Here is a 72,089-nt window from a genome sequence, read left to right on the forward strand (position 1 = left end):
AGCCATAAAAAGGAACACGTTTGAGTCAGCAGAACTGAGGTGGATGAACATAGAGCCTGTTATACAGAACGAAGTATTCTTTCATTCATGAGTCATGAGTCATGTTGCTGTTTGAGGGGCTTCCTGGTGGCTGAGAGAGTAAAAAATCTGCCAGCAGTGTGGGAGACCTGGGTCTGATCCCTTGGTCGGGAAGATCCCCTGGAGAAGGGAATGGCAACCCGCTCCAGCATTCTTGCCTGGAGCATCCATGGACAGAGGCGCCTGGGGGCCGCATTACAGTCCAGGGGGTCGCAGACAGTCAGATGATGACGGAGCAGTTTACACGCTCACGTCCACGCTGTGGTATGCAGAAACCAACACGACGTTGGAAAACAATTCTCCAACTAAAAATACACAAAATAACTTTCTTAAGTACAGAATTCAAATTAGAAGCTAAATTCTGAAGATGTCATCACAGCATGGTACCTATAGCTAACAAGTGTTCTATATATTTGAAGTTACTAAGAGAGTAGATTTTAAAAGTTCTTATCACTACAGAAGACATCTGTAACTATGTGAGGTGATGAATATGAACTAAAATTTTTGTGGTAATCATTTTGCAATATAGTATATACAAATATGTTGCACACAAATTATGTATAATCCTATCTCAATAAAACTAGAAAAATTAAAATTTAAAATCCCATCCTTTCTGGAAGAAAGTGTTAGTTGCTCAGTCCTGTCTGGCTCTTTGTGACCCCAGGGACTGTAGCCTGCCAGGCTCCTCTGTCCAAGGAATTCTCCAGCCAAGAATACTGGAGTGGGCAGCCATACCCCCTTCTCCATGAGATCGTCCCGACTCAGGAATTGAACCCGGGTCTCCTGCACTGCACACAGATTCTTCACTATCTGAGCCACTGGGGAAGCCTTTATGGAGTTTCCATAAATTATATTTATAGACAAGGATGTCTATGAAATACTAAGTGGGAAAAAAAAGATTAAGAATAATGTAGGCTCTGATCTGAGTTTTCTTAAGAAATAAATATATTTCTCTTCTGGAAAATTGTTGGAATGGATATCTATTAAATGATAATGTATATATTAAGTGGTTATATTTAGATGGCTTAGTTTGGGGTGATTTTTACTGTCCTCTTGACATCTCTGCAGAATGAGTTTTTTCCCAACAAGCAGCTGTTACTTCTACAATCAAGAGACCAAAACTAAGCTCTGTCATTAAAAATAAAGTTCAGAGTTAGCTGTTCATCTGACAAGAGCTGTCAGTGCAGGAATACAGCAGTGAACAGATGACACAAAAAACCGCTCCCTTTTCAGTGGTCAGGTTCCAAGCAGGAGGGCACCAGGGTCTGATTATCAGGCATCTGCAGGTCATCTCATCTTTATTTACGTCACAAGATCCATTTAAGTCAATCCTACTATGCCCTAGGCAATATCCTCAGTATATCAGTAAACAAAGCAGACAAAAGATCCCTGCCTTTAGGGAGCTTACTACCCAGAGGATAAGAACATTGAAAGATGTGGGTTCCAGGGTGTAGTAAGGAATGAATCCGTTGCCTTTACAACATTTACACTGTAATGAAATCACGTGATTAGAAATTCAATATAGCAGCAAATATTTCACTAACTTCAAAAGCACAGTCTTTATGCAAACCTTCCTCAAGCCTGTAAGGTAGGGATGAACTGATTCAGTTCTCATTGTTTTTGAAATTATATAAGTGAAATAAAAGAATAATGTGCTATAGATGAAAAAGGCTAAAATAATATAGTTTTGCCACACTTAATACTTTTCCAGGATTACACTAGGCAAAATAACATGTTTCGGGAATTCCTAAATATTGACCACATGAAGCATCACTGTACTCACATACCTGCTCTGTGAAAGAATGTCATGTCAGTTATAAATCTATAACTCATTTTCATGATTACTTTGGGGAATCCTTCACTCGCTGTACCTTTCTAACCCACCATCCAATTGGCTGCACACAGCAGGTGCATAATACATGTTTGTTAAAGGAAGAAAGGATCTTAGTCTTCTTTTACCTGGACAAATGAAAGAGCCTCCTAAAATTTTCTTCTTAGCAATTTTTATACAAATTACCTCCATGCTCCTTTCGTTACAATTTAAGCAAATAAAATGCAGTATTTTTTATAACTACAAACATTTTAAAGGTGCCATTTACACAGGCCAGTTTAGGAAAACAATTTCGAGGACAACTTCTAAATGTATCACTTAGTACACATTTTACATAGTCAAATGAAAGCCTTACATTTTAGCATCATAATATTCAACAGTGTAAAACGCAAACCACTGGATTGCTTTCTTGTTCAGTCGCAAAGTCAAGTCTGACTCTGCGATCCTACTGGATAGGTACGTGGTGTGTGGTTTTTTTTTTTTTTTTTTTTTGGTGTGCATTTCCTTAGTTTTGAATAATGGTCATTATTTTGTAAATCATGAGCTCTAGAACACCTCTTTTAATCAAGCAAAAGCCTTTGACAATCTGACAGTGACAATGCCTGTCAGCTGCCTATCCAATAACAATTCTTCCTTTTTTCTTTTAATAATAAAACACTACGGGCCAGCTAGAAAACTCCAGCTTTCCTTGCAGAAGCGAGCCAATGCAAAATAACCATTAGCCTTTGTGTGGTACTTGCAAGAAAACCCTTTGGTCTCACACGCGTCTTCATTTTTCTTCTGACCTGGAACTCCTACACAATGGCTGTTACTCCAGCACCCACATTGTGACTTAAAGGAAGTTATACACTTAGATGATGAGGCAGAAAGGTGTAAGGAGCCCACGTCCCTTATGACTTTATTTGGTGGGCACAGGTGACCTGGACTGTCTTCATGCTAGTTTTACAGCACCCAGAAAAATTCTGTTTTGTGTAGACCACTGTTATTTCAGTCCCTGTTTCTAGGATTTTTAGTGCTGTATTTAGAGGCTTATTTGATTTAGTTGGAGTAAAAGTGAAGGGACATATGATTCTTAGTCTTCTGCATCATTTAGCCTTGCTTTCTGGCAAACTTATCTACCAGGGTTTCAACTATTATCTCTGAACCAGAGATTCCGATTTGCTTTTCCCCACATCTAACCTCTCAGTTTCAAAGTATCTCAAAACATTTGGATGTCCCTCAATTACTTCAGAATTTGAATTTATGTCTTCTCTCACTATACTGAAATGCCTCCTTAATTTCCTTATCTTTTAATATCTTTTCCCAATCAATCAGGTTCAAGACTGTAAAGCAGAGATCCTTAAAAGGTGCTTCACCTACACCTGAATATCCCAGCAGGTCATGAAGAATGCAGTCCCATGGCAGATCTACTGAACAGATCTTCATGGGGTAGCTCAAGAAACAGTAGTCTTAATGAGATACCTGGGATCTTGTAAACATTAAAGTCTGAAGTTACTGCTTGATAATCTCCTTTTATTTTAATGTGTTTTTTCGTGGTATATTCACTATATCACAATGTCCTATGACATGACCTTAGTCACCTCATTTCCTACTATGCTCCCCCTCTCCCCCCACACGCCCATGATCCCGTTCCTCCAGCACTCCTTACTCTCTTCTGCCTTGGGGCCTCTGCCTGGAACCTTCTTCCCCTGATTCCCAGCAGGCTTAATCCACCTCCTTCACATCGACTTTTCCATGAGGCTAGCTTAACCAACCCATTTAAAGTTGCAATTCATCCACCAACCTTATGCATCTTGCCTTCTCTTTATTTGTCCTATAGCACTGATCACATAACAAAGTCTACAACTCACTAACTTTCTGTGTTTGCTCTGTCCCTTGCCTCACTAAAATGTTAGCCCCCCCCCAGGGCAGGGCTTTTTCTGTTCTGTTTGCTCACTGATTTATTTCAGATATGGTACTTGAAATTTCTTGAAATTTCAAGAATGGTACTTATGGGAGTTCAATAGATTATCTGTTAAACAAGATAATGATTTGTTGAGAAATAGTTCTAATTCCTCCCTTTCCAGTCTCACTGCTCCACTCCAATACTAATCCTGGTCTTTGTCATTTTTAGACCTTAAAACACACACACACACACACACACACACACACACACACACACACACATACACACACACACTAGTCTATTTACATTTCCTACAAACCATCCAACATACTTTGGGGATGTCACTTCCCTACAGTGATTTGGCACCTAACTGGCCGTTTTGGAGGTATTTTACTTTGACCTCATGCTTGAATGAGAACGGGATTAGAAGAACTCTAAGATCCTTTTAAAATATTTGATTCAAACTCCAAACGACTCATCCTGGTATTTAAAATACTCTATAATCTAGAAGCATTTATTTATCCAAATTTATGCGCCATTCCTTCTCAATGTCCCTCCATCCCCGGCCAGTTTAAGAACTCTCAAGTAAGCCACAGTCATGTTCAGCACTTCTGCAGTTGGTCGCTCTAACCTCAGTGCCTGACTACTGAAAGAGACGGCATTGTCTTACAACCCTGGTCCTCACACTGTGACCTGCAGATCATCACCCAGCATCACCCGCGAGCTCGTCAGAAATGCATTTCCAGCCCTACTCATCTCGAAGCTGCATCTAACAATATCCCCAGGTGATGGGTGCGCGCCTTAAAGTTTGAGAAGCATTGCATGAGGACTCATTTCAAATTATTCCTCAAGGAACGTTTCCTCGCAGGCTTCATGTTCTTTCTTATGTCTGATCTTTCATGGCTCTTTGCTATCCATAGCAAGCACTGTTCAATTAATAACATCCCCCATAGCAAGCACACTGTTCAATTAATAACATCCTCTCCTAGACTACTTCTTATTTCGTGGCCGTTCTTTCTCCTCGATTTGGTTGTAAATAACCTGCACACAGAGCAGCCATGCATCTGGCCAATCTGGATGCAGGGAATAGAAACCCATTCAAATGGCTTAAAGTAAAAATAAGAGCCTGTTCTAAGGCTACTTGTTGAACTGGGACAAAAAGAGATGGGGGGTGGGGGGGTGGGGGAGGAGGTGCTCTAGAGTCGGGGGAGGTGTGCTAGGGATGGGCCACCCTCTCTCAGCATCTGGGTCTCTGCGTCATTCCTTCCTTCCAGGCCATTCTCTCCTATCCTGTGTTCACATGCACACTTTCTGCTTCCTCATACCAGCAGCATCTGCACAACCCAAGACAGCCAGCCATTCACTCCTCCACCAGCCGATTCTCCTCTGCCCCCTTCTGCTTCAGCCTTCACTCTAAGTCTCCAAGCCCAACTCTTCCCATGGGAGAGATGATCACCACAAAGCCTTGGCTTTTTTGAGCCAAAGCCCAAGGTTACGAGTGCTGAGCCACCTGTGGATTGTCCGCTGTTTGTCAGAAGCCCACCCCAGTCCAACCCGCTGAAGCCAAGGAGGCTGCAGTTCAGAACAACGCCATCAGGCAGCAGGAGCTGTCGGAAGGGACTATTCTTTAGGAGAGAAGAGTGCGGGTGGAGCAGGCAACAGGCCGCATCGCCAGCCCACCTCATCATCACTGATGCCCTCACCTCGGTCCCAAGCGAAATGCTGAGCACATAATAAACTGAACCAACCAATATGGGGAAGGGTCATTCACCGACGGCCACTGCACCTCTGACAGGGTGCCAAGCACCTCCATCACTTGGGACACGGTTTCATCAGCTATCAGTCAGGTGGGAGCATCTTCACCAACCTTCACAACCTTAGAGCGCTGTAAGGTCCTACAGGGTAATCTCTGTAAAAATGCCTTGAAAAATATACATGTCAATCAAAAACAATACTGTTGCCTCTCAGATCAAATCCTCTCACATGGTAGACGTTTCACACAGTTTTCTGGTCCTTTCTCTCTTCCCACTTCACACGATATGGCATCCAGCAACTGCTATTATTTGAAAGCACAATCCCAACTATTATCACTGTATTTTCATACCTTCATGGCTCACTCAGATGATGATTAGGAAAATTCATTCATTATGATAAAAAAAGACAGCAAATAACTACTGTTGGTGAGGGTGATTGTCGGGCGGAAATGTAAACTTATGCAGCCACTACTGAATGTAGTACAGAGGTTCTTCAAAAAACTAAAAATAGAGCTACCATATGATCCAGCAATTTCACTCCTAGGTATTTATCCAAAGAAAACAAAAACACTAATTAGAAAAGATAAATGTATCACTGTGTTCATTTGAGCAATTTTTATAATAGCTAAGATATGGAAGCAACCTCAGTACAATCAATAGATGAATGAATAAAGATGATGCAGGGTGTGTGCATGTGTATGTGTGTGCATGTATATATATGAATATTACTCAGTCACTAAAAAAAAGAATGAAATCTTGCCATTTACGACAACAGCAGTGGATCTAGAGGGTATTATGCTAAGTGAAATAAGTCAGGGAAAGACAAGTGCTGCATGATTTCACCTATATGTGGAATCTATAAAACAAGTGAACAAACATAACAAAAGAGAAACAGTGTCATATATACACAGAACGAACAGGTGGTTGCCAGTGGGAATTGGTGTGGGGAGGGTAGAGAAATAGGCAAGGAGGATTAAAAGGGACAAACTTTCAGTTGCAAAATAGGTGAGTCTTGTATATGAAATGTACAGTGAGGCAAATATAGTCAATAATTATGCAATAACTTTGTATGTGGACAGAGGGTAACTAAACATTATGCGGATCATTTTGAAATGTTTAGAAATATCGAATCATTATGTTCTGTAACAGAAGCTAACATACTCTTATAGGTTAATTATACTTCAAACAAACTCAGAAAGAAGATCAGATTGGTGGTTACCAGAGGTGCGGTGTGAGGGAGAGGGTGAAGGCAATCAAAAAATACAAACGTCCAGTTATAAGACAAATAAATAGTAGGGATGTAATGTACAACATGATAAATATAATTATGTTCATATATGAAATGTTAGAAGAGTAAGTCTCAACAAATCTCATTATAAGGAAAAATTTTTTTCTGTTTCTTTAATTTTGTATCTATATGATTTGATGAATGTTGACCAAACTTAATGTGGTAATTTTACATGATGTATGGAAGTCAAATCATTATGTTATATGTCATAATGCCATGTCAATTATAGCTCAATAAAACTGGAAGGAAAAAGAAAATTCATTTCACTCAGAAGTATAGGAAAAAAATGCACATTTTTTTCCACTGTGTACATTTAAAGACAGTGTACATCTAAAAGGTGCCCTGTATATTTTTATTATATTACAAATGACAATAAGTATGTATGAAATTCCTAAGCAGGACACAGGTTTTCTGACTCTTGTGTGGCCTTCTCCCCAGAGACGTGCCACTGAGAATTTCCAAAGTGCTGTAATCAGAAAATCAGAGCTATGAGAGCCCCACTCTTTGCGACCCCATGTACTGTGGTCCCCCAGGCTCCTCTGTCCATGAAGTTCTCTGGGCAAGAATACTGCAGAGGGTAGCCATTCCCTTCTCCATGGGATCTTCCTGACCTAGGGACTAAACCCAGGTCTCCTGCATTGCAGGCAGATTCTTTACTGTCAGAGCCACCTTGGAAGCCCATTAGAGCCCAGAGGCCCCATTTTTAAAATCAAGACTCAGAGGAGGAAGAATAATAAAATGGCCCTCAAACCCCTGCAATCCAATTCTCCTAACTTCTATAGCTTTTCTCCTAAAATCATTTTAGCAGTTGCCCGACATTAAAGGGTGGAAGGGGTGGGGGTGAACGATGGACACCAGTGACCACAGCCAAGTTCTCATAAACAAGTTATGAGAACGTGGGCCACCCTTGGCAGGATTCAAGTATGGGTTTATGGGAGAGAAAACCAAAAGAAACCAAAGCTCACGATCTGTACAGTCTTGGCTTCACCATGAACAAAATAAAAAAGTATTTACCAATTGACGGCCATATGCTGGGCAGGATGCTATAGGGCTCCTCAGCGGATGAAGAGTCTCAGCCCTCCAAAAGTGTATGTGCCTTTACCCTCGGGCATCTGTTGCTCATTGCTGACATTCAACAGCTGGCCCTGGGTGGAGCAAAGAAAATAGCTTCCACCTTGCTAAAAAGTCAACTCAGCTGGCCAAAGTGCAGGTATCAGGTAATCGGAGACACAAAAACAAAACCGCGGAATGGAGCTGGGTGAGACACCGCTGCAAGAGGCAGAACTGCAGAGACTGTAATGCACAGCGCCCGCTGAGCGCCCAGCCCCAATCAAGGCTCCTCCCGCTCCGAGGGGCGAGGGGCTGCGGATCTACCGATCCTGCGTCCTGGGAAAGGCAATTTCAGCTCTCGGGGTGTCGCGATGTGGGGGATGCACAGAGGTGGGCGGCGGGTTGGGGATCTGCAGCCCTAGAATGGAGAAGCCGAGTGGAGACCTAGAGGTCTGTGCGCTAGTGGGGAGGGAGGCGGGCAGGGCGAGAGCGCAGAGACCGAACAGTCACGCTGCGGCGTGAAAAGAGCCGTGGGCATCCCACCCAGGACACCAATCTCGGGGCTCTGCAGCCGCGAGGGGTCCGCGAGGGCGCCGAAGACAGAGCAGGGAGAAGGGTTCGCCAGGGGCCAGGCACAGCAGCCAGACATTCCTGGGGGAAGGGGTGGGACGGGCATCTCCTTCCCGACAGACACAGACACGCACTCACAGCGCCCCACTCCCGCTGGCTCCGAGTCGCCTCCGCGCGCGCTCCGCACCCAGCCCGGCGCTGCGGCGGCCACTTACCCTCGGCGCGGGACCGGATCTCCGACACGGTCCTCCGCATGGTGGGCATCGCCGCCGCCGCCGCAGGTGGGTCCCTAAGCCAGACCCTGCACCTGTCGCGGCGCCGCGCGGGCGGGGGATCCGGCTTCCCCGCGCCGAGCGCTCAGCAGCCGCGCGGGCCCTGCCGGCCACCCAGGGCAGCGCCTCCGCCCCGAGAGGCCCTCGCACACCTGCGGAAGGAGGAAGAGACCTCGAAGGTGGCAGCGTCCGCAGAGCCGAGCGAGATCTGCCCGCAGCCGCGCCGGGGGCGGTCGGCGAGGGGCGGAGCTCGGGCCGGGCGGGCGCCGGGGGAGGGGTCGTCGGGCGCGCTCGCTCGCTCCCGCGGCGGCGCGGCGGGGAAGGCGGGAGAGGGGCCGGGTGAGAGCGGGCGGAGCCTCCCGTCGCCCCGCCCCGCTTTGGACTGTACCACGTGCGGGGGGGAGGGCCCGGGGAGCTGCTGGCTTACTCCACCCCGGGCGCCCTCTTTCCACCCCGTGACTTCGGCTCTTCCTGTCCTTCCTCAATAGCTTTCAGATTTTTCCAAGCATGGGCCGAGGAGAAAGGCTGCGCTGGCTCCTTCATTCTTGCAAATCCCCTCCGCCACCCTCTGGTTTTAATAACAGTGGGGTCGCCCGTGGTCCGGAGAGTGGGGTTGGGTCTGAGTCGGCCGGAGAGAGGCTAGACGGGAGAAAGGGCTTGGGCGCGCATGGCTGGGTTCCAGCCTGAGCGTGGGAAGGGGTCTGCGTGCTCGCCGCCCGGGGAAGTCTAGCCTCCCGCACCGCCAGCAGCCCCCGCGGCCCGAGTCGCACCTGCTCTGTCGTCTGGTTGCAAGCAACAGGCTCTGAGGCCGGGGTCCCTGGGCGCTGATGGCCCCTCCGCCCACGGTGCTCCGGGCCGGCCTGCCGGTGGCCCGGTGCCTCTTGCTAATGCGAGTTCTGCAGCCTGACAAAGCTCTGGACTTGGCATAAAATCCAACTATTGGGCCAGGTGCTTCACAAAAGGACTTTTTTGGTTTGAGTTTTTTTTTTTTTCCTCCTAGTCAAACCTTCAGGAAGTTGGGAGCAGTCGTTTTACCCAAAAAGGAGAAGAGGCATCCAAGTATACAATCCATGAGTACATTAAATTTTAATTTGCTCCATATTCTAGAAATCACCGACTCAGTGGACATGAGTTTGAGTAACCTGCAGGAGATAGTGAAGGACAGGGAAGCCTGGCATGTTGCAGTCTATGGGGTTGCAAATAGTCAAACACGACTTAGCAATTGAACAAATCCTAGAAATAATCGTAACCTCATGACCTTTTATTTTGTATGCAGAGATCTATATTAACAAGTTATCAAAGCAAGTACGATATTTATTGCTGATTACATCTTTTGGCTGTAAGGGTTTGTGTGGATCCTGGTGAGCAGCTGAAATGGCAAGAAAGGAAATCAGTTGTTAGAAGCACCTTGCCCCCTTCCTCCAGCACTGGGTGGAAGAGGGCTTCATATGGAGTACTCTATTGTAAATTACCTTCAGATCCAGAAAGGTCTCAACAGAGATATAAGTGATTATTCCCAAGCCTGAAGAAAAAATAAAAGTGCTAATAGCATCATATCTCCATTTGTGGTATTTTTTCTGCCTCCTGCAGGTAGCATTTGCTAATCAGAGCCCTGCCTTTCATTAATTCTGAATCAGGCAGTCAATGCATATTTATGAAGAACTCACTCTAGTTGGCTCTGATTCAGAGGCTGGGGTTAGAACAAAGAAAATATAATTTCAGTGTTCATGAAACATTGCAGGGTAGAGTAGGACTCAAACGTTCTTTTTCAGTGATGGTGTTATCTGCAAGTATGGTCTTCTAAAAGTAAAAAATGAGCAGACGGCCTTTTTAGGACAGTCATCACTGGCCCTTCTTGCTCTTTCCAGGTCCAAGATCTTGTATAAAGACAACTCTCCCTGACTCAGTGAACACAAGTCTGAAAAAGATTGAAAAGGTAAGTACAACAAGGGAATAGTTAAAAAAAAAAAGAAAGAAAAATCAGTTCTAGACGTTAGTGAATAGAAACCAGAGAAAAGGCAGTGCTTTTATGATTACTGATTTAGGTATAATTTTATATAAAGCCAGAACCAGTTTTTAGTCAAAAATAGTACACGGCAACATAACAGTATTTGATTTATGAGCAATAACCTTTGTGATTCCTATGGACCACCAAATGAATTTCAGTTCTTATTTGTAAATAAGTTCCAGAGATTACCTCTGTTTTCTGTAGAATAATCTGTTTTATATATGTCTGTGTGTATGTGTGCTTCCTATTAACAACCCAGAAGCAAAGTCAATACAGGAAATAAGTCTTTCATACAGAGAGGAACATTGCATGACCTGGTCAATAGCTTACCGTGTGTCTTTTCCCAAGTTATAATATCACTTTACCCATAATAGCAAGATTATCCTCCCTAATTCGTTTCTGAACAACTGTTCATTTCTGATTACTAGACATTACACATGTTTTTATTGGTTCAGAACCCTGACTGAAGTTCAATATTGTGCTAATCGGCATATTTGTGTGTGTGCGTTCAGCCACCCAGTCACGTCCAACTCTTTGTGACCCCGTGGACTGCAGCATGCCAGGCCTCCCTGTCCCTCACCATCTCCTGGAGTTGCCTAAATTCACGGCCATTGCACTGGTGATGCCCTCCTCTGATGTCTTTTTCTCCTTCTGCCCTCAATCTTTCCCAGCAGTGGGGTCTTTTCCAATGAATCAGCTCTTTGCTCGGCTCATTTGCTCAGTTCAGTTCATTTGCTCAGTTGTGTCCGACTCTTTGTGACCCCATGGACTGCAGCACACCAGGCCTCCCTGTCCATCACCAACTCCCAGAGCATGCTAGATCTCTTGTCCTCTGAGTCTGTGATGCCATCCAACCATCTCACACTATGTCGTCCCCTTCTCCTGCCTTCATTCTTTAACAGCACCAGGGTCTTTTCCAATGAGTCAGTTCTTCACATCAGGTGGCCAAAATATTGGAGCTTCAGCTTCAGCATCAGTCCTTCCAATGAATATTCAGGATTGACTTTCTTTAGGATTGACTAGTTTGATCTCCTTGCTGTCCAAGGGACTCTCAAGAGTCTTTTCCAACACCACAGTTCAAAAGCATCAATTATTCAGCACTCAGCTTTCTTTATGGTCCAGCTCTCACATCCATACATGACTACTGGAAAAGTCATAGCTTTGACTACACAGACCTTTGTGGTAAAATAATGTCTCTGCTTTTTGGTATGCTGTCTAGGTTGGTTATAACTTTTCTTCCAAGGAGCAAGCGTCTTTTAATTTCATGGCTGCAGTCAACATCTGCACTGATTTTAGAACCCAAGAAAAGAAAGTCTGTCACTGTTTCCATTGTTTCCCCATCTATTTGCCATGAAGTGATGGGACCAGATGCCATGATCTTAGTTTTTGAATGTTGAGTTTTAAGTCAACTTTTTCACTCTCCTCTTTCACTTTCATCAAGAGGCTCCTTAGTTCTTCTTCACTTTCTGCCATAAGGGTGGTGTCATCTGCATATCTGAGGTTATTGATATTTCTTCCAGCGATCTTGATTCCAGATTGTGCTTCATCCAGTCTGGCATTTCATATGATATACTCTGCATAAAACTTAACTAAGCAAAGTGACAGTATACAGTCTTGACATGCTCCTGTCCCAATTTGGAGCCAGTCTGTTGTTCCATGTCCTGTTCTAACTGTTGTTTCTTGACCTGAATGCAGATTGTTCAGGAGGCAGGTCAGGTGGTGTATTCCCATCTCTTTAAGAATTTTCCACTGTGTTGTGATCCACACAGTCAAAGACGTTGGCAGACTCAATAAAGCAGAAGTAGATGTTTTTCTGAAACTCTCTTGCTTTTTCTTTGATCCAATGGATGTTGGTAATTTGATCTCTGGTTCCTCTGCCTTTTCTAAATCCAGTTGAACATCTGGAAGTTCTCCATTCATGTACTGTTGAAGCCTCGCTTGGAGAATTTTGAGCATTACTTGGCTAGTGTGTGAGATGAATGCAGTTGTGCAGTAGTTTGAACATTCTTCGGCATTGCCTTTCTTTGGATTTGGAATGAAACTGGATTTTCAGCTTCAGCATAAGTCCTTGCATTCAGGGTTGAGTTCCTTTAAGATTGACTGATTTGATCTTGCTGTGAAAGGCACTCTCAGGAGTCTTTTCCAGCACCGCAGTTCGAAGGCATGAATTTTTTGATGCTCTACCTTCTTTTTGGTCCGCCTCTCACAACGGTAAATCTCCACTGGGAAGACCATAGCCTTGACTTTATGGATCTTTGTCAGCAGAGTGATGTCTCTGCTTTTCAACACACTGTCTAGGTTTGTCATAGCTTTCCCGCCAAGAAGATGTTCTTAGGAGCACCAAGAATTACGGATTTGCCCTACTTGGGAGGAATTCATAACTAACTAGGTGACAGAGGCATGCTCGCTAATTTACTACTTTATAATATACCTAAAAGTGCTTTGGGAACTCATGGCCTGAAGGTAGTTGGAGATGTTCCTGTGAACCCTGCTTCAGATTGAGAAGGAGGAATGCAAAGTTGAATACTATACTACCGTGGAATACAGATGCTGGACAGGGCTGGCTGTTATACTCTAAACCCTTTTGCAAAAATACAAAATAATTGGGTAACTTAGACTCAACATTTAGATAATCATTTCTTTTTTGGGGTGGTTAGTTCTAGAAGGTCTTGTAGGTCTTCACAGAACCGTTCAACTTCAGCTTATTCAGTGTTACTGGTTGGGGCATAGACTTGGATTACCATGATATTGAATGGTTTGCCTTGGAAACAGAGATCATTCTGTTGTTTTTTGAGACTGCATCCAAGTACTGCATTTTGGACTCTTTTGTTGACCAGGATGGCTACTCCATTTCTTCTAAGGAATTCTTGCCCACAGTAGTAGATATAGTGGTCACCTGAGTTAAAGTCACCGATTCCAGTCCATTTTAGTTCGTTGATTCCTAAAACGTTGATGATCACTCTTGCCATCTCCTGTTCAACCACTTCCAATTTGCCTTGCTTCATGGACCTAACATTCCAGGTTCTATGCAATATTGCTCTTTACAGCTTCGGACTTTGCTTCTATCTCCAGTCACATCCACAACTGGGTGTTGTTTTTGCTTTGGCTTCGTCTCTTCATTCTTGGAGAAGACTCTTGAGAGTCCCTTGGACAGCAAGGAGATCCGACCAGTCCATCTAAAGGAAATCAGTCCTGAATATTCATTGGAAGGACTGATGTTGAAACTGAAACTCCAATATTTTGGCCACCTGATGCAAAGAACTGACTCATTGGAAAATACCCTGATGCTGGGAAAGATTGAAGGTGGGACAAGAAGGGGATGACAGAGGATGAGATGGTTGGATGGTATCACCGACTCAATGGACATTAGTTTGAGTAAACTCTGGGAGTTGGTGTGGACAGGGAGGCCTGGTCTGCTACAGTCCATGTGGTTGCAAAGAGTCAGACATGACTGAGCGACTGAACTGAACTGAATTATTTCTTTTAGTTTAAAATGGAGGTTAAGATTTATCACAAAATTCTGTCTAGTCACAAGCCATCTGATTATTGTAAGAAAAGATCTTGTTACCTTTGGTACATAGTTGATATATTGATTCACTGGATGGTGAAGATATTATTATGGTTAAGATATTATTATATTATTACGGCATGGTTAAGATATTGTGTTAATTGAAATTTATGTTATTGGACTTGTAAGCCCTTTTCCTCAAATCTTCCCATCTTGATTGCTGTTTTTCTGTCACCATCCCATACATGCACCAATATCCCTCCAATGCACCAATATGTTCTTTAAACACAGTTTTAAAAATATGTCTTACTCAAGCCACATTCATCCCCATCTCTACTGCTCTTGTGCAGGCCACCATCATCACACACCTATAGTAGTCTCCTACTGATTTTCTTGCTTTTACTTGCCACCCATTCATAGTTATTATTTTAAAACAAATAAGTTAAAAATTTTAATTCCTTTGAAACACAAATGAGTTTATGTCATTTCTTCAGACTTCAGTGGCTTCCAAGAGCACTTGGAATGAGACTCAGGCCCTTTCTGATCTTGCCCTTGCCTGCCTCTCAGCCTCATCTCCTTCTACCTCTTATTTGGTCATTTGGTCTCAGATTATTCAGTTCCCGCCCCCTAGCCTCCCCCGCCCCCAGCTGGTATTGAACATGTCCCCCAGTGCCAGCCACCACCACATTGCTTTAGTCTGTTTTCCTCATAGCACTTATCTCTGAAGTTTTCTTGTTTGTTGGTTTCCCTGCTTATGATAAATAGGTATTGCTCTATTGTCTTATTTGTCACAGTTTGTCTCACTTTAAGAACACTGCCTGTCTGTCATGTGGCTCAGGATCAATAAATATTTGTGGAATGAATGAATGTGCTGAAAAATGTATGTCCTCTGAATGATCTGGTTCCCTAATAGTGGAGACTGGAAATAAGTCAAAGAATAGTATTTTATTTGAATAGGCAATAAATTATACCCTTCATAAGCATGTATATACTGGAATATATTACTTTGTCATGAAATGACTTAGAACATATTTGCTATGACGTACTTGATACCAGAAAACGCTTCTGAGTACTATATTGACTGATTGGAGTAGCTTGTTCTTGCTGGCCTGAGTAACAAAACGCATATAACACTAACATGTACATTACTCCTGTTTAAATGAAATAGATTTTAAAATGTAAATTTGTTTTATATAATAAGACTCAATAGAAAAAATTTTTGAATATTCTCTGGTACATTTAAATTAGTGTTTGATTCACACATAATTTTTTAGAAAAAAAATTTATTGAATTTTTTCTCAAAAAGTAAATGAGCATTCAAGACAAAACAGGCCTTGTATTGAGATCTTGAATTCAAGCTTATATCAAACTGATAAGAGGTGGATTAAATGGCCTGATTTTTACTTTAAAAATTTCCATCTTGCAAGAGCCAGGAAGTGAAAATTAATGTTTAATTTAGGAGTAGTGTTTCTTTTCCAAAAGTTAACAAACAAATTTCCAATAATGCTGAGCCTTTATAAAATATTATAAAATATGCTTCATTGATAATACATTTAGTATGGCATTTTCATGAATTCTGACATTTTTAAAAAGCAGCTTTATTAAAGTGTTATTGACACAAAATAAGCTTAATATATTTCAAGGGTAGAATTTGGCAAGTTTGAGCATACACATGGAGACCTACGAAGCCATCACCACATTCAAGTTAATAAACATATCCGTTACTTCCAGAAATTTCGTACTGCCCTTTGGTATGGTTGTTATATATAACTAGACATATATGCATGCTTTTTCTTCATGCATTCAATGCAGTTAATTGAGTGCCCACCATGTTCTAGATACTGAGCTGGGTATTTAAGGTTGAATGGTCAGCTCAACCAATAGGTTCTGGATCCAAAAAAAATTATGATCAAATAATATGTTCAGTTCAGCTCAATCATATCCGACTTTTTGCGACCCCATGGACTGCAGCACGCCAGGCCTCCCTGTTCATCACCAACTCCCGAGTTTACTCAAACTCATGTCCATCTAGTCGATGATGCCATCCAGCCATCTCATCCTCTGTTGCCCCCTTCTCCTCCTGCCCCAATCCCTCTCAGCATCAGGGTCTTTTTCAATGAGTCAGCTCTTTGCATGAGGTGGCGAAAGTACTGGAGTTTCAGCTTCAGCATCAGTCCTTCCAATGAACACCCAGGACTGTTCTCCTTGAGGATGGACTTGTTGGATCTCCTTGCAGTCCAAGGGACTCTCAAGAGTCTTCTCCAAAATCACAGTTCAAAAGCATCAATTCTTCAGCACTCAGCTTTCTTTATAGTCCAACTCTCACATCCATACATGACCACTGGAAAAACCATATCCTTGACTAGACGGACCTTTGTTGACAAAGTAATATCTCTGCTTTTTAATATGCTATCTAGGTGTGTCATAACTTTCCTTCCAAGGAGTAAGTGTCTTTTAATTTCATGGCTGCAATCACCATCTGCAGTGATTTTGGAGCCCCCCAAAAATAAAGTCAGCCACTGTTTCCAGTGTTTCCCCATCTATGTACCTTTGTAATATATCTGAAAATATACATACAATTTTTGTTTTTACTGGATGTTATGGTTTTTGTCTTGAAAATGGTGTCATATTTCTTATATGAAAAGGATAGCTGGTGAAGATAAGAAGTTTTATTATAATTTATTTTTTTGATGTTTACCAGAAAGTCAGTATCAGAAATGAAAAAACTCCTAGGAAAATCTCCATTTCTTTTTCTTGCCATGTCATATTAGGTGTTATTTCAAGGGAGGAAAGGTGATAATAATGAGGTAGAAGTACTGGAAGATAGGAATGTTTATTAAAAATTGATATAGCTATAAGTGAGATAAATAATTATGATTATGTAATATAATTTTGTAGTTCCATTACTTTTAATTTGGAAAGAATGCCAGCCTTAAATAAGATGGTTTCCTGATGAATTGAAATAAGCCATAGCTTTCAAATATGAACTATTATATTTGCCAGTTGTATTTGGGATTCTTGGATGATATATCCTCTGCTCAGGTTCATAACTCACTGCAGTGTTCAGCAGATATATTGGAAAATCACAATGTTGTTGTTGTTTTCCCTCTGACCCTAAAAATTCTCAGAAACAACATTTGCTGGAAAGAGGAATCATTTATCACTGTAGATTCTTGCCAACTCTGAACTGTGAGGAAATCTACCAAATGGAGACAGAATCAATAGTTAACCTAGGATTGCATTTTAGTATTCATCCCACAGGAAGAAGCCAGGGGGAAAAACACTGTAAAGAAAAGGCATAAAGAAGGTAACCCAACTGTAGATTCAGGGCTTGTGGCAGCTGAACACATCAGAGGCAAGAGCATGGTGAACTGGTGCCAAGGCTGAGAGCAGATGCCTGGACCTCTCGGGGAGATCTGCCTGCTTCTTCCAGCCCTGAAATGTCGGCCCCTCTCCTCTGCCTGTGTTCTCTTAGCTACTTTCCATTTAGTCAGACCTCTTGAAAGTTGACCTTTGCCTGTTAAATTGGAACCTCTTTCTTCCTGTTCTTAATCCATTCTGTTCTAACTCCAGCTTGCCTCCTAGGCTTTTAGCAGCTTTATATCATCTAATTGAAGCAACTGCGATCTGTTGCCTGCATAGCCCCTCAAAGTTTGCAGCGCTTGTTGCTTTGATCCTGTGACTATATCTGACATCTTTTGGCTTCTCCTTAGTTACTCTTGTGTGTGTGTGTGTTTATGTGTGTTAATTTCTGTTGTACAGAAAGGTGATTCTGTTATATACATATATCTATGTTTATATACATATATATCTTTTAAAAAATATTTTTTCATTATGGCTTATCCCAGGATACTGACTGTGGTTCCCTGTACTATATGGTACAGATAGGACCTTGTTGTTTACCTGGGCTATACATAATAGCTTATGTCAGCTAATCCTAGCCTCTCACTCCATCCCTGCCCAACCTCCTCCTGTTGGCAACCACAAATTTCTTCTCTTTCTCCATGAGTCTCCTGACGCACTCCTGATCTGATCTAACATAACAGTGAAAGAGGAAAAGGGAAACCTGTAGGTTGAGAAATACTGAGAAATAAATTTGAATCTGCGGGAGAAATATCAATAACCTCAGATATGCAGATGACACCACCCTTTTTATGGCAGAAAGTGAAGAGGAACTAAGGAGCCTGTTGATGAAGTTGAAAGAGGAGAGGGAAAAAGCTGGCTTAAAACTTAACATTCAAAAAACAAAGATTATGGCATCCAGTCCCATCACTTCTTGGCAAATAGATGGGGAAACAGTGGAACCAGTGACTTCTTCTTTTCTTGGACTCCAAAATCAGTGCAGATGGCGACTGCAGCCATGAAATTAAAAGATGCTTGCTCCTTGGAAGAAAAGCTTTGAACAACCTAGACAGCATATTAACAAGCAGAGCCATTACTTTGCCAACAAAGGTCTACCTAGTCAAAGCTATGGTTTTTCCAATAGTCACGTATGGATGTGAGTGTTGGACTATAAAGAAAGATGAGTGCCAAAGAATTGATGCTTTTGAATTGTGGTGTTGGAGAAGACTCTTGAGAGTCCCTTGGACTGCAAAGAGATCAAACCAGTCAACTATAAAGGAAATCAACCCTGAATATTCATTGGAGGGACTTGATGCTGAGGCTGAAACTCCAATACTTTGGCCACCTGATGTGAAGAGCCAACTCATTGGAAAAGACCCTGATGCTGGGAAAGGTTGAGTGCAGGAGGAGAAGGAGATGACAGAGGATGAGATGGTTGGGTGGCATCACCGACTCCATGGAGATGAGTTTGAGCAGGCTCTGGGAATTGGTGATGGACAGGGAAGCCTGGTGTGCTGCAGTCCTTGGTGCTGCAAAGAGTCAGACACGACTGAGCTACTGAGCAACAGCAAATGGAAACCATAATTATGGAGGCCCATGCAAATAAGCAGGGGTGTTGGAATAAATCATGTGTTCATGCTTAGTTACTAGTCATACCCAACTCTTTGCAACCTCCTGGGACTGTAGCTCTTCAGACTTCTCTGTCCATGGGATTTTCAAGGCAAGAATACTGGAGTGGGTAGCCATTTCCTCCTCCAGGGGATCGTCCCAACCTAGAATTGAACATACATCTCCTGCATTGGCAGGTAGCTTCTTTACCACTGAGCCACCTGGAAAAAGCCCCATCAAACTGAAGGGGAGGCAGGTAAATTTAGTTTTTATTTAGGCAGCAGTGTACCTATGTCTTTTTTCAAATTGTGTTTTGAAATATTTATAAGGAAAAGGAAAAGGAGTTTGCTTCATTTTAGAAACAGGCTTGATGAAGTAGGTTTTAAATTCTGGGGCTTAGCAAAGAATTTATTAAATACAAATTGAGCATAATATTGAATTGAGTACAGTAGAAAATAGATTAATTTGATAATGTAGTAACTTAGGTATTAAGCTGATTTTTGGTTTGAAAGAAATAACATGTAAACATTTATATACAAACGTATTGGACAACCTAGAAGAAGTGGATAAATTCATAACATAAATACCATTTACCAAGACTGAATCGTAATAAAATAGAAATCTGAACAAACTGATTGTTAGCAAGAAAGATTGAATCAGTAATCAAAAACCTGCAAACAATCAAAAGTTTAGTACCAAACAGCAAGGCTGGTGAATTTTACCAAACATTTGAAAAAGAATTGATACCAATTCTTCTCAAACTCTTCCAAAATATAAAAGAGGGAGAACTCTTCTACACATATTTTATGAAGCCAAAGTTCAGTTCAGTTCAGTCACTCAGCTGTGTCCAACTTTTTGTGACCCCATGGACTGCAGCACGCCAGGCTTCCCTGTCCATCACCAACTCCTGGAGTTTACCCAAACTCATGTCTATTGAGTGGGCAATGCCATTCAACCATCTCATCCTCTGTCATCCCCTTCTCCTCCTGCCCCCAATCCCTCCCAGCATCAGGGTCTTTTCCAGTGAGTCATCTCTTCGCATCAGGTGGCCAAAGTACTGGAGTTTCAGCTTCAGCATTAGTTCTTCCAATGAACACTCAGGACTGACTTCCTTTAGGATGGATTGGTTGGATCTCCTTGCAGTCCAAGGGACTCTCAAGAGTCTTCTCCAACACCACAGTTCAAAAGCATCAATTCTTTGGCATTCATCTTTCTTTATAGTCCAACACTCACATCCATACATGACCACTGGAACAACCATAGCCTTGACTAGACGAACCTTTGTTGGCAAAGTAATGTCTCTGCTTTTTAATATGCTGTATAGGTTGGTCATAACTTTCCTTCCAAGGAGTAAGCATCTTTTAATTTCATGGCTGCAGTCACCATCTGCACTGATTTTAGAGCCCAGAAAAATAAAGTCAGTCACTGTTTCCACTGCGTCCCCATATATTTGTCATGAAGTAATGGGACCAGATGCCATGATCTTAGTTTTCTGAACGTTGAGCTTTAAGCCAACTTTTTCACTCTCATCTTTCACTTTCATCAAGAGACTCTAGTTCTTCTTCATTTTCTGCCATAAGGGTGGTGTCATCTGCATATCTGAGGTTATTGATATTTCTCCAAGCAATCTCGACTCTAGCTTGTGCTTCATCCAGCCCAGCGTTTCTCAAGATGTACTCTGCGTATAAGTTATATAAGCAGGGTGACAATATACAGCCTTGACATACTCCTGTCCTGATTTGGTACCAGTCTCTTGTTCCATGACCAGTCCTAACCTTTGCTTCCTGACCTGCATAGAGATTTCTCAAGAGGCAGATCAGGTGGTCTGGTATTCCCATCTCTTTCAGAATTTTCCACAGTTTATTGTGATCCACACAGTCAAAGGCTTTGGCGTGATCAATAAAGCAGAAATAGATGTTTTTCTGGAATTCTCTTGCTTTTTCGATGATCTAACAGTTGTTGGCAATTTGATCTCTGGTTCCTCTGTCTTTTCTAAAACCAGCTTGAACATCTGGAAGTTTATGGTTCACGTATTGCTGAACCCTGGCTTGGAGAATTTTGAGCATTACTTTACTAGCGTGTGAGATGAGTGCAATTGTGCGGTAGTTTGAGCATTCTTTGGGATTGCCTTTCTTTGGGATTGGAATGAAAATTGACCTTTTAGAGTCCTGTGACCACTGCTGAGTTTTCCAAACTCGCTGGCATATTGAGTGCAGCACTTTCACAGCATCATCTTCAGGATTTGAAATAGCTCAACTTGAATTCTATCACCTCCACTAGCTTTGTTCATAGTGATGCTTCCTAAGTCCCACTTGACTTCACATTCCAGGATGTCTGGCTCTAGGTGAGTGATCAAACCATTGTGATTATTTGGGTCATGAAGATCTTTTTTGTATATTTCTTGTATATTCTTGCCACCTCTTCTCAATATCTTTTGCTTCTGTTAAGTCCATGCCATTTCTGTCCTTTATTGTGCCCATCTTTGCATGAAATGTTCCCTTGGTATCTCCAATTTTCTTGAAGAGATCTCTAGTCTTTCCCATTCTATTGATTTCCTCTATTTCTTTTCACTGATCACTGAGGAAGGCTTTCTTATCTCTCCTTGCTATTCTTTGGAACTCTGCATCCAGATGGGAGTATCTTTCCTTTTCTCCTTTGCCTTTTGTGTCTTTTCTTTTCTCAGCTATTTGTAAGGCCTCCTCAGACAGCCATTTGCTTTTTTCCGTTTTTTTCTTGGGAATGGTCTTGATCCCTGTTTCCTGTAAAATGTCATGTACCTCTGTTCATATTTCATCAGGCACTCTGTCTAGATCTAGTTCTTTAAATCTATTTCTCACTTCCACTGTACAATCGTAAGGGATTTAACTTAGGTCATACCTGAATGATCTAATGGTTTTCTGTACTTTCTTCAATTTAAGTCTGAATTTGGCAATAAGAAGTTCATTATCTGAGTGATAGTCAGCTCCCTGTCTTGTTTTTATTGACTGTATAGAGCTTCTCCATCTTTGGCTGCAAAGAATATAATCAGTCTGATTTTGGTGTTGACCATCTGGTAATGTCCATGTGTAGAGTCTTCTCTTGTGTTGTTGGAAGAGGGTGTTTGCTCTGACCAGTGCGTTCTCTTGGCAACAATCTATTAGCCTTTTCCCTGCTTCATTCCATATTCCAAGGCCAAATTTGCCTGTTACTCCTGGTGTTTCTTGACTTCCTGCTTTTGCATTCTGGTCCCCTTTAATGAAAAGGACATCTTTTTGGGGTGTTAGTTCTAAAAGGTCTTGTAGGTCTTCATAGAACTGTTCAACTTCAGCTTCTTCAGCAATACTGATCAGGGCATAGACTTGGATTACCGTGATATTAAATGGTTTGCCTTGGAAACGAACAGAGATCATTCTGTTGTTTTTTGAGATTGCATCTAAGTACTGCCTTTTGGACTCTTTTGTTGACTATGATGCCTAGTCCATTCTTCTAAGGAATTCTTGCCCACAGTAGTAGATATAATGGTCATCTGAGTTAAATTCACCCATTGCAGTCCATTTTAGTTTGCTGATTCCTAAAATGTCGACGTTCACTCTTGCCATCTCTTGTTCAACCACTTCCAATTTGCCTTGATTCATGGACCTAACATTCCAGGTTCCTATGCAATATTGCTCTTTACAGCATTGGACCTTGCTTCTGTCACCAGACACATCCACAACTGGGTGTTGTTTTTGCTATGGCTCCATCGCTTCATTCTTTCTGGAGTTATTTCTCCACTGATCTCCAGTAGCATATTGGGCACCTACCAACCTGGGGAGTTCATCTTTCTGTGTCCTCTCTTTTTGCCTTTTCATACTGTTCACGGGGTTCTCAAGGCAAGAATACTGAAGTGGTTTGCCATTCCCTTCTCCAGTGGACCAGATTTTGTCAGAACTCTCCACCATGACCTGTCTATCTTGGGTGGCCTCACACAGCATGGCTCACAGTTTCATTGAGTTAGACAAGGCTGTGGTCCATGTGATCAGATTGGTTAAAGTTTTCTGTAATTGTGGTTTCAGTCTGTCTTCCTTCTGATGCCCTCTCTCAGCGTCTACCATCTTCCTGGAGTTTCTCTTACCTTGGACATGGAGTATCTCATGACGGCTGCTGCTACTGACCTTGGAGGTGGGGTATCTCCTCTCGGCTGCTTGCCGCTCCAGCGTTGCACAGCCAAGTTACCCTGATACGAAATCTGGACAAGGATGCCACAGGAGAGAAAATCATAGGTCAATATATTTGCTGAACACATATGCAGAAATCCTCAGCATAAAATATTAGCATAAAAATGTTCACATTCTATATTCAGTAATACATCACAAGGATGATACATCATGATCCAGTGGGATTTATTCCATAGATGTAAGATGCTTTAACAACTGAAAATCAATCAATGTGGTATACCGTATCAACAAAATGAAGGCTAAAAATCATATGATCATCTCAATAGATTTAGAATAAGCATTTGACAAAATTTAACCTCCATTTATGATAAAAACTTTCGACAGACTGGGTTTAGAGAGAACATACCTCAGCATGATAAAGACCACATGGGACAGTGAACAGCTGGCAACGTACTCAACAGTGAAAAGCTGAGAGTTTCCCAGCTAAGATCTGGAACAAAACAATGCTGTCTACTCTTCACACTTTTATTCAAGATAGTGTTTGAAGCCAGAGCAGTTAAGCAAGAAAAAGAACTAAAAGGCATCCAAATAGGAAAGGAAGAAGTAAAACTTGTCAATATTTTCAGACAACGTATCATATATGGGAAACCCTGAAGACTCCATCAAAAAGTGTTAGAGCTAGTAAATGAATTCAGTAAAGTTGCAGGATACAAAATAAACACACACAGATACTGCTTCATTTCTGCTGATGCTTAGTCGCTCAGTCGTGTCTGACTCTGTGCCGCTGCGTGGACTGCAGCCTGCCAGGCTCCTCTGACTATGGGCTTCTCTAGGCCAGAGTACTGGAGTGGGTATTGAAAACTACAAGTTATTAATGAAAGATAATGAAGCAGACATATATAAATGGAAAAAACATTTCATGCTCTTGGATTGGAAGGACTAATTGTCTGTAACATTCAAAACAAAATACAGATTCAGCACAGTCTCTATCAAAATCCAATTGTACATTTCAAAGGAATAGAACAAATGATCCTAACATTTGTATGGAACCTCAAAAGACCCTGAATAGCCAAAACAATCTTGAAAAAGAACAAAACTGGATTGACTTCAAACTGAACTGCAGTTATTAAAACAGTACGGTATTGGCATAAAAATAGACACATAGGTCAGTAGAACAAAATAGAGAACCCAGAAATAAGCCCATGCATATATGGTCAATTTATGACAAGGAACCAAGAATATACCATAAGGAAAGAACAATCTCTTTAATAAATTATGTTTAAAAATTGGAGAGCCACTTATGAAAGAGTGAAACTGGATCAGTGTCTTATACCATACACAAAATTTAACTCAAAATGAATTGAACATGAGACCTGGACTGATAAAACTCGTAGAAGAAATTACAGACAGTAAACTGTGGAGTTGCAGAAGACTCTTGAGAGTCCCTTGGACTGAAAGGAGATCCAACCAGTCCATCCTAAAGGAGATAAGTCCTGGGTGTTCATTGGAAGGACTGATGCTGAAGCTGAAACTCCAGTACTTTGGCCACCTCATGCCAAGAGCTGACTCATTGGAAAAGATCCTGATGCTGGGAGAGATTGGGGGCAGGAGGAGAAGGGGACGACAGAGGATGAGATGGTTGGATGGCATCACCGACTCGATGGACATGGGTTTGGGTGGACTCCAGGTGTTGGTGATGGACAGGGAGGCCTGGCGTGCTGCTGTTCATGGGGTCGCAAAGAGTCAGACACGACTGAGTGACTGAACTGAACTGAACTGAAGCTCCTTGATGTAGGTCTTGGCAATATTTTTTTTTAATCTGACTCCAAAAGCGAAAGCAACAAAAGCGAAAATAAACAACTGGGACTACATCAGACTTAAAAGCTTCTGCCCAGCAAAACCACCAGCAAAATGAAAAGGCACCCTATTGAATGGGAGAAAATAGTTGCAAATCATGCATCCAATAAGGATATCCAAAATATCCGAAATACAAATGAACACTCAGTACCAAGAAAATGAACAGCCCAATTAAAAAGTGGGCAGAGGATCTAAATGGGTTTTTAAAAAAAGAAAAAGACAACGCGCACATGAAACGATGCTCGTTATTAATCATCGGGGAAATGCAAGTCAAAACCACAGTGAGATATGACCTCCGAGCTGTCAGAATGGGTTTTATAGAAGAACAAACAAAACACAAGAAATAAGTTTGGCAAGGATGTGGAGAAAGGAAGCCCTCATACGTTGCTGGTGAGAATGTAAATGGGTGCAATGACTGTGAGAAGATTCTCATTATGAGAAAATTCTGCAAAGCAGAGTTTCTGAATCATGACAGTTCTATTTTTAAGTTTTTGAGGAACTTCTGTATTGCTTCTCATAGCTGTCGCACCGATTTACATTCTCACCAAGAGTTTGCGAGGGTCCCCTTTCTTCACATCTTTGCCAACCTTATTTGTTGTCTTTTTAATAAAAGCCATTCTGACAGCTGTGAGGTCACATCTCCTTGTGGTTGATTTGAATTTCCCTGATGATTAGTGATATACTGAGCATCTTTCCGTGTGCATGCTGTCATGTAGGGCTTCTCAGGAGGTACACGGGTAAAGAACTCACCCGCCAATGAGGGAGACATCAGAGATGCAGTTTCAATCCCTGGGTCAGGAACATCCCACGGAGCAGGAACTGGCCACCTGCTTTAGTGTTTTTACCTGGAAAATTCCATGGACAGAGGAGTCTGGCAGGCTGTAGTTGAGGGAGTTGCAAAATCAGGAACACCTGAGCAATTGAATGTGCATACATGCTCCCCTATTGTTGTTGCAGCACTATTAACAATAGTGCTTCCCTAAGATAGGGAAGCGATCTAAGTGTCCTTCAGTGGATGAATGGATAAAGAAATTGCAGATTTTAAATAATAATGGAATATTATTTAGCCATGAAACTAATGAAATCTTGCCATGTGTGACCACACAAAAGGACTTTCAGGGCATGATGATAAGTGAAATAAGTCGGACAGAAAAAGACAAATATCATATGATTGCTCTTATATGTAGAACCTAAAAACATAGAAATGAACAAAAAATAAAAATACAAGAGTCTATTTGCTATCCAGCTGACACTATCATGGGCTTCCTGTGTGGCTCAGTTGGTAAAGTATCTGCCTGCAATGTGGGAGACCTGGGTTCAATTCTTGGGTTGGGAAGTTCCACTGGAGAAGGAAATGGCAACCCACTCCAGTATTCTTGCCTGGAGAGTCCCATGGACAGAGGAGCCTGGGATCCCATAGGAACTGGGATACAGTTCATAGGATCATAACAGTTGGACATGACTTAGTGCTATCTTTTTTTGAAACTATGAAAACATTGTTAATGGGTTATATTCCAATATAAAATAAAAAGTTAAAAAAAAAAAAGAAGCTCATAGATACTGAGATCAGACTGGTGTTTGCAAGAGATAGGGGGTGTTGTAGGGGTGGGAGAAATGGATGAACATTTTTTGTTTGTTTGATTAAGTAAATTTAGTTAAAAACTTAGTTTTTCCTATTTCAATTTTTTTTGTTTAAATCAGGAAAGGGAAAAGTCAAAGAACAGGTTTCTGAAGAGAAATGCTGCTTAATAGCATTTTAGAAGCATCCATCTCTGAGTTGTGTCCAGACTGCACTATGACATAGGGAAGAGGTCCAGGTTACATTAAGGGCTACTGTGGGCATCTTGTTGATGGTAATTTTAAGACTAACCAACAAAACCCTTTATTTTTAATATTTAATATTCAGTGTATTAAATTTATATATTAAAAAAGAGGTATTTTTAGCTTTGAAATTCAACTTAATCATTTTATTCTACTTAAAAATGTAGCAAATTTTAAGAATTACTTTTAAGGAGGTGGTAATGTTTAGTTCTACTTATAAACTTAAGACTCCCTTCAACATTTTAAACTACTTATATGAAATCAATGCATTTGTTTCCAAGTCCTTTACTTGCCTGAAAGAACCTTCCAAGTACTTAAGTAACCATTGTAATAGGACAAATTTAACTTATAAAAATGAGTCTTAGGCTTTCTTAAATTTTCTAATACTGATGGATTCAACAAGATATCTTTAACTAAATCAAGTATTCAGTCCTGGAATCACAAGGTTGAAATATTTTTATCATAGGCAAATTTATTTTAAATACCTCATTTCTAAACTTTACTAAAGAATATTAGTACTAAAGAGGTTTGATTTACTTTATCGTATGTGTACTTAATTCCCCAGGTTTAAAACTAATAATTTTCTTGGAAACAAGTATGTCATCCAAACAATCTTAGGGTTAGATTACAAGCACTGATGGAGGTTACCCTTTCAGTTGGCTGAAATTGAATATTAACTAGAGATGTCATTTAGGACATCCGAGCTCCAGAACTGCAGATACCCTTGAAATTTTTCTCACATCTATGGCTATCAATGGAACTCACCCTCCAGATTCAAGCCATCCATTACCTAATACTTCTTTTCATATACAGTATTCCACATTTCATTCCATTACTTTCAACTGATCTACTGCAATGTTACTCTATTTTACATTGTTTTCACACTTTTTCATACCTGTTAGCATTAATGTGTACTTAATTGGACTGGATTGTATTTCGTTTATTTTCCAGTGCATTTTCTGATCGGTTCCTTTCAGTTTTAAGGTCTGAGCTTACAGTCAAGTTCCCGTAAATGAGGATGGTGAATTGGAATGGAAACAAACAGATGGAGAAATGGAAAGTTATCCTAAAGAGAGAGTAGAGAGTAGATGTTAAGGTTGGTGATGGATTCTTAGAAAAGGAAACCCTGAATAAAGACCTCAGAGATGACGTGGAACCCCCACGTCTGATAATTCCTCATCTCTCCAATTCCCAGGACTCAGCTGTCAAAACTACATGACAAATACTTTGTTAAGAGTTTTGGGGGTTACTGAAAGGGATTATATAAAATGAAAAATAAGAGGATGTTTCTTTTTAGGTTTATGTCATTTCAGTTCAGTTCAGTTCAATCGCTCAGTCATGTCCAACTCTTTGTGACCCCATGAACCGCAGCACGCCAGGCCTCCCTGTCCATCACCAACTCCTGGAGTTTACTCAAACTCATGTCCACAGAGTCAGTGACGCCATCCAGCCATCTCATCCTCTGTCATTTAAGAAAGCCTTTTCTGCTAAGTGATTGACCTAAGGACTTTCTTACAAAAGACATTGAGGCAGTTTGTTTCTAGACCTTACAGATTCTTTCCCTTCTGTTATGTGGGAAGCTTACTTCCTGTGGGAGGTCAAAGTCCCTAATCTTAAAAACTTCTATTATCACACCTAAAAACTAATATTAATTTCTTAATATTATTACACATCTAGCAAAACTCAAAGTTCTTTAACTTTTAGCAATTATTTGCAGATAAGTTGAATGGAAAATTAGGAGAAGTAGTCTCATTAAGAAAAGCTCTCTGTTGTTAGAACAAATGAACAGTCATAGTGAAAGGGCTTCCCAGGTGGTGCAGTTGTAAAGAATCTACCTGCCAATGCAGGAGGTGTAGGAGGCGTGGGTTTGATCCCTGGGTTGGGAAAATCCCCTGGAGTTGGCAATGGCACTCCACTCCAGTATTCTTGCCTGGAAAATTCCATGGACAGAGGAGGTTGTTGGGCTATATAGTCCATGGGGCTGCAAAGAGTCAGACCAGACTGAGTGACTGCACACCCAGGCAGTGAAAGGAAACGTTTTACTCATCCTATGAGAAATCTTGTTTCTTCTAGTATTTCCTTGTAGATTAGACAATGAAAAATTTTATAGAGTAAAGCACAGGTATTTCTTTTTCAACCTCTGTTTCCATAACATATTAGACACCCAGGGAAAGTGTTGGTAACTAGTTACCACTTTCAGTGAGAGGGTATGGTTGGTATAGTACACTTACTGAAATTTCCATTCTGCCAAAAACCTGGTCCAATGCATGTTCCACCCTAAATAATAAGGGGAAAAGCTCATCTCACATTCTCTCAACTTCATTGCAGCTTGTTTTCTGGCATTGGGAAGTAAGTAGGGAGTTTTGCTTTTGTTTCTGTTTTTTCTTATCATAGCACAGTATGTCTTAGAACAGTGGGCAACTGAGAATGTTGAGACAGTGAGTGAATTTTTTTGGATTGGTCATCTTGAAGAAGCCTAAAGGATTTGGCAGGCATTCAAAAACCAGAGTCTAAAGGAGTTAAGGGTAAATAAAATTGATCTGTCTTTCAGCTTTCTGTCCAAAGAACTACTTCCTTTTGTTGCAGCTTTGGAGTCTGAATTCTCTTGTTTAGAATACCAAGAAAATTTGGAAGCCCTGACAAAATCTATCAAGCAAGGTTGAGGAAACTGCTTCATCCCTTCCACACGCAGGCATCCAGGCAGCTTGCTAAGGCATGCAGAGAGCAACTCAGAGCAATCAGCCTGTTTCCCTTGAGCTCTGTTCTCTTATTTCCTCTTAGCACATTCAACCGTCTGAGCATCTGACTCAGACATAGCAGAGATCCTGTTGCTGCTGGAGGGTAATAGTTTGTTCTGTTATCCTGAAATGCCCTTGCTCTGAGAACATTAGAAGCTGGGGAACTGGATAAATTTTCCCACCATGTGCATTTCTCACTAGCTCTTCCTGCCTCTTATTTCTTCCTACCGTCTTAGAGGGAACAGCCATCCAGTTTTTCAGGCCACCTGCGTGTCTATGGAATCAGTAGGGTGCATTTAATGAATACGGAAGAGATGATTACAGAGCAGGTCACAGAAATAAGAAGAGAAAGTTTCATTTTTCCAGTCCCTTGGAGAATGAGATATTTCATATAAGTGTGTATTTTTCTAGATAGCTGAAACTTCTGCCTTAAACATCAAAGCTTGTTTTTAGCTTAGGGAAATGGTATAGCATAGTGTTGAGTACACACTCTAAGACTCTGAGACAGATCATCTGTATTTAAATGCTGACTCTCCCCCTTTCTAACTTGGTAACTTTGGACATTGTACTTAACCTCTCTGGGTCAGTTTCCTCATCTGTAAAGTGGGAGCAATAATAGGCTCTATCTTATAGAGATTTGTGAGGACTAAATAGTATTAAATGGGTTAGTGAATGTGAAGCACTTAAAACCATGCCAAATATGATGTCATAGAAGAGTTGTTACTAATTCAACCATTCCTATGCAAGCATTGCCACAGAATGGCACTCACCTTGTTTTATTTCACAGACCACGTTGCACGTTGAGTACTCAGGACCTTTGCACACAGAGAAATAGCATAGTCATGCCCTCAGACGCCTTGTGAGGATGACGATGAAATAATAGTTAATATCCTTTATTGAGGAGGTTCCATGAGTGTTACTGGTGATCCTTACAGTGAACCTCTAAGATAGGTATACTTATAAACAGGTTTGGAGGGTTTAAGTGCTTGCTGGATTTCGTGCATCTAGAAGCAGACGATTTGAGATACAGACTCAGAGCTGGTCTTCTTAGTCACCTAGCCACCCTGTCTGGTGGCTCGGACTCCTTGCCCCTGTACTGGTGTTTCTTAAACTTGAAGGTGCCTTAGAGTCACGTGGAGGCCGTGTTACAACCCTGGCTGGACGGCCGGTTTCGGCCTCAGAGGCTGAGCGTTGGCCTGTTAAGTTGCTGCGTGATGTTGACGCTGCTGGTCAGAGCTCAGTCACACTCCGAGAACTACCCTGACTCCAGACGCTTTTTAATGTCATTTTTTAAAACTGTCTTTTTACCATCAGCTGCCCCTTGAGGCTAGTAGTGTGTTCTTTGGCTTTCAAACACTGCAACACACATTCAGCTGTTTTAAAACCCTCTGTGACCCATAGCTTACGGTATTGAACTTGAAAATTTTACGCAGGAGCTGCCCTTTGAAAGTTTCTTTCACTTGCGGCTCAGCTCCCTGCGGCATTTGGTTCTTCAGCTTTGCTAGGAGCTTGATTTATTTCCTTGCATGTTACTTCTTTATATTTTAGTGTAGGAAAAGTGCTGAATGCTTAATGGATTTAAAATCTCCCATCACATGTCACTGTCTCTCCTTGTTGATGCTGAGGGCTTTACACCATCGGAGATTATTCTATAATAGGACACAGTAAAATCTAACACACCTGACGTGGGGTTTTTAGCCTCCTTAACAGGAATCCCAAGGACCAAGTGCTTTGCATTTATTTCTCCGTATCTAGTCCTGTCTTTTATTGATACAGTTCTAAAGTCTTGTGTAGGCTACCGCACAATTGCACTCATCTCACGCGCTAGTAAGTGATGCTTAAAATTCTCCAAACCAAGCTTCATTAATACGTGAACCGTGAACTTCCAGATGTTCAAGCTGGTTTTAGAAAAGGCAGAGGAACCAGAGATCAAATTGCCAACATCTGTTGAATCGTCGAAAAAGCAAGAGAGTTCCAGAAAAACATCTATTTCTCCTTTATTGACTATGCCAAAGCCTTTGACTGTGTGGATCACAATAACCTGTGGAAAATTCTGAAAGAGATGGGAATACCAGACCACCTGACCTCCCTCTTGAGAAATCTGTATGCAGGCCAGGAAGCAACAGTTAGAACTGGACGTGGAACAACAGGCTGGTTCCAAATAGGAAAAGGAGTACATCAAGGCTGTATATTGTCACCCTGCTCATTTAACTTATATGCAGAGTACATCATGAGAAATGCTGGGCTGGATGAAGCACAAGCTGGAATCAAGATTGCTTGGAGAAATATCAATAACCTCAGATATGCAGATGACACCACCCTAAGGCAGAAAGTGAAGAAGAACTAAAGAGCCTCTTGATGAAAGTGAAAGATGAGAGTGAAGAAGTTGGCTTAAAGTTCAACATTCAGAAAACTAAGATCATGGCATCCGGTCCCATCACTTAATGGCAGATAGATGGGGAAACAGTGGAAACAGTGGCTGACTTTATTTCTCTGGGCTCCAAAATCACTGCAGATGGTGATTGCAGCCATGAAATTAAAAGACACTTACTCCTTGGAGGGCAAGTTATGACCAACCTAGACAGCATATTAAAAAGCAGAGACATTACTTTGTCAACAAAGGTCTATCTAGTCAAGGCTATGGTTTTTCCAATAGTCATGTATGGATGTGAGAGTTGGACTATAAAGAAAGATGAGTGCCAAAGAATTGATGCTTTTGAACTGTGGTGTTGGAGAAGACTCTTGATAGTCCCTTGGACAGCAAGGAGATCCAACCAGTCCATCCTAAAGGAAATTAGTTCTGGGTGTTCACTGGAAGGACTGATGTTGAAGCTGAAACTCCAATACTTTGGCCACCTGATGTGAACAGCTGACTTATTGGAAAAGACCATGATGCTGAGAAAGATTGAGGGCAGGAGGAGAAGGGAACGACAGAGGATGAGATGGCTGGGTGGCATCACCGACTCAATGGACATGGGTTTGGGTAAACTCCGGAGTTGGTGATGGACAGGGAGGCCTGTCCCTCCCTGTCCCACGCCGGGAGACCTGGCATGCTGTGGTTCATGGGGTCGCAAAGAGTTGGACATGACTGAGCGACTAAACTAAAAAGAAATTCATGGAATCATCACAGAATTTGGTCTAGCAAGGTTTTTTTTTTTCCCCTTTGATAAACTGTTTTTCCTCTTATGATAAAAGAGATCCTTGATTCCTGAGCTGTCCCTCTTATCACTTAACAGTATAAGAGACAGAAAGCTTACAATTCTGATTTCCTCCAGTGGGATTCCTCACTTTACTGAAGCATACATAACTTGTACATCTATGACAAACTGCATCACAGGCCGGAGCTATAGTGACTCACTTGTTCCCTTGATCTCTTATTTATCTTTTGCGTTGCTGTTTTGGCTGTTCAGTGGTAAATTGAAGTAAACACAACCTTAAACATAGCTCATGTCATCATTCTAGATCAAGCTTTGTGGCCTGGCTAATTCATATTATCTCCCGGTTTCCTATTACCCATATTTTTATTTCTGTGTTGCTCTATACTTTAAACAGAGGTTTTTCTGTCTTACCATGTGTTGGTCATCTTCCAACCTCACCATGTACCTACCTCTGGACTTCATGTTGAAAGAGAAAAATAAAAATGTATTAGTTTAAATCCGTGTGTTGAGGTGTCTTTTACTTTTAACTGCATACATTCCTTAGCTGATTCTCTTGGCAGAATTCTGTCAGGGAGGACTGTTCTACGTGCTAAGTTGCTTCAGACATGTCCGGCTCTTTATGACCCTACAGACCGCATACTGCCAGGCTCCTCTGTGCAGGGTTAGCTAACTCAGTGGCTCAACAAAACCATTAGAAACTGTGATGCTTGCCATCTTTCTGCTCTTCCGTTTCCTGTGCTAAGCAGATTCCTCATCGTTGCTTGATGACTGCAGCCGTGCCAGACATTGCCAACGCTATGTCAAGAGGAAGGGAAAAAGGAAATATTTATCTTGGATCTCTTTTTAAGAGAAGGAGGATATCCCTCCAAAGTCTCAACAGACTTCTCATGTCTCGTTGGACAGAACTGGGTCACGTGTACAAGCAAACCAAAGCTTTGTAAAGACGTGAGATGACCATGCTGGGGAAGGAGATGGATTTTGTCTTCCCTTAAAAGAAGTGGCTACATGGAAGACAACTCATAAAAGCAAAGTTCCATTAGGAAGAAGTGCAGTTGCTGGGGTAGCAACTGACTGTCACAGGAATACAACTGATCTCTTTGTAGACCACTACCACTGAGGAGTGATCCTTAGAAAGATATGGAATATTCTGGTAACCTGACATAAGGGAACAAAGACTAGTTTTTATCTGGACAAGTTAATTTAATTGGAAAATGGATGTTATCGTATGATCTTATAGAATAGTGCAGGGTGATGAACTCCTATCTAAGAGAGAGAGTTACACTTAGAGGAGGTATTTTGTGTAAAAGGTAATCATTAAAGATATGCTACAAAATAGCCCATAGGGCAGACTTACTTTCACTTGCATGGCTTAGCTTCTTGGAGAGTAATTCCATTCTAAGGCAGGTACATTAATACAAATATCTGAAAAATGAGAATTGCAAGGAATGAGAAGAAAGTATGATGATGTGACTTCCTAGCCATGGTTTATTTTTGAGGTGAAGGCTTCAGTTGATTCTTAATTAAGTTTTGCAGAACCTTGCTGAGAAATTTGATCTCAGCACCTGAGATTTGTTCCCAGCAGGGCTCTTGAGGTTTAGTGGGCTTGTGAGGATGACTGAAGAGTCTGGCAGCCTAAGAACGATGAGGACTCATTTCTGAAGAACACGGAGAAGGACCCTGGAGTTTTCGCATTAGAAGATAATTAAAAAGAAAAAACTTACAAGCTCGATAGCTAATGGGAAGTTGCTATATAATACGGGGAGCTCAGCCCGGTACTCTGTGACAACATAGAGGGTTGAAGTTGGGTGGGCAATGGGTGGGAAGTTCAAGAGGGAGGGGACATATGTATACTTATGGCTGACTCATATTGTTATGGCAGATACCAACAATACTGTAAAGCAGTTATCCTCCAATTAAAAATAAACTTTAAAAAATTACAAGTGAATAGAAGTAGGTCAATATATCATGAATAATCATATAGGTCTATCTAAGCAAAATTAAAAACAGACGGTGATAAACTATATGTGTCTTTTTGGAGATATCCACTCAAAAAGATGGGCATATTGAGTCCAGCTATTGCTCAAGGCAGAATTAAAAATAGTTAATTTTTGCCTCATTAAAAGATTACCTTCCTCCTTGCTCGTGGTTCTTGGTAACAGGCTGTATAATGTTCTTAGCGATCTGCACGGGCTTGTTTAGTGTAAAATGTGCCCTGTCCCGTTTCTGCACAGCTATGGAACATTAGGAATCGGTTCTCCTTTTCAAAAATCATTTTCTTATTCTTCAGTATTTATTATTTGGCCAAATAGCTACACGATGATTTTATAGTCTAGACCAACACAGCTCTTAAAGCATTTAAATAACTGTTTATTTTTTCACATTTTATAATTTTATTTATAAAACTTTTAATATGAGCTTGAAATCTAACCAACACTGAAAAAGCAGATAAAATTTGATTTTGTCAGAGTATGTGGATGAGAAATGGACCTGTTACTGGCCCCTGTTATAGCCCCAGTTAGTCTAAATATTTAGTTCTCCTTAAGACCTTCCAACAGGTGTTGTACTTCCTGGCAACCTAATGCTAGGGCACCATAATTTCCTTCCAATATTAAACTATAATCTGCATATGAATCTTGGGCTCAGATTCCAGGTCTGCCACTGCTAGAAGGTTAAACTTGCAATTTGGGGCAAGATGCTTAGTCTCTTTGTGCCTCAGTTTCCTCACCTATGAAATGGGAGCTAATAATATTATACACACACACACATGTATATGTATATATATCTTAGAGTTGTTATGAGGACTGAATTAGTTAACACAGGTAAAGTCATTTAGAACAGTGTCTGGCCTAATAAGCATGCAATAACATTAGTTAATATTATTCCAATAGTTATTTAGAAAATACTTAAAAAACAATTCTTAATCCTTGAGAGATATCAAGGGTCTTTTAAAGATTCTTATGGAGAAAATTATAAAACATTTTAATAAAATGTTAGTGAAATAAAAATTAAAAATATTTTGTTAGTTATTTTATATATGTAAAATATAAGACCTGAAAATGGACAGATGCCATGTTCATAGATTCAAAGAATCCCATATCATAATGATGTATATAAAATTACAAATAAATTCATTTCCAGGCAGAATACCAATTAGGTGTTTTGCCATGAAATTTGGTGTTGATTCAAAATTTATATGGAAGAATTAAGATCCAAGAATAAGGGACAAAGAAAAAGATTGGGAAATTGCCTCACTGGGTATCTAATCTCATTATAAAAAACTGCAGTAATTAAAATAATGTACTAGAAGTTAACTAGAAATAAACTAAAATTTACCTTACTAGAGGTAAAATAAAAAGCTAGAGTAGAATAGAGAATTCAAGAGACACTAAATAACATAAATGGAAATTTTCACTTTCTAAAAAAGTAACATTACAAATTAAAGAATGAAGAATAAACACAGTAGGGACCATTGGCTATCTACATTTAAAAATTAAACTTTTTCTCTACTCAAATTGTGTAAGAAAGAGTAAAGATGACTGGAAGATCTAAATGTAAACATATATTTAGAAAGAGCTGAATGTATCCAGCTGAAAATCCTGATTATGAAGACAGAGTGTGGGGGTAGGGAGTTAAAATAGACTTCAGTTCTATCTAGATTGATTTCTTTTTTATAAGACTGGAATCAGTTATGAACAGCAAGAATAGGGATGTTTGCTATCTCAGTAATTATATTTTTGTGTTTTCAAAATTTATCAAATAGAAAAATGTAAAAAATACAGAAGATGACATCTTGTAATTGATGAAGAAAGTTTTCCTGTTTTTTGGACTGAATTTTTGGAGACTTTAACACAGAAAGACTTGGAGTACTCTGCACATAGCATATCAACATTTATACCAGAAAAAGCTAGACCATCATGGATTTGAAATGTCTACCATAAAAGTAGACAGTTAGATAATAAGAGCAGAGTAGTGAACTAGGACCAAGATAAAAGCATTAACACAGTCATTCCTAGCTAAGAATTTCATCTTTGATATTATAAGAGGAATTCATGCAAATCCTATCATCATATTGTATGCTTTCATGTATTCAATCTCTTGAACACATATTTGTTGAAAATCTTTTCTGCATTAGACGTGAAACTAAATGTTGAGGACGCAACAGTGCGGGACAAGACCCTGCTCTCAAGGTCAATCTGTGGTGAGAAGGACACGTCTAAAATAATATTACCCAGAGAAATGTGTCATTGCAAAATTTGATCTTGTTATGAAAGAAAACTAATGGCAATTGTGTGTTATCTGGAATTCATCATCAAATTTATTGAAGAAACACTTTGTAGTTAAAATCAATTCTTTGTCAGTTATCAATTTATTGCCTCTCAACCCTAGTTCCATGCATCATAATTCTGTATACGATTGTGAATAAAAGTCGTTATATCTTTTCATAGTCTGTGACTCATTAAAAAAACCTAGTATGATTCTTTGTTTAAAACTTTGTTTCAGAGTTAAAACAATGTCTGTGTAGTAGGTTGAATAATGGCCCCCAAAGATATCCAGGTCTTACTCCTTGGGACCTGTGAGTATAACCTTATTTGGAAATAGGGTCTTCACAGATGTAATTAAATTAAAACAAGATTATACTACCTTAGTGAAAGTGAAGTGAAGTCGCTCAGTCGTGTCCGACTCTTTGCGACCCCATGGACTGTAGCCCACCAGGCTCCTCCCTCCTTGGGATTCTCCAGGCAAGAGTACTGGAGTGGGGTGCCATTTCCTTCTCCAGGGTCTCCAGATCTCTCCATTTCCTTCTTCAGGGTCTCCAGATCGTCCCAACTCAGAGATTGAACCCCGGTCTCCTGCATTCCAGACAGACGCTTTAACCTCTGAGCCACCAGGGAAGTCCTACTACCTTAGAGCAGGCACTAAATTCCTTAAAAGAAGAGAGAAATTTGCAAAAGAAAATCTCAAAACACTTGCAAACTAAACAGCACACTATAAATAAACCCATATTCTAAATATTCATAGAGGAAGTCTCAAAGTGAAATGAAAAAATGGAAATGAAAAATTGCATTCCTCAAAGAGGAAATGAAAAAATGCATTGAACTGAATGAAAATGAAAATGTACCATATTAATATTTGTGGGACATTACTAAAGCAGGTGGAGGGAAGCTTATAGCCCTCAATGCATTGGAAAAGAGAGAAAGCCTCAGATCAGTAGCCTGAAACCCTCACTTCAAGAACCTAGAAAAAAAAGCAAAATAAACTGAAACCAAACAGAAGGAAGAAAATAATAAAGATAAAAGCAGAAGTCAATAAAATGGAAAGTAAGAAAATCAGTGAAACAAAAGGCTGGATCTTTGAAAAGATCCATAAAACCGACTGTCTTCTACAAAGACTGAGGCAAAAGAAGAAAGGGCGTAGATCACCAATATCAGGAAGAAAGGGATTATCTCTAAAACCAATGCAGACGTCAAAATGATGGTGAGAGGTTACTGCAAACAGTTCCACAAGCAGAAACTTTTCGTTTTAATATTTTTATTTATTTATTTGGCTGTGCCAGGTCTTAGTTGAGGCATGCAAGATCTTTAGTTGTAGCATGCGAACTCTTAGTTGTGGCATGTGGGACCTAGTTCCCTGACCAGGGATAGAACCTGGGCCCCCTGCCTTGGAAGCATAGAGTCTTAGTTTCTGGATCACCAGGGAAGTCCTGACACACAGAAATTTGACAGCTTAAGTGAAATGGACCAATTGCTCAAAAAACAAAAAACACAAACTACTTCATCTCACCTAATATGAAATAATTAATTTGAACAGTCCTGTGAATATTAAATAAATTGAACTTGTAATGAAAAAAAATAAAAACCTTCAAAAGAAATCTCCGAGTCCATCTGTTTCACTGGAGAACCCTACAAACCACTTGAAGAAGAATTAATACCAATTCTACACCATCTCTTCTAGAAGAAAGAGGAGAGGGAACCCTTCCAATTTATTTTATGAAGCTCATATTACTCTGATACCAAAACCAAAGACAGCACAGAAAAATAATAAAACCGTAGACAGTGTTTCCTATGAATATGGATGCAGAAATCCTTAATGAAATATTAATAGAATTCTTAAATGTATATTATAAATGACATTCCATGGATTTTGTACCAGGGATATAATAATAAATCTAGAAATCCAATGAATGATTTTATTTTTTGAAAAGACTTGAGCAAAGAATGAAATATAAAACTGTGGGAAATTTTTTTATTTACTTAAGTTTTGTTCTTTAAACACAGAGTAGGCGCCATCACTCCATGAAGTGCACTATACTGTTTAGTTATTATGTGAGCTGCATACAACCAAGAATATAATCTATACTGTTGATTCCATTATCTTCTACTAGTGACACACTTTCCTTTAAGGCAAATTTATAACAACTTTGTATATTTTCATAAATAGCATTTATAAGACTATAACATTTTTAAGAGGACTATGGCTATAAAATTGTTTTTAAAATGAATATCTAAAATCACTGCATGGCTTTATTAATAATATGTATATTTGGCTTGTTAAAAATCATTTCTTAGTAAATGATTACACTTACAAATATAAACTTAGGTGAATCATTGCCTCTACTGAACACCCAGTGATCAAGCATTGTCAATTTCAAAAGGCTCTTAAATAAAAGCAGTCTTTTTCCTACTCTCTCTTAGAAACAAGTTATGAAAATTAAAGGACATGCAATCTATTTTTATCAAACATGAAATGAACAAATTTCTAGGAAATTATTTTTAATATTTTACAGAGAATCTCATGAGATCCAGGTCAGAGCACTTTAATGGCTAGCTGAGGATGTAACGGGCCAGTACCAAGCATCAACTTTATTTTCCTGTGTATCTGTGTAGATATAATTTCCAGATGTTTGGATATTTTTTTGTAGTAAGATTACCTAGAATACATCTCAGTGATGAAACCATAATGAAGACAGTTTATATAGCTGAGTATTATCATTTTTCAATGATGAGAAATACAAAGCAGAATAGAATAACAAAAGCAAACAAAAATGACAGAGGCAACAACAAAAACATTTTTTAAACCTTAAAAATTACATTTATGAAGCCAATAATTATTCTTTGTAATTTTATCTGGCAATAAATATAATATTGGTAGGTAGTAATGTGTAGTGGTTTATTATTGTGTTTAATACTCCTTTGTATAAAATGGTATTATCATTCGTATGCATAGGACCACAGTGGTTTTTATTTTCATGAAGACCAAGTAGCAAGCACATTTGTAACACTGAAAAGTTGGATTCAGTCCATTTAAATAAACACAACCTCATACACAGAGCTCATTAGTTTATCCTCAGTTGATGTATAAAATTTTGAATCAATCTTAATTTGCCAGCTGAGTGGCATATGAGATCTCAACAGGCAGTGTTTATTAATTTTGATGAGGACTTCATATATTTCTACCCTGCTTCTGAAAGATACAAAAAGGAAATTGGAGTTTTTGTAGTTAGTTAAGGAATGAATGAAAAATCCAGTTTACCCTAAACTTCAGAGCAGGAGTTGAACTTTAGGATTTCTTTTGTTGGCTTTCCTCCAGGTGCCTCATAAGAACCTGATTTTTGGTTAATTTTTGTATTTTCATGTGTGAACTCATTCCCTTCTTTGAAATTGTCTTTTTCTTTAAGAAAATACCCTTTATGCATGATTGGATTTTAGACTCATGCATCTATTTGCTCCTCTCCTGATTTTACAAGGACTTTTTCTAGAAAATGACATTACGAGATTCCTGGCATATGATTGGATTGGCAAATAATTCAGGTACATGTGAAAAAATATCAATGAGAAATCAGAAAAATTATATATATATATATATATATATATATATATATATATATATATAAAACAATACCAAGCGCTCATAAGAATGTAGGGAAAGATTAAACCATATTGAATGTTGATTGGAGTGTAAGTTAGTTGATGACTTTGGAGAGCAGTTTGTGAATATCTTGTAGAGATGAATTTGCACCTGCCTCTCCATCCCACCATTATACATCTTTACCCTAAAAGACCCCAGGCATTTGTGCACTGGGAGAGTCTTTGAGCAGATTTGTAACAAGGGAGATAATCCACTTAACAAAGAATAAATGTATAAGCCATTGTTTAGTCAGACAATTACTAAGCAACATTTAAAATAAATCTTCCAGATCTACAAGAGGAAGTATGGTTAACTTCAACAATGCAGTGAGGAGTAAAAAGGAGTAAGCTGCAAATTATACATAAGTATAATTCATTTATGTAGACTTAAAAAACAGTACTATTGATCGATGACGACACCCTCTCATGCATTCCTTGGAAAATCTGAACAACATGAGTGAGAACTCACTACCGTCTCCTCATCGAAACTGAGGTCCAGCACGTAAAAAAAAAAAAAAAAAAAAAAAAAACAGTACTATTTATGGATGCTGCGTATGTAATAAAGTAGAAAAACATCATAGATATAAGACACACCATCATTAGGATAGTGGTTACTTCTGGGCGTGATGATGGCAGCTTGAGGATAGAGATGTGGGTGTAACACTTCTTTCCTTAGTGAACAGTCAGAGACTTGAAGCAAAGAGAGCGAAATATTAGCTTATATTTAATCTTGGTATTTTAGCTCCGTCACATTTACACCTCACATTGCCTTTTGTACTCTTACATGTTTAAATGGTTTTATAGTGAAGGGAAAAAATCCTGGTCATCAATTGCAAAGGCTAATTAGGTGAATTCAGATAAGTTCAACCAGGTGAATGTAACTCTCATGGGGTCAAACCAACAAAGCAGGGAATTGAAGTTTTTCTCCTAAACTGGCCCAAGGGACTAGCAAGAGGAATCAATTTGTCAAGGAATGAACTTTGAAAATAGACTAGGATAAATTGCTGTTCTCATGGGAACTTAACCTTCTCTGAAGTATTCTTCTCTAAAGGAACTTTGAGACGTTAAATTCTCCAGTGCTCATATTTTCTCAATAATAAAAATAATGATAATTGCATAAAATTATATTCAGATTCTGCTAAATGATTTATACATTTTTCTCATATAATCATCACAACGTCTCTATGAAGTAGGTATTACTATAAATCACATTTAAAGATGGGCTAAGTACTTTCCCTGTTCATATAGCAGAGCTAGGACCTTGCTAGTAAGATTAACCATTAGAATCATTTACCCTACAAGTGGGTTTCCTAGGTGGCGCTAGTGGTAAAGAACCTCCCTGCCAGTGCAGGAGATGTAAGAGATGTGGGTTCAGTCCCTGGGTGGGAAGGATTCCCCTGAAGGAGGGCATGACACCCTACTCAAGTATTCTTGCCTGGAGAAATCCCATGGACAGAAGAGCCTGGTGGGCTACAGTCCATAGGGTTGCAAAGAGTCAGGCACAACTGAACTGACTTAGCATGCATATACTCTGCAAGTACAAGAAATTAATATCAATCAACAGAACATTAAAGGTAACATGAATGGTCCTTTCAACATCCCTCTGCTTTCATTTTATGGTAGACATTCCTTCTGAGTTGCTACCAAAATAGTTTGATAATTAAGAAAGATTAAGCAGCAGCAGCAAGCAGATGTACTGACTTTGTACCGTCTCTTTTGCATCTAGCCTTTAACAGAGTTTCTGTTTGTTTCAGTGTTAGGAGCTTAAAAACTACTGAATATGAATATATGAATATTTGAATATGTACACATAAGTTGATACTAACAATGGCAGAGCCAGATGACCTCTGGATCATAGTTCCTAGAACAGGGATCAAACCCCCACCGCTTGCAGTGGAAGTGTAGAGTTTTAACTACTGCACCACCAGAGAAGTCTTAAGATATTGCTACTTGTAAATTTCCTTCCAGCTCAAAAAGATTGTTAGAGTGTTTAGATATTGATTCTATTCCTGAGAAATAATAACCTTTTAATTAAGAAATAGGATTTGCTCATTTGATCCCCTGGAGAAGGAAATGGCAACCCACTCCAGTATCCTTGCCTGGAATATCCCATGAACAGAGGAGCTTGGCAGGCTACAGTCCATGGGGATGCAAAGAGTCGGACACAACTGAGTGACTTCACTTCACACAGTCCATGGGATTCTCCAGGCCAGAATACTGGAGTGGGTAGCCTTTCCTTCTCCAGGGGACCTTCCCAACCCAGGGATCGAAGTCAGGTCTCCCACATTGCAGGCGGATTCTTTACCGTCTGAGTCAGCAGGGAAGCCCACTTGAGTATTAAACGATTTTAAAATTGAGAAATTGAGTAGGTAGAGTTTTGATAGAATAAGATCAAGGCAGAAAAATTGTCTGAAATAGTCCTTAAGTATATTTATTTCTCTCAGAAATGGGAGAAAGCTGATGATGACAGGATGGGATTTTGTACTGGATGAAGAAAAGCTAAGTTTCTGAAGTTATTTTGGTAGAGATCTACATCATATTTTAGGATTAATTATTGAGCCATCAGATGTTCCAATAAGTAATTACTATTTTTCATGCACCGAACTGTGCTGTCGTACGAGTAGGATCTCATGCGGTCCTGACAAGCGTATATACTCATTTTGCAGGTGAGAAAACTGAGGAGGTGAGAGAAGGCGTAAAGGACCCAAGGTCACACAGCTTGGAAACAGTGGAGTCATGGTTCAGCCTAGAGTAGGATTCAGATGCACTTAGGCAACTCTGCCTTTCTTCCATCTTTAGGTTGTTAAGGGGTCCCAGTGCGAAAATTCCCATAACTGACTAGCTTTTGGGAAAAGCAGGTGAATCTGAACTCTGAAACCTACAACCCACCCCGCCCCCCTTTTTATGGCAGGCTGATCATTTTCTGCTTGTTATGAGAAGCTGTCAGGAATAAGGAGAGTAACCTAAGACACCTCAATAAGGGAGTTCTTAAAGATAGGATAAAGTTTAATGGCAACAAATGTTCTGTTTGGAAGACATGCTAGGGAACCATGGATAGCATTTTTTCTCCTTTTTAGCCATAATATGATTAGAAGTCTAGTAACCTGAATTGCTTTGCAGGCAGAGAAACCATAAAAAGACTTTGAAAGAGAAACGGAATTCAGAATATTTTATTTTGTCTTTTATTACAAAAGAAATCCATGCACATGGTGGAAGATTAGAAAATGTTGGCAATCAAAGAAAAGAGAAAAGTTTACGAAATCTGTATCATTGAGTGATATACATCATATTACCTTGGGGTGCAGAACTGTATATATGTTTTTTGAGAATCAAGTCATGCCGTGAAACCTGTTTGGTTACTTGATTATAGCTTTTTAAAACGTTAAAAAAAAATTAAAAGCATTTACTTTCATTCTTTAGGGCATAAATGGAGCTACAGAAACGTGAATACAGTAAGTGTATATTCATGAGACCTTGAACTACTTTTTGTAAATCTGGCTTGAATGCCGTGTATGCTCCTCCTGTGTTTTTATTCAAGGTGGTTGGTCGCAATTATGATATAGTTCTTGAGGCCAGCCATTGGGTGACTCTCGGGACCTTCATGGGTTAAACTGTGAAACTGACAAACCTGTATGTCAACTACGATTCTTCTTCAAGGTTGGAAGAGTAATCCAGGGCCAAAATTAAAACAGAGGTAGCCGTAATGTTTGAAAGGTAACAGAGATCCTACAGAGTATGTGTGTACTTCACACATGAGGAACGAGAGAATTCTGAAACACTGTCCAAAGTCATACAACTAGTTCCTGGTGAGAGACTGCAGCTGAAATCCAGCTGTTTTAGCTTCCCGTCCACTGCTTTTTCATCTATTGCACGTGCCTCTCACTAAGGATCCATCTCATAACCCTGCAGAATAGAGCACTGTGTTGTTCAGTCACTAAGGCACGTCCAACTCTATGTGACCCCATGGACTGCAGCACGCCAGACTTCCCTGTCTTTCACCATCTCCCGGTGGTTGCTCAAACTCATGTCTGTTGAGTTGGTGATGCCATCCAACCATCTCATTCTCTGTTGCTCCCTTCTCCTCCTGCCCTCAATATTTCCCAGCATCAGGGTCTTTTCCAATGAAGAGCACTGTGTGGTTGGGTTTATTAGGGGCAATATTTCCAACCCCCAGACTCATAGCCCTACATAAGGAGAGGGTCCCTGAGAACATCTCCACCATTAAGAAATTCCAGGAAGCACAGTAATTGTTCCCATTAACTCTTTAAGTCCTTTCTATCATGGGAAGAACATAATGTCCATTCCCAGATCTTAGAATTCAGGACAGCCATTGGAAAGATTTTTTAAAATTAGCTTTTCAATCCTATGAGCTATGAGGCTTGGTGGGATTTAAGGTGGAGGGATAAATGTGTGAAAGAAGCTGGCCAGAAAATAGCCACAGATTTAACTTCACCAGCAGGAATATTTTTCTTTTTTGTCCTCCCTTTGTCAGTTATCATCTTCTTCATCATCACTATGACTTTAAAAAAAATTCATCTCATGCATACTGTAGTCAGATACTGAATTCAGTGTTTTCATATGCATTATCTCATTTAATTTTCTAAATCAAGTTATGTTATTTCCATTGTATAAATTAGAAAACTGAGGCCCAAGAGACCTTAAGTAATTTGGTCAAGGGTTTCCTACCTAGTAATCAAGCTAGGATTCTAACTTAAATCTTTGAATCTCTAGAACCCATGCGCTTTGCAATCTATTGTACTGTTCTGATAAACAGATCAAATTGCCAACATTCGTTGAATCACAGACAAAGCAAGAGAGTTCTAGAAAAACATCTATTGCTTCATGGACTATGCTAAAGCCTTTGACTGTGTGGATCACAATAAACTGTGGGAAATTCTCAAAGAGATGGGAATACCAGACCACTTGACCTTGCCTCCTTAGAAGCCTGTATGCAGGTCAAGAAGCAACAGTTAGAATCGAACATGGAACAACGGACTGGTTCAAAGTTGGGAAAGGAGTACATCAAGACTGCTTTGTCACCCTGCTTGTTTAACTGCTATGCAGAGTACATCATGCAAAACGCCGGGCTGGGTGAAGCACAAGCTGGAATCAAGATTGCTGGGAGAATTATCAGTAACCTCAGATATGCAGATGACATCATCCTAAAGGCAGAAAGTGAAAAGGAACTAAAGAGCCTCTTGATGAAGGTGAAAGAGGAGAGTGAAAAAGCTGGCTTAAAACTCAACATTCAAAAAACTAAGATCATGGCATGCAGTCCCATCACTTCATGGCAAATAGATGGGGAAGCAACAAGAAACAGTGACAGACTTAATTTTCTTGGGCTCCAAAATCACTGTGAACAGTGACTGCAGCCATGACATTGAAAGACCCTTGCTCCTTGGAAGAAAAGCTATGACAAACCTAGACACATATTAAAAAGCTGATACATCACTTTGCCGACAAAGGTACATATAGTCAGAGCTGTGGTCTTTCTAGTAAATCATGTATGGGTGTGAAAGTTGGACCATAAAGAAGGCTAAGAGCCAAAAAATGCTTTCAAACTGTGGTGTTAGAGGAGACAATCCTAAAGAAAATCAACCGTTAATATTCATTGGAAGGACTGATGCTGAAGCTGAAGCTCCAATATTTTGGCCACCTAATGTGAAGAGTCAACTCATTGGAAAAAATCCTGATGCCTGGAAAGACTGAGGGTAAGAGGAGAAGGAGGAGGCATAGGATGAGATGATTGGATGGCATATCAGTTTGAGCAAACTCTGGGAGATGGAGAAGGACAGGGAAGCCTGGTGTGCTGCAGTCCATGGATTTGCAAAGAGTCAGACATTACTGAGCGACTGAACAACAACTGATAAACCTCCATGAGTGCTGAGATCCAAAAACCCAAGTCAGAGTGCAGAGTAAGCTTGACCGTGATCTGAACAGTGGCAAAAATGAGGTCTAAGCTGGGGCACAGAAGGTCTGTGGTGGTGAGCTTTCAGGTTTGTGCAGTTTAGTACTAGAAATTTGATCTCTCTATCATTGAGGTCATGCTGGGAGTCGAGGAGTGAGAAAGATCTAACAAGATCAGGCTGAAGGCCACGGGTGAGAAAGATCTAACCAGATCAGGCCGAAGGCCACAGCCGTACTATTTGTGTAGCAGGAAACATAGATGAAAATTAGGAATCAGGGCAGACCTCCAGCTGGGTAGAATGGCTCTGGGATTCATGCTGGATGCTCATGAAGGTGCCACAGGGGCACAATTCACGCTGAACACCCTACACCAGGCACTGATGTCGCATGCTGATTCCAGACTAAGCCTAAATCTCTCACATATGACACCGTATGGAAACTGTAGTGGAACGAAGTGCGGCTCATGTGCTATTTTCAGTGTCTGGCTAATGAGACACTTATGTGTGTTCTGGCTGAAGACCAGGGATGGGGATGGGAATGGTGAGGATCTCCAGCTAGAGGAAAAAAAGTACAGATGATCATGGGTTGGTGAAGGAGCCAACTCAAGGTAACAGAAGTCACCCTGAGAGGTAGAGGGACAGATTTCTCTCTCTGTTAGAGGGTGTGCACATTTTCCAATGTGAATATCTATAGCAGTAATTCTCGAAGTGTGGTCCCCAGTGGGTAGGACAACAGCATCAGAACCACATGGGGACCCACTTGAAACACACATTCTTAGGCTCCACCTGAAACCTAATTAATTAGACACTCTTGGGGTAGAGTCAAACCTTCTGGGTGAGTGGTATCGAAATGAAGTTTGAGACCCACTGACTTGCAGCATTACAGCATTTATTTATCAGAGCAACTGCATGAGTTAAGTATTATATTTTGCAGAAGATAAATCCAGGAGATGTCAATTAATGTTAAGTATCATACCCAAGATTACATAACTAGTAAATAGTAAAATTGCGATTAAACTTGACTGTTGCATGGCTGAAGTTATGTATGCTTCCAGATATTTTAAACTGTTAACTGAATTTAATCGTTTGGTTAATATGTTTGGATATTTTCTTCAGAGGTGATTATCATATCATGAATATCATAGGTCATATCATGACATGTCATATATCATGACATATGTCATGGATTGTATTATATCAAACTCTTAATTTATTTTGCCTCTAACATAGCATTTAGATGATATAAGAGGAGCTACATTCTGCATGGAATTATATTGAAGAGCTTCCACATTAACCAGCTTCCCCTCCTCTTCCCCTTAGCTCTTTTTCTTCCACAATTTATTTAGAATTTCAATGCTATGAAAGTTGAGAATAGTCCAATAAGCAACAGTATATCTTTATTTAGAATTACCAGTTAACATCTTGCCACATATGCTTTTTCTTTCTGTGTGTGTATAATCACATGTATCTCACATAAATATATTTTCCTGAATTATTAAACATAAATTACAGATAGTTTTAACAGTTCACCTTTAAATAATTTAGCATGTAAGCCAAGGACAGAGGCTTTCTCTAACACAACCACAAAGCTGCTAGACACCAAATAAGTTTAACATTTGTTCTGTAATATAATAAAAATATATGGTCTATATTCAAATTTCTCCAATTATTAAAGAAAAGGTTCCATATGTTTTTAAAGTTCAAAATTCAATCAAAATTATGTAATGCATTTTGCTGCCATGTCTTTTTCATCTTGTTTATCCAGAGCCATGCCTCTTTTTGTTTGCTTTTATGCCACTGGCATTTTTGGAGTGTGGGCTAGTTGTCTAAAAAATATCCCACTTCCCACTTGTGTACTTCCTGTTGCATCACATTAGGAAGCACACGATGTCTGTTTGTGCCTTTCTTGATGAGCAGTTTAGTTATTTAGTTAGGTGGTGTCTGCTGGATCTCTGCAGCATAGAGGTACTCCTTCCTCTTATAAATCAGAAGTGGTATGTGGGATGGGATCATAGGATGGATTATCCTGCTCTTCAACAGTTTTTCACTCAATGGCTTTAGCATCCATTTGGATCCTTGTCTGAATCAGATATCACACAGGGGGTTGCAAAATGGTGATTTTTTTGGAAGGCAGCTATGCGCACCACTGTATGACCAATGCTGCACAAAATGGTGCTTTTTTAAAATTCTATTACTTCTACATTTATTTTCTAGCATTCTTCTAGAAGGAAGAACCCCTTCCTCCATCACTTTCCCATTTTCCTCTCTTATTTTTGTATGTACTAAGTATGTATGTGTTATCACTATTTACTTTGATTATATTTTCTTAATAATGTCTTTAAATTCATGTTTCAGGTTGATAAGTCTATTATCTTTTAATGCCGAAATACATCATAATTTTTGGTGAATGATGCTAACTATATGGTCACTGGACTTATACCTAGATAGGATAAATGGAAAAGAGATTAGATAGTTTGTGTATCAAATGGGTTGGTTCAGCCCTTTACTGTTCTATTTGTTATTACTCCTTAGGACTTCTTTGATGTATTTTGGGCCGGAGGGATGGCCAGAGAGAATCACTTATATTTGATTTTTTAAAAAAATTCCTGTAATTATATCATACCTTTAAGAGAAATCTGCTTTGAAATTGGATCATAGACTTGGTTTCTGGTGGGTTTTTACATCTCCGTGAGTTCAGTAATCTTTTCAAAGTATCTTATATCCTTGTTAATGTGACATATTAACATGCTTTATATATACACATATATATTTAATTTTTATGAGAAGAGGGTCTTTATATTTTCTCTGGTGATATGAGTCATCAGTTTTTATTTTTTTTTGTCTCTTTGGAACTTTCTAGATTTTTGTAACTCAATTTTTTAATTGAAGTCCAGTTGACTTTCACTATTGTGTTCATTTTTACTATACAGCAAAGTGGTTCTGTTATATATGCATATATATACACATATGGATATGCTATTTTTCTTTTTAAAATTTATTTTAATTTTTATTTTTTTATTGGAGTATAATTGCTTTACGATGTTGTGTTAGTTTCTGCTCGACAACAAAGTGAATCGACTGTGCATGTACACACACCCCTTCCCTCTGGAGCCGCCCTCTCTCCAGCCTCCATCCCACCCGTCTGGGTCATCACAGCCCCGAGCTGAGTTCCCTGCGCTACAGAGCAGCTTCACACTAGTTATCTATCTTAACATGGTAGTGTGCATGTCAGTCCTACTTTTCCACTTGGTCCCAAATTCTTTTCCATTGTGGTTTACCACAGGGTACTGAATCCAGTTCCCTGTGATATACAGAAGGATCTTGTTGTTTTCCCATCCTCTATATAATAGTTCGGATCTGCTAACTCTGAACTGCTAGTCCTTCCCTCCTCTATCCCTGCTTCCCCCTTAGCAACCACAGATCTGTTCTCTACGTTTGTGAGTCTGATTCTGGATGTTTCACAGATAAGTTCCTTTGTGTCATATTTTATATTTCACATATAAGGGATATCACATATTTGTGATGTTTGTCTTTCTGACTTACTTCACTTAGTATGATAATCTCTAGGTCAATTCATGTGACTATAAATGCCATGATTTCATTTTTTATGATTGAGTAGTGTTCCTTTATACACATAGACCAAGTGCCACATCTTTTTCATCAGTTCCTCTGTCAAAGGACATTTAGGTTATTTACAAGGTTATTTACATATGCTGCTTGAACAGAGGGGTGCATGTATCTTTTTGAATTATGGTTTTGTCTGCAAATATGCCCAGGAATGGGATTGCTAGATCATATGGCAACTCTATTTTTAGTTTTTTCAGGAATCTCCATACTGTTTACTATAGTGGCTGTATCAACTTACATTTCCACTAACAGTGTAAGAGGGTTCCCTTTTCCCCACACCCTTTCCAGCTTTGTTATTTGTAGACTTTTCAATGATGGCCATTCTGACTGGTGTGAAGTGGTACCTTATTGTAGTTTTGATTTGCGTTTCTCTAATAATTAGTGATGTTGAGCATCTTGCCTTGTGCCTTTTGGCCATCTGTGTGTGTTCTTTGGAGAAACGTCCGTTTAGGTCTTCTGCCCATTTTTCGATTGGGTTGTTTGTTTTGTTGTTGTTGTTGTTGTTTTTATCGAGCTGTTCATATATTTTGGAAATTAATGCCTTGTCAGCCACATCACTTGCAATATTTTCTCCCATTCTCTAGGTTGATTTTCCATTTTGCTTATGGTTTCATTTGCTGTGCAAAAACTTGAAAATTTGATTAGGTCTTATTTGTTTATTTTTCCTTTTATTTCTATTGCCTTAGGAGACTGACCGAAGAAAACATTGGTATGAGTTAAGTCAGAGAATGTTTTGCTTATGTTCTCTTCTGAGAGTTTTATGGTGCCATGTCTCATATTTAAGTTTTAAGGCTTTTTGAGTTTATTTTTACGTGTGGTGTGAAGGTGTGTTCTAACGTCATTGATTAGAATGTGGCTGTCCAACATCTCTAATACCACTTGCTGAAAAGACTCTCTCTCTTTTTACATTGTATATTCTTGCCTCCTTTGTCACACATTAATTGACTGTAGGTATATGGATTTATTTCTAGGCTATCTGAGTCATCAAGTTTTAATATTGCTAAAAGGAAAAAAGAAATGACTAAGATTTAGAAAATCTGTTCAGTCTCTTGAATAAAAGTTAGTAAATAGTTCACAATGGTTGAAAAAAAACTTTTAGAATGCATACAAAATATAAGCATGATGAATTGTGAGAAAATAAAATTCAGTTTGTGATATAGTGGATGACTTGTGACTAAAGGTCATAGATTACATTCACTAAGCTAAAAAGACTCAACCCATTATTTAAAATGTAATGTTTTAGATTTAAAAATGCCATCTTAAAATTAAGAAAATACACTTTTAATCCTTTAGACCTAGTCTTATGCAATAATATTATATATACTTTTAAAAGTATGTATAGGAAAAGAAAAAAAAAAACCTTAAGAACAATAATGTAGGATTTTGTTTAAAATGGAGATTTAGAAAAATGAAACTAACTGGATGTATTGATTTTCCAGCTGTGCTTCTTCTTGGTTTTCTGGTAAATTGTACCCTCTCAGTGCTGAGAAAACTCAGAAAGTACCCAAATTAGTGGTTGGAAAAGTGAGTCAAATATTAGGAGTGCATTTGTAAAAGTTCTAAACAAATCATCTATTCCTTCAAATAAAGCTCCTTGGAACTTGCTTCTTCAATTTCTCCCTCATTCTTCCATTGAAGTGTACGCACCTCTGGGATCATCTGTCCCGAGCAGTTCACTTAGGGGCAAGACATTTCCCAGAGTTTTCACTTCAGAAGAATTTGCGACAAACCTTCTCAATCCTTTAGGCAGGCAGGGCTCCCAAGGACTGTTGGGCTAGTTTGCCTGCTACAGGGCCACTGGCCAAGAGGAAAGTGGGGCCACACTCTGACTGGTGAGCCGGGTGCCCTGGTGAGGGTCAAGAGGCTTCCGTCCAGAAGAGCGCCTTCCTGTAAGCTGCACAAGGAATGCGCGTGTCTGGGTTCACTAACCCTGGCGACAATGCTGGTGGAATTTGGAGCTTTCCTCCTTTACGTGCTGTTCCCACACGATCATATCAGAAATGGGAAGGCCTAAAGGGTACACTCCTTCATTAAAATGACAGACATTATCATCTTTTAAACTTGCTTGATCTCTCAGAACAGGAAAATGACCGTTCACGTCTCTTTATGATTAAAAAAAAAAAAAAACTGCTTATGTTTTAAGAAATATTTCTAGTATTTGAAGTGAGCAACCCATTATTAATGAACTCTTAGCTTGGGGAATTTCTACTTGATTTTTAGTTTTAGCAATTAAAATTTTGAAGAAAACCATGAAAATATTCTTTATGGTAAGTTTTAGCTACCTTAAAATTCTCATTCTTTGTACTTTCTGAAATAACGGTAGATATCTTTTAATCATCAATAGCTCTAGAAGAACCACAAAACTTAACCAAAAATGGTTATGGTATTTTAAAAAAGATCTTAGAAGAAGTATTTATTGCTAATTTTTTTCATTCCTTTGCTTACTCTTCTCAATGTGGTTGATTCTCACTGTTACTTCATAATTTTTTCCTCAGAGTTTTTGAAAACTATTGCTTTTGGAAGGAAGCAAGGCAAGACAACAGTTAACTGGTCTCTTTTGTTATCACACTTATCTTAGTAATTCAGCAATTATCATATAAATTTATATGACTATTATTGTTCTGCTCCAGTGATCATTGATATGTTAGCAATTTAGCTAATAGTGCATGGAAGTCAACTGTCTTTATATCACTTATGGAGGAGTCTGGGAAATGATGGTGGTGATTCACTGAAAATAGTAATTCCCTTATTTCTTTAGATATGTCTGTTGAACTATGTTTTTGGCTTACGTATGTATGTGTGGCAATATTTTAGATACAGGTCATTCACAGCGAGCCGAGTTCCCTCCATCTCTCGGAACCTTTGGACTCTTCACTAGCTCGGTGTGTTTCACTAGCTTTGTGTGTGTGGAAGTGAAACTCTCCCGCTGTACGCCTCATTACCACACCAGCTGTGGCAGATGGCTTGTTTGCTCTGATTCTTAACATGCTGCCCTGGAGACCTGCCTGAGTGCTGCCATTGTTTGTAATAGTTTCCCACGGCTCATTCCCCTGAGCTAGACACATACATGTATATATTCTTTTTTTCTTTTTTACATTCTCTTCCACTGTAGGTTGTCATAAGACATGGAGTGTAGTTCCCTGTCCTTAAACAGGTTCTTGTTGGTTGTCTCTTTGATATATAATAGTGTGTACATTTTAATCCCAAACTCCCATTTCCCCTCCCTCCCAAGTGTAGAGAGTCTAGGACGTGTATCCACAGCAGCTCCTTCTCACACTGTCCGGCTGGGGCACGTTTTCCAGGTGACAGCAAAATATTCAATATGCTTCAGTCTGGGCCAATGGCTGGATTTGTTTGGGGCCATGAAGGTGAAAGTGGTAGTCCCTAGGTGTGTCTGATTCTTTCTGCAATCCCGTGGACTGGAGCCCAGCAGGCTCTTCTGTCCACTTCCCAGGCAGGAAGACGAGTGGGTAGCCATCCCCTTCTCCAGGGGATCTTCCTCACCCAGGAATTGAATCTCAGCCTTTTACACTGCAGGCGGATTCTCTGGTCTGAACCACCAGGGACGCCTATAAAACTTTACAGTTGGATTTTTGAAAGTAGCTATATTTAAAATTGTCTCATAATGTAAGAGGCTAAGTTAATTCTTCAAAGGATACCGTAAAATAACAAACACTGCTTTCTTAATGACTCAGCAGAGAGCCTATTACTGGGGAACTTTCATGGATCACAGGATTTGCAATTCAGATATCTAAAAGAGGAGACCAAAAACCTGACATTTTTGGAGTACTGTGAATGTTGCTGACCTGTGAGACTGGCTCCTGTGTTAAAATTTTTAAATTGTGCATTTATTTGTCCAGAGTAGTAGATTTTATATTGCTTATATTCCCTTCTGATACTGTTGGGAGCATAGAACAATGTTACGGTTTTGATCTTTTTAACATTGAAGCTTGACAGGAGGCCTGAGGTAAAAGTGGGTTAAATAAGATAGGAATCTGTTTCTCTGTGTCATGAACAGAAAGAAGAAGTAGGCAACCCATTACTAATAATGAGACTCAGCAGTCATGAGGAACTCAGGCTCCTTCTCTTAGGTCCCTCTGTTATCTTTTAATGTGGGAATTCCTGTTTAAAAATTCTTTGAAATACAGTTGATTTACAATGTTGTGTTAGTTTCAGGTATATAGCAGAGTGATTCAGTTATACATACACACACACACACACACATATATATTCTTTTCTTACATTCTCTTCCATTATAGGTTCTTACAGGACATTGAGTATAGTTCCCTGTGCTTTAAAATATGTCCTTGTTGGTTATATATTTGATATATTAGTTCAGTTCAGTTCCGTCACTCAGTCATGTCCGACTCTTTGCAACCCCATGAATTGCAGCATGCCAGGCCTCCCTGTCCATCACCAACTCCAGGAGTTTACTCAAACCCATGTCCGTTGAGTCGGTGATGCCACCCAGCCATCTCATCCTCCCCTTCTCTTCCTGCCCCCAAGCCCTCCCAGCATCAGGGTCTTTTCCAATATAGTAGTGTGTGTATTTTGGTCTCCCCAGTTCTGGCTAGTGGTAAAGACCCCTCCTGCCCATGCAGGACACATCAGAGAGGCAGGTTCAATTCCTGAGTCGGGAAGACGCCCTGGAGGAGGGCAGGGCAACCCACCCCAGTATGCTTTCCTGGAGAATCCCACGGACAGAGGAGCCTGGCAGACTATGGTCCATAGTGTCGCAAAGAGTCAGACATGACTGAAGTGACTTAGCACACATGCAGTGCATATATTTGAACCCAAACTCCCAGTTTACCTCCCTCTCCCTTCTCCTTTGGTAGCCATGAGTTTGTTTTCTATGTCTGTGAGTCTATTTATGCTTTTTAAAGAAGTTCATTAGTATCATTTTTTTTTAGATTTCACACATAAGTGATATCATGTGATGGTTGTCTTTGTCTGGCTTACTTCTTTCAGTATCATAATCTCTAGGTCCAACTGCATTGCTGCAAATGGTGTTATTTCATTCTTTTTTATGACTGAGTAATGTTCAATGGTATGTATATTACATCTTCTTTATCCATTCATCTATCAATGGAGTCTTAGGTTGCTTCCATGTCTTCGCTAATGTCAGTGGTGTTGCAATGAACACTGGGATTCATGTATCTTTTCAAATTATGTTTTTCTCCAGATATATGCCCAGGGATGGGATTGCAGGGTCATAGAGTAGCTCTGTTTTAGTTTTTAGGGACTTCCATACTGTTCTCCATGGTTTTTGTACCATTTTATATTCCTCCCAGCAATGTAGGAGGGTTCCTTTTTCTCCACACCCTCTCCAACATTTATGATTTGTAGATTTTTTGATATTGGCTCTTCTGACTGGAGTGAGGTGATATCTTAAATGGTAAAGAAGAATGAGGGGGCACACAGATTTATTTGCTGTTTCTCATCCATCTGCTCTGACACATACATGTACCCCAACCTTCACAGGTGGGTTGCCAAATTTTGATCAGTGAGCAAAAGTTATTAATTTCTGTATAACTGTGCATAGAATTCTACAGTTTGTCACTTAGAACACTGAATGTATGTGGCATGTGTATGCCAGGTACACCTGCATTAGATGAGTCTAGGATGATATGAGGAGCCTTTTTTGACAATCCAGGCTTTATCTGTGTGTTGGCTATAGTCAAACAACAGACTGGTTCAAAATTGGCAAAGGACTATGTCAAGGCTGTATATTGTCATCTTGCTTATTTAACATATATGCAGAGTATGTCACGTGAAATGCCAGGCTGGATGAAGCTTAATCTGGAATCAAGATTGCTGGGAGAAATATTAACAACCTCAGATATACAGATGATACCACTCTAATGGCAGAAAGTGAAGAGAAACTAAAGAGCCTCTTCATAAGGGTGAAAGAGGAGGGTGAAAAAGCTGGCTTAAAACTCAACATTCAAAAATCTAAGAACATTGCATCTAGTCCAATCACTTTCTGGCAAATAGAAGGAGGAAAAGTGGAAACAGTGACAAATTTTATTTTCTCGGGCTCCAGAATCACTGTGGTTAGTGACTGAAGCCATGAAATTAAAAGACGCTTGTTCCTTGGAATGAAAGCTTTGACAAAACTAGACAGTGTATTAGAAACAGTTACATCACTTTGCTGACAAAGGTCCATATAGTCAAAGCTATGGTTTTTCCAGGAATCTTGTGTGGAAGTAGAGTTGGACAAAAAAGAAGGGTGAGCACTGAAGAACTGATGGTTTGAATTGTGATGTTGAGGAAGACGCTTGAGACTCCTTTGGACTGCAAGGAGATCAAACCAGTAAATCCTAAAGGAAATCAACCCTCAGTATTCATTGGGAAGACTGATGCTGAAGTTCCAATACTTTGGCCACCTGATGCAAAGAGCTGACTTATTGGAAAACACCCTGATGCTGGGAAAGATTGAGGGCAGGAGGAGAAGGGGATAACAGAGGACAAGATGGTTGGATGGAATTATCAACTCAATGGACATGAGTTTGTGCAAACTCTGGGTGATAGTGAAGGACAGGAAGCCTGACGTGCTGCAGTCCATGGGGTTGCAAAGAGTTGGACATGACTGAGCGACTCAACAACAGCAACAACAACAATCATCAACTTAGGGCTTCTATCTTCCACCAGTACTCTCAAATTCCAGCCAGTGGATTGGGAGGAGAGGATGAGAGGGGCACAGTCCTTCCCTTTCCTGGAAGGATCAAGAATCTGTACACATTATACATGTGGATCTTTTTTCTTTTTATAGAATTAGCTCTTACAGTCATACTTCTATATTGATTACATCTAGGATGATACATCTAAATCAGTCTCCTAGACTTTTATAGTACTTGCTATATTTCATTATTATAAACATCAGAATATATTTTGAAATATGTAAATCTTTAAATGTATTTAAAGATAAGTATTTCAGAGTTTAATAATGTAAATTATTTTTTGATTTTTTTAATGATTTCTTTACATTATGTTATCAGAATTGGGAAATCAGACTATGTTATCAAATTTGGTAAATATTGCCACTTTGCTTTTTAAAAAATTAAAATTAATACTCTTATAAGCTATATCTGAGAGTGTCGTTTATTACTAACTTACTAGTCTTTGCTTTTCTCATGAAGTTTTTAAAAGTTAGAAAATTTCTTCATTCTAAGTGAAGTAAATATTTACTATCTATCTGTAGCTTTTTCCCTTTTCTTTTTTTCTCAAGGATATCTAATATCTTATTAGATATTTATATATAAATAAATATTTTTCTTCTGTTAAATTTGTTGCTTATACATTTTAATATATTGCATCTTTTTAATTTAGTTGTTTGTTATTGAAAGAGCTATAAAACGTTTATGTAGCCAAATTTATTAATTATAAATTATATGAGTTTTTTCATTGTTTTTAAGTATACAAGATACTCCTCATCCTGAGATCCAGAGATTGCAGACATATTCACCTTCATTGTCTTCTATTTTATATTTCTTTTTAATTTAACTTGGTTTATGATATGAGGTAAGGCTCTAAATCCATATATTTTCTCCAAATAGCAAACTGTGAATTCTTGCTATTTATTAATCACTTTCATGTACATCGGTTGGTACTGTTTCATTCTATAAATATACCAAGAAAAAATAATACGTATTTTCAGTCTATTATTCTTATTGGTGCCAGAAGTGTTTTTGTAGCAGAATATTTGTATATGATGAGAAATTTTGTTGTAGGTTGTATTTTTTTACGTCCTTAAGGCACAATTAGTCCCATTTTGATCCTGGAGACCAATAAAAGCATTTACCTTTTTTTTTTTTTTAAGCCATGCGAATTTAGAAAGTGCTTTTCTACATGTATGGCCTGTGGGCACATCAAACTCAGCATGGCCAAAAGAAGCTGTTATTTATGGCTCCGTTACAGCGCTCCCTCTGACGTTTCCTAGTGTGGTTAAGGGCACAGCTTTCCTTCAGAGCGCCAGCCGCAAACCGCAGTGTCGTTTCTGACTTTCCCTCTATTTCACTCAGCGCCCGCGTGCCCAGTGGCTTTCTGACTCCGTCCTAAAGCTCCGACGGATGAGTTCTTTCCCGTGGGTGATCACTGCCTCTGCCCCAGGGCTGTGGCGGCTCTGCCGGCTCAGCGCTGGATACTGAGGAGAGCTTCAGGTTCTCGCCTCCAGCCCGTCTTCCCTCAGCACAGGTGCCAACTATCTCACAGAATTACAGATCCGGGGGCTGCAGGAAGGGGACCCCATCCGTGGCCTGAGGGTGGGCTCTTGTCTGACGCTTGGAAATGAGTCGTCTGAGGAGATACACGAGCTGAAAAAGCAGGAGACTTTGTTGGAAGCGGTGCCCAGGCGGAGAGCCGCTGAGCGAGAGAACCCAGGCGGCCTGCCCTGCCACGCGCCTCGCAGTCTGGTTCTCCGGCCAGTCGTTCTGACTCAGCGTCCTTCCCGCGGCTGCGCACACCGTTCCGCCAAGATGGACGCCAGCGAGGAGGATTCTGGGAGGTGGGAAGACATGGGTGCCTCCTTTGGCCTTTGCTTGAACTCTTTGGTTGGTGGCGGCTTAGTAATTTTGCGTTCTTTACCAGGACTTCCTGTTAGAAAATAACTCAAGCAAATGATTCGTATGGTGCCGCCAGGGTGAGCAGTTCCATCAGTGTTATTTCCCCTAACACAGGCACTCATTTCTTCTGTTCATAATCTTTGGGTGGCGTCACATTGTCTTTACAATAGACTTCAAGCTCATTAACATATGATATTTAAAGTTGAACAAAAGGTAGATCTTCAACTTTTCCTTTTCAACTCCCTCATTCCTGGTCACCCATGAACCTTGTGTTTCTGTCACGTTTATTTTCAGATATTGAAATATTCATTTCCCTTGGGCTGTTTTACTTACCGATGTCTTTCTCACTCTGTTTTCATAATCCTCACTCTAAGTCTCAGGGCAAATATCACTGACTCTGGAAAACTCTCTTTATTCAGTCAAACTTAATTGCCCTGTACGCTGTGTTCCTGTTGAATTTGTGCACACATATATCATAGCCCAGATTTCTTTCTGAATTATTTAAGATGCAGCATATCTGGTGAAACTTTACATTTTAAGGGGACCAAAGTGGCCATTTGTCTTAGGAGACAGAATATATAGCAGCTTTTCTTCTTAATTTGGCACGATGAGCTTGTGAAAGCAAGCTAAAGGAGATAAAACTTTAAAAACCAAAGCAGAAGGGATAACTGCAGCCTCTTCAGAGGTCTGACCTGGCAAGGATGACTTAGCAGTCAAAGGTGAGGATCCATCTTCAATAGTGACGCCAGGAAGTGGGAACAAAAGTAATGGAAATTATAAACTGAGGCTCACAACTCACAGCCTCAGTTGATAAACTGATCAAACTCTCTAATTTTGTCTTGTGTACTTCAAAGTTTCCTCTTTGAACCAAGTAAATAGCTCTGCCCCCAGATTCCTGGTGGAGAAGGTGCTTAGGTAATTCAAGCATGGGGCAATTGGATTATTAAAAGTGTGACCGTATTTGTACTACAAGCTGGATAGGCAGGTTATCCAGGTTACACTCAGTTGCTTCTCTGCAACCACAGTGTAAATATCTGCAAAGTGGGGCTCTTGTTGAATAATCTTTTTACCTCCCTGGTGATGAAAACAGTGATTTGAACACGGTAAATATTTGAACTGAACTACTTCTACCCCATGTTTATTTTAATGTTTATAGCTGAAATCATAAGACATTTAACATTTTAAAGTTTCGTAACAGGGAGGAGTTAATTTAGACTCCATATTGGATTTATTTCTTTGACTGTTATAACCATTGCATAATGGCCTGCCTCAGAGAACCCTGCCCACTTGGCCTAAACTAAAGCGCCTTTGTTTAGCTCGCAAGGAGATAATCTGACCCTGCCCCCCTATGAATGACTGTAAGGAAAAGAAACTAACACATTCCCCTGCCTGAGGCTTGCCATTCTAGGAGATATTTGCAGAATTAAATGGTCTTTTTACTTTGTTCCCTCACCTCCCCCGATCTCTGATCCCTGAGGGAACCTGGCATCTTGAGATGGTTATTTTAAGATGATAGTCTGCCATCTTCTTGGCCAGCCGGCTTCCCAAATTAAGTCATGTTCCTGCCTCAACACCTCGTCTTTCAGGTTCATTTGCCTATCGTGTGGCAAGTGGAGCAAGCTTGGACTTGGTAACAATTTTACATAAAAATATGTTGCATTTGTAAATATAAAATGGGAAACAGCGCTGCCTCGGCTTTTTGGGATCTCAAGCTGTAGTTACTACTATAATAAATTCAGTCACTATTGAAGTATGTCATTAGCATTATAATAAAACCCAGAGAGATATAGCATCATGACATTTTAAAAAAACCTATTTTGTCTACCTAGATTGGTGCTGGAGAAGATTGCCCCACACAATCAATTCCCAGTTCTGTAACTAACAGATTTGACAAATTTGCTTGGTATTGCTCTTATGTAGAAATTGGTTACCCTCCATCTCAATTTAAAGTATCATTTTTCCTGTTTAGGGAAGAGGTCTCTAAGTGCACCCCTGCTATTGGAGAATGTTTATGCTGACCATTTGTAATTTAGAATGTATAACTGCTCCCTGGGACTTGTGCTGACTCAGCCTTTCCCTCCAAGTCTTCAAAGAATCTTCTGTGCCAAGCCTCCATGGTTTCTATTGTTAGTTCCCTTTCCCTATTATTGTCTGTTTGTGTGCAAGGAGGTTCAGTGAATTGTTTGAGTTTTAATTTTCATGCCCTGTATGAAACCATGTGTTTTATAATCTAATGGGAAATACACAGAGTATGTAGTTGTTTAATTGAAAGTTAAAAGAATTTTTGTTAAAATACAGAGATATTTCATAAGGAAAGTTGTGTTGATTTATCTGCATATCGTTGTGTATAGGTAAGTAAGTATGTCTGCATATATACATCTATCTATTTATCTATTGGGCTTCCCTGGTGGCTCAATGGTAACAAAGCCACGTGCCAATGCAGGAGACGTAGGTTCAGTCCCTGGGCCGGGAAGATCCCCTGGAGGAGACCATTGTAACCCACTCCAGTATTCTTGCCTGAGAAATCCCATGGGAAGAAGAATCTGGTGGGCTGCATTCCACGGGGTCACAAAGAGTCAGACGTGACTTGGCAACTTATTTATCATCTTGGCAATAAATTTATCATCTCTACACTGTCTTCTACTGGTGTGCTTATACATGTTTAACAATAGGCTCTCCAGGAAAAAACAAAAAACCTCTTGTTTTTAAGTTTCGCCTATTTCCATGGCATAAATTCTCCCACCATGGCTCATTTTAAGCTACTGATAAGATATTGTTGACTACAGAGCTGGGAAGTGATACGAAGAACCTTTTTATTTAGTATTCTCACCATACAGAAATAGTAACTGTAAATAACTTCAAGAGCATAGATAAGTGCAAAATATAGCAAAAGAACTAGGAAGCAGTTTTGAGTAGTTACAATCTTTGTTCTAATGCCAGTTGTTTACTGTTAAGTTTATGTAATTTAATTTTTTATAATTAATGCACATAAGAACTGCTTGCAGAATTCCTGAAAATTTGGCAGCTGGCTCTTGCAAGCTGGTATAGAGTAGCTCTGACACAACACTCAATCTGTTTCTATCCACTTCTTCCTCTTCCTGAGAAGGGTAGACCCCTGTGACGGGGGGATCTTTGTTGAACTTTGTGGTAGGGGGTTAAATAAATAGGTCTGGAGGACGAAGCAGGAGTGTACTGCAGAGTGTAATGAAGGGTGGAAGCTTTTGTGTGTGGTGTGGGTGGGTGCTGGAACCATGAGATATTGGAGGAAAGGTTTTACCTGTATTTTTATGGGATCATCATCTTTCAGGCTGCCAGAGGAGAATGACTGAAGTCTTTAGGAATGTGTTCATTGCAGAAACCTGGTAGTTTGCCATGGGTTATTAGTGGCAAATCGCCTTTTCCATTTCTTTTGTGAAATCTTTGGTAACATCAGCACGGCTCGGTGGGCTTCCCGGGTGGCGCTAGTGGTGAAGAACCCACCCGTCAATGCAGGAAACACAAGAGATGCTGGTTTGATGCTTGGGTTGAAGGGCCCCTGGAGGAGGGCATGGCAACGCACTCCAGTATTCTCGCCTGGAGAATCCCATGGACGGAGGAGCCTGGTGGGCGGCAGTCCCCAGAATCACGGCGTCAGACACGACTGAAGCAACTTAGCTCGCAAGCACTCGTGTTGCTTAGTGATGTCTTTGGTGGGAATGGATTCTTCTTGGAGAGGGAAATAATACAGGTTCTATATCAAAATTGAAGTGCAGCAAGAAGTGAGACTGCTTTTTGGGTTACACGAAATATTTGAAAATAATGCATCAAAGACTAAAATTAAATCACATTAGATGAAGTGCAGAATCATTTGTTAAAATCTAAACTGTAAGCAGCACAGCATGATGCTTCAGTGTATAGATTTCATAGCCTGACTTTTGGAGTTTGATTATAGATTCTACCTACTTAGTATCTGTGTGACTTTGGTCAAGTTATATAATATCTCTCTGTTTCATTTCTTTTTTTAGCTCTAAAACAGAATTTTAATAATACACATTGTATTGGTTTGCGATTAAATGAGTTATATGTAAAATACTTAGAATGATTCCTGGCACCTATAAATTATAGGATTAGCTATTATTTTTAATTGACCTAGGGATTTAGGAATATGAGTAATTAGAATATAATATATATGAGTATTATTTATGCTGGGTTTCTGAGGGGTCTTAATAAGATTCTCTTCCCGGTTTGAGTTCTGTACTGAGGCATATGAAACCAGAGTGATAAAGATGGAATAATCAAAACTTTACCTTTATTACTGATGCTGCCGATAAAGAACAGTGCGCTTGCATTTGTCAGCCAGTGGACTTCCTAATCCACAAACTTAAAATTAGGCAGCTTTACCCAGCTTGCAGCCCTGGAAATCTGCAAGCATCCTGTTTAGGGCCAGATCTTTTTATCATACTGCTGAAAGATGAACAGAGCACACTCTGCCCGAGGGTGCACCAACATTCAGAGAAAAGGGGACGGGAAAAGATTGGACTCTATGAGCCCAATTTCTGCGTCCACATTCTTCAGGCAAATCAGTTTAGTCCTCTGTCAGTGGTTCCATGGGTACGTGGCAGAGAGAAGCCAGGATTATTCCATAACTGGAGCTCCTTCCACATGGTGGGAAATAATAGGAAAAGCCTTTCCCTTGGTACCACTGTTCAACCAGTAACCCAGAAACTGCCTCTGGTGTTTTTTAACAGAGGACTTTTAATTTGGTTACCCAGGTCCTGGAGGGGTTGAGAGAGTCGGTTGGGGATGGTGAGATAACGCAGGGACTTGTCTCAGCAGGAGGACATCACCTACATCATCTAAGGGAAGAGATGCCCTTAGCAAAGCCCAGGGGCTGGAATCACCCAAAAGAAGCTGGAACCCTGTCCAGGAGGGGCTGGAGCCGCGGAGACACTGCCTGAGGTGGAGAGGCAGTGGGGGAAATAGTCTGGTCTCTCCACCCCAGCCTCACCTCTGTCCCTGGACCACAAGAGAGTTCTGAAGTGTCGTCGAGGTTGCCATGGCAGGAAGCAGCTAGGGCGGAGGGTGCAGAGGGCAGAGGCTGGGATCACTAAAGTCGAGTCTGAGAAGACCCACCCTGGAGAACCAAAACTCAGACCTCTGAGGAGGGGCCGCTGCTCAGCAGGTTCTGGTGTCTCGGAGCTCAGAGCAAGGCCTGAGGAAGAGGTGTTGCCCGGCGGCTGCGAGTCTCAGGCTGGGATGGGATTTGATAAAACTGGCTCTTCAAGTACTGGAAAAAAAATGCCAGCTGGATTCAACTGCTACTTCAAGAAAGAACTGCCCTCAGGGTGGAGAAACACTTTGGTGATGTTCACAGGAATAGGAAATAGAGAGGAAAGATGGAGTCTCCTCTTCCTCCTGCAGCCTTGCTGCCTCCTGCTCCTGTCCCAATACGTATCGTTACGAGTTGTCAAGTGGAAGCCTCAGGGAGTGGATACCATGCTGAACTACCAATAGGGTGTCTTGCTCAATAAGGGGGCTTCCCTGGTAGCTCAGCTGGTAAAGAACCCGCCTGCAATGCAGGAGACCCTGGTTTGATTCCTGGGCTGGGAAGATCCCCTGGAGAAGGGAGAGGCTAGCCACTGCAGCATTCTTGGGCTTCCCTGGCTCTGCTAGTAAAGAATCGGCCTGCAATGGGGAAGACCTGGGTTCGATCCCTGGGTTGGGAAGATCCCCTGAGAAGGGAAATGTTACCCGCTCCAGTATTCTGGCCTGGAGAAGTCCATGGAGTCAGACATCTCGCTCAATGAGGGAGCCCCTCTATTTTTTTCATGACATGCTTTATTTTTTCTTTGACTTCTCAAGTGAATGAGATTTTGATCTGAAAATCCACCTGGAATGCTCTGCACACACCCCTCCCCCTACCTCCCTGAAGCAATAATTGTATGTTAAGTTTTATTTTTAGGAAACCACCCGTTTTATTTGATTTATTTAGCTATTCCCAAAGAAAAACCAACAAAACCTCCCCAGATAAACCAAAAGTCCCTCGAACCTAGAATGTTTGTTACATTATTCTTAAGCCAAACCAAGCTGTTAACAGGGTGGAGAGTCATTATAGAAACAGTTCATGAAAATTATATGAAACCACTCTAAAAACATCATTAGGGCAACTCCATTTGTGATTTATATTACTGAGTACAAATAACTCATGAAACTCATTGATCCACTCACTATTCATCCCACGGTGGTAGCTCTCAGGGACCCCTTCTCTTTTTTAAAGGGAATCATCCGCACAGACATGCGGTGGCCTGGGAAGTCTTATTCCAATAGTGTGTTCTTGGCCCTGCTCTGCCTACCTCCGTTTCCTCCTATGAGAGGTCTTCTAGGTAAGGTATGTCTGGATTTCCTTGGAACCACAAACTTGCTCCTGAAGGTAAGAATTTTTAAGAAAGTAGAGGCAAGTAATTTATGTCTTGTGATTTTCTATGCGTGTGATTATGTCTTGTGATTTTTTATGAGTATAAACATCCAGCATGGGGGTGACCTTTGGAAGGGCTTCCCTAGAGGCAGGCAGGGAGCAGGGTCTTGCAGTATTTCTTTGGTTGCCATTTCCTGCTGTGTGAGAGGATGCTCCCTGGGAGTATCTGATCTGAAACTAACCCCATAATAAACTAGTATTTGCCTTAGTCATTTGCTCAGTATCTCTGCCCCATTGCTATAAATTCTAATAAATCAATCCTAAAAAACAAATTGACAAATGATGTGACTAGAAAATTTACAAAAGAGGATGTACTAATAGAAAGTGAACGGTGTTTAACCTAACTAAAGAATACATTAAAAAAAAGGGAATATTATTTTCTGTTTATCAAACTTATAAAGATTTAAAAATAATAATACCCTGTGCTTATGGGAGTTGTCATATAGACTACCTCAAGTATTGGTTGAAGATAAATCTATACATGTTTAGTAAGAATTTTAGCAATATGTATTAAATTTTCAAAGATATTCTTGTGTTTCAGTTCAGCTACTCCAATTCTAAGCTATGTTTTAAAGAATCTGTTGAAGTATAGTTGATTTAAAATGTGTTAGCTTCAGGTGTAAGTTTTATGAATAATGATTCAGTATATATATATATATGTGCTTAGTTGCTGAGTCATGTCCAACTTTTTGCGACCCCAGTAGCTTATCCCTTCTTCAGGGGATCTTCCTGGAATTGAACCAGGGTCCCCTGCATTGCAGGCGGATTCTCTACCAGCTGAGCTAAGCTACCAGGGAAGCCTGATATACATACATACATACATACATACATATATATATATATATATATATATATATATATATATATATATAATACTTTTCTAGATTCTCTTCTCTTAGAGGTTATTACAAAATATTCAGTGGAACTAAAGTAGGTCCTCATTGGTTATCAATTTTATATATAGTAGTGTGCATTTGTTAATCCTAAACTCCTTTGGTTCCCGCCTTTCCCTTTTGGTAATCAAAGTTTGTTTATGTTTGTGGGTCTATTTCTGTTTTGTATATAAGTTATTTTGTATCTTTTTTAATGATATAAGCAGTGTCATATATTTGTCTTTTTCTGTCCAGCTTACTTCGCTTCGTATGATAATCTTTAGGTCCATTTGTGTTGATGCAAATGGCATTCATTCTTTTTTATGGCCGAGTAATGTTTCATTGTCTAAATATACTACATCTTCTTCAACCATTCATCTGTTGCTGGGCATTTAGTTTGTTTCGATGCTTTGTTACAATTGACTATTGTAAGTAGTGCTGCAGTGAACATTGGGGTGCATGTATCTTTTTGAATTATGGTTTTCTTTGGATATATGCACAGGAGTGGGATCTGCTTCTAGTTTTTTAAGGAACTTCCATACTGTTTGCTGTAGTGGCTGTACCAATTTACATCCCCGCCAAGAAGGCTCCTTTTATCCACATGCTCTCCAGCATTTATTATTTATAGACTTTTTGATGACATCCATTCTGACTAGTAAGAAGTGATAGTTCATTGTAGTTTTGATTTGTATTTCTCTAATAATTCGTGATTTTGAGCATCTTTTCATATCCATTTTAGTCATTTGTATGTCTTCTTTGAAGAAATGTATCTTAGTTCTTCTACCCATTTTTGACTGGGTATTTTTTTTTAAATATTGAATTGTTTGCATGTTTTAGAGATTAATCATGTGTTGGCTACATCATTTGCAAATATTTTCTCCCATTCTGTAGGCTGTCTTTTCATTTTGTTTATGGTTTCTTTCACTTTGCAAAAGCTTTTAGGTTACCTATTTTATTCTACTTCTGTTGATCCTAAAGAAACAATCCTTAATATAGAAAAATCTACCTATAAAGCTTTTGGCTGAAGCTTTATTTGTCAGTATGAACACTTATAAGTAACTTAATTCTTCAGCTTTAGGGAAAGTGTGAATATGTTTTGGCACATCCACACAGTGGATGCAAATATGAAAATTATTTAATATAAAATTTATGGTATTACTACAACTTTGTATTTCAAAGTAAAGGCTATTGTTTTAATGTTAAGAGAATAAATAAAATTGTATATACAATATATTATTTTATCTTTGCTATGAAAAAAGCCTACAAAATGGGAGAAAATATAGCAAAGATTTTTAGCAATGGTTACCTCTGAATATGAATGGTTAGTAATTTCTTTTACATATTTTTCTGTATTTTAGACATTTCTTACCATCTATATATATTACTTCATGATGAAGAGGGAAATGAACAATTTAAGAAAAAATTCAAACATTTTTCTTATAACAACTACTTCGATTTGCTCTTTAAAGAAGATTTTCCAACTGCTTTTAATTTTCATCTTTAGAAAACATCAAGCTACTGTATTTAAATCTTTTTTAGGTCCTAGGTTTCAAAGCTAGGATGAAAAACAGAGGAATTTGGTGCAACATTTTTTTCCCCAATTGTCATCATGACAATGCATTTATAACAGACAATTTTCTGTTCTCTGGAAAACTAGGTATATTACATTAGAAACAGATTTCTATCTGGTGTCTCAGAGCATTTTCTGCTGTTCAAGCAATGATGCTGTATTATCAGTCTTTTTGATATGTCTTTCCTTTTTAGTTAGATTTTCCTGTTGTTGTTGTTGTAAAATCTGCACTTCTGTGGAAGACTAGGTAGATACAGCATGCCTGCTGCCTGTGGAACAGTCTGTGAAGGACTCAGAAATAGGTAGAATGAAAAATATTAATACCAGGCATGTGAGAGCATACACTTGGCCTCTTTTGTGCCTTATGAAAGTCGCCTGGGTGTCTTGGACCCATGTCTATGAAAAGTGACAAGCTGGTGGTGTGTGTCATCTCATGTATACATTAAGGAAATGTTATTTAATACTCTGGTCCCATTTCCATTTTGTATACATACGCATATAAAATCTTTAGATTTTATTTATTTCTGACTGTTGAAATGATTCATTCTCATTATTTAAAACATGGGGAACGTATATACTAGCTTTCTATTGCTTCAATAAGAAATAATGACTTAAGGCAAACTTAGTACCATAAACTCTAGAGACCTGAGGTCCAAAATAGGGCTCACTGGGCTAAAATGTAGGAGTTGGCAGGACTGTTTTCTTTTGAGAGGTTCTATGGCATCACCGACTTAATAGACATGAGTTTGGGCAAGCTCTGGGAGATGGTGAAGGACAGGGAAGCCTGGCCTGCTGCAGTCCATTGGGTTTCAAAGAGTCGGACACGAATGAGCGACTGAACAATGAAATGAGGCAAACTCCGTTTTCTTACTTTTCCCGAAAAGGCTTCTGTAGGCTGCCTGGACGCCTTGTTCATTGTCCCCTGCTGCCTTCCCCGCCAGCGATGGCCAGTTGAGTCTTTCTCACATGGCCCTGAAACCGAGGCCAGCTCTGGTTCTGTCTGTTTTGGCACAGAAAGAACTCGGTGAGGGGAAAAATGGTGGAGAAGAAGTGATTTATTAGAATAGGACGCTTGTGAGGTTTACAGGCAGGGGAGCATGAGGATGCTGCCTCTTGAACTTGCAGTTTTATAATCGGGGGATAAGCGGGGAGGAGGAGAAGGCCAGCGTTTTCCTCATTCTGGAGCACGTGTCGAGCTTCCACCATCAGTCCCTTCTCCACGTCCGGTGGGGGAACGTTCTTGTCCCAGTGTGGTCAAACCAGGGCCGTCCTGGTGCAGTTGAAGTGAGCGAAACAGCAGTAACATAAGCTGCTGCTGCTGCTGCTAAGTTGCCTCACTCATGTCTGACTCTGTGCGACCCCATAGACGGCAGCCCACCAGGCTCCGCCGTCCCTGGGATTCTCCAGGCAAGAACCCTGGAGTGGGCTGCCATTTCCTTCTCCAGTGCATGAAAGTGAAAAGGGAAAGTGAAGTCGCTCAGTCGTGTCCAACTCTTCGCGACCCCATGGACTGCAGCCTACCAGGCTCCTCCGTCCATGGGATTTTCCAGGCAAGAGTACTGGAGTGGGGTGCATTGCCTTCTCCGTAACATACACTAAAATATGGGAAATCATCACAGGTTTCAGTATAATGTCACCTTCCCATTATATTTTTGCTTTCAGTGAGTGAGAAGGAGCATGTTCTAGGAGTGATTAACTTGCTGGCCTCGCTGGGCAGATTGTGGGTCTCATTCTGCCATTGTTTTTTTGTTTGGGCCATGTTTCGTGCATCTTTTGAATGGTTTTATTATTAGGCAAGCCTGCTTTCTGAAGTAATTATTCACTTTCGGGGCTCTCCCATACTTTTTTCTCTGCTTATGATCCCTTAGTGGGATTAATTAACTACTACCTGTTTAAACACCTGCTTCACCCCTTTGACGTGTCCCTATCAGTTGAGCTCTGACCCTGACTCTTCAGCTTCCCCTTCCCACAGCTAAGGGGTCTTGTGATATTGAGTCTGCTGATAACCCAGGAGAATCTCCCTATTTAGTGTCAACTGTCAGCCACCTCCTTAATTCTATCTGCAGCCTTAGTTCGTCTTGGTCATGTAACCTAAAATAGTCATGGATTCCAGCATTTCAGACCCAGACATCTTTCAGTTGCAGGGAAGTGGGCATCACACTGCTTTCCACAGAAGAGCTCCAGAAAGGTAAAAATATGCAAACAAAATCCTTAACTCAGACACTCAAAGGTAACTTGCTGCAATTTGGGAAAATGTTTTACCTTATAACTTCCTGAAATCATGACCTAACTGATTTAAATACTTAATGGAAACTTGGAATATTTCTTGACTAGATACTATATATTCTCACAATTAGAATATGTGAAAATATTCACTAAAAAGTCTCTTTATGACTACCAAAGTTAATTCCCTTTAGTAGATTCTGACATGTTCTTGTAGGTTATTAATGTAAATATATGTCCACTCACATCTTTGCTCCGTGTTCTGCATCTGGTCCTTACCTTATCTCACAGTGGCGATGAGCGTAGAGGTAATGACTGATACTTGTTGATTTACCTTGTGCCAGACATTGTAACAGGTGTAATACATTTAATCTTTGCAACCCTAACAGTAGGTACTATTTTTATTTTAAGATGCAGAACCTTGGACATAGAGAAGTTAAGTCGCTTACCCATGGTCACTCACCTGGTAAATTAAAAGCTGGGGTTCCAGCCCAGATCGTTTGACTTCAGAACCCTCATGCTTAATTCCCATTCTCTGTTTTATTCCCTGTCTTATGTGATAAGTACATTAGTTGCTAATTTAGAGAGTCGGCGACAATTTCTTGGTCATCTCTAAAAATCCCTTATGTAAAAGTGAGCACGTCCATAATAAGCTGCCTCACAATGTCATGTGTTTCTGAGGAAGCGTGTCTAACACCCTTGGTTGGCGGCCCAGGAGCGATACCCAAGAGCCCTTCCCGATAGCTTTCTCCCTTACCAGGGCCCTCAGTAGAGCTGGCAGAGCAGGAACCTGCTTTCACAGCCTCCGGGCAGCAAGCGTATGACTCAGCTCTAGCCTGAGAGAACGTGGGGGATCTTCTGAGAGGTTTCCTGGCACTGTTTCTGTCCTGAGGACCTGGTGACGGCGAGTCGAGGAACTTCTCTTTCGTTTCTGCTTTCCAGTGCTTGGCCTCACACGGGACACGGCCACATGGAAATATGATATTCAGCGCTGAGGTAGACCTTTTGCAGTCACTCAGGGGTGACTAAGAGAATTTCAGAGATTCTCTTATTTCAGACATAACCCCTGATGCTGTGGAGTTATCTGACTTGGGACCAGCCATCTCCAGACTTCTTAAGCAAAACAATAAGCCCTGGCTAGACAGATTTTTCTATAACTTGCGGCCAAACAGCCTGGCTAGCACAGAACTCAATACTGTGGCTCAAGAGAAAACATCCAGAGTGTATAGTAATATCAGTGACCTGCCCTTTTAAAAAAAGTTAGTTTTTATTGGAGTAGAGTTGCTTTTCAGGGTTTGTTAGTATCAACTGCACCGCACAGTGAATCAGTCATGCATATAAATGTTGCTGTTTGGTCACGAAGTCCTGTCTGGCTCTTTTGCAGCCTCATGCGCTGTAGCCCGCCTGGCTTCTCTCTCCATGGGATTTCCCAGGCAAGAATGCTGGGATCGGTTGTCATGATATCCCCTTCCGTTTGAACTTCCCTTCCATGCAGGTCAGCACCGCGCTTTAAGTAGAGTCCCCTGTGCCACACAGCACGTTCTCATCTGTTACATGTTTTACCCTGAGTATAAATACTGTGTATGTGTCAGTCCCAACCTCCCAACTCTTTCCACCCACCACCTCTCCCCACCCCAGCTACTGCCCCGTGGTTCCTTTTTTAAGGACTTTATTTATTTACTTTGACTGTTGGTCGCCCGGGGTCTTTGTTGCTTTGCCCCGGATTTCTCTAATTGCGTGGTTTCGTTGTGGTGGCTTCTCTTGTTGCATCAAGGCTCTGGGGGCGCAGGCTTCTGTGGTTGTAGCACGTGGGTTCAGTAGTTGCAGCTCATGGGCCCCGCTGCTCCTTGACATGTGGAATCTTCCTGGACCAGGAATCAAACCTGTGTCATTGGCAGGTGGATTCTTATCCACCGCGACACCAGGGAAGCCTGCGCCCTGCATTTCAAGAGGTATAGGAACAAATTTGTAATACAAGAGAGCCTCCTATATGGAAGGGGTGTTGAGACCTTGTTATAGAAACGGGGAGGAATTATCCTGGAAAGGATGATTGGGGCGGGGGGGAATG

The 72,089-nt window shown here is 40.1% G+C and overlaps 1 protein-coding gene and 1 non-coding gene across 2 annotated transcripts in view; one reads left to right on the forward strand and one right to left on the reverse strand.

The window, feature by feature from the left end:
* ATP8A1 (ATPase phospholipid transporting 8A1) overlaps nucleotides 1-8,922 on the reverse strand; it is a 238,288-nt gene extending 229,366 nt beyond the window's left edge. The window contains exon 1 of the mRNA XM_065907244.1: nucleotides 8,672-8,922. Coding sequence (XP_065763316.1) covers nucleotides 8,672-8,720 — 49 coding nt within the window. The 5' untranslated portion in view covers nucleotides 8,721-8,922. The remainder of the gene's footprint in view (nucleotides 1-8,671) is intronic.
* A 32,290-nt stretch (nucleotides 8,923-41,212) lies between these two features.
* On the forward strand, nucleotides 41,213-41,305 carry LOC136148148 (small nucleolar RNA SNORD116). The gene has a single exon (XR_010659444.1). It is a non-coding gene; the product is annotated as a small nucleolar RNA SNORD116 (small nucleolar RNA).
* The last annotated feature ends 30,784 nt before the right edge of the window (nucleotides 41,306-72,089 follow it).

The sequence above is a fragment of the Muntiacus reevesi genome, chromosome 16, assembly GCF_963930625.1.
Source record: "Muntiacus reevesi chromosome 16, mMunRee1.1, whole genome shotgun sequence".
NCBI classification, from domain to species: Eukaryota; Metazoa; Chordata; class Mammalia; order Artiodactyla; family Cervidae; genus Muntiacus; species Muntiacus reevesi.